This window comes from Solanum pennellii, chromosome 12 (genome assembly GCF_001406875.1).
Source record: "Solanum pennellii chromosome 12, SPENNV200".
In the NCBI taxonomy this organism is placed as follows: domain Eukaryota; kingdom Viridiplantae; phylum Streptophyta; class Magnoliopsida; order Solanales; family Solanaceae; genus Solanum; species Solanum pennellii.
Window position 1 is genome coordinate 11,445,180 of NC_028648.1, and position 72,089 is coordinate 11,517,268.

Here is a 72,089-nt window from a genome sequence, read left to right on the forward strand (position 1 = left end):
TTATATGGATCCCAACCAGTAAGAATCTGAACTGGAACAGGTCCAAAAATTATTGGAGTATTAGTGGGACTTTTTCATGCTTCTCTATCTTACTATCACCACATAGGCACTGCTTATCGAATCTTAGTTATCAGAAACCTTGTTTTTGATACTAAGCTAGTAAAAAATGCAAAATGACACTAAAATTACATTTGATAAACACTTTGAAATCCTTTAACATGAACTAAGATTGGGTAAGTCTTATACGAAACAAACAAAGAATACACAAAAAAGATGTGCAGCTGCTTGCTTAAATTGTTCTCTCTAGTCTCTGTGCAAGTCTAACTGAGCAATTCATTAGCTGGAGTTTGTCAGTTAAGTAGAATTTTGTGTCGGTGTCATTCATTCATTGGGAAAATAATTGTTTAGATGGACTTGTAAAAAGTAACTTATTAGTCAAAAACTAAAAAATATATATATACAAGACTTGTTCAGAAATTTGTTTCAGGAAAATAAGAGACTTCAGATTTCATATAATATCTAGAATTGGGTGCTTATTTGAAAGAATATAAATACTTTTCAAAAGGTAGCATAACATATAATAAATTAAATCTTTTAAAAGATGATAAAATATAAGACTCTTATTGTTAAAAACCACTCAATAGACAAGTCACTAGATTTATTCTCATGTTGCTCATTAGCTCTAGGATCAGTACTAGCTGAATCATAATACCTACAATGTACTATAGAACAAATTGAGGAATTAAACTATCAAGTAAAATATAGGTTATGTATTGTTGTTTGGCTTGTCGTTTAAAGTGATCTAAAATGATCTCATCAGGACATTTCTACCATTTTATGAATGACTTTTACCTTAATATCTATAATAGTTCTTGTTCTGTGTTGTAAGGCACTACCTACGACGTACTGTAGAATAAATTGAGGAATTAAACTATCATGAAAAATATAGGTTATGTAACTAAATTTCGCTTACCTAATGACCTAAATTAGATCTTTTACAATCATGATTTCGCTAGAAACAAAAAAGTATAAGAATATCTTGAAACTTTGAAAGGTAGAGTTTTGTTGATACTGCTTGTATTCATGAATGGTTTTCTTTAATGTTTTGCTCATGTAACATAGGGACTTAAATGGATGTTGGAGATAAAAGTTGGATGGATCTCTGAAAATCCACCGATGAATATATTAATGGAGTTAATGATTTCCTAGTAGATGGAAGAATGTCCGTGATGACTTGACTAATAAGGCCACTAAAATTCCAGCAAAGGTTTTAAGGTACTTTCCTTTAAAACCTATGCTTAAAGGATATTCATGTGTTATAAAACATTTGTAGCTATGAGATGGCATGACACTGAACGACCCAAAGATGGAAATTTAAGACATCCTGCTGATGGGGAAGCTTGGAAGGATTTTGACTCCTTGCATGCTAACTTTGCTAGTGGTGCTCGTAATGTTAGATTGTGTCTTTTAAGCAATGATTTTAATCCATTTCGAACTATGAGCATTTCCCATAGCACATGGTCGGTTATGTTAATAAATTATAACTTATCACCATGGGTTTGCATGAAGTCGGAGTATATAATGTCGTCAATGATTATTCCAGGTCCATCGTCTCCTAGAAATGATATAGATGTATACTTACAGCCACTGATTGCAGAGTTGAAGGAACTATGGGAATTGGGAGTGGAAACATATTTGTAACTAATCAAATATTTATGTTGAGTGCATCTTTATTGTGGACAATTAGTGATTTTCCAGCATTGGCAATGCTTTTTAGATGGAATACATGGGTTTGCCCCACTTGTAATCATAATACTTGTTCTCAATATCTCAAACATAGTCGTAAGATGTGTTATTTGGATCATCAAGCATTTTAAACTCATGATCATCCTTATAGAAGAGATAAAAAAATCCTTCAATGGTAAAGAGGAGCATAGAGTTGCACCTACTCCCTTATCACGCGTACAAGTTCTTGAAGAACTTCGTGAATTCAATAATGTTTTGGAAAGAGAAAAAAGAAAAGAAAACAAAAGAATGATGGTCCATGGAAAAAATCCATATTTTTTGAGTTGCTGTATTGAGCAACCAACAAATTGAGGCACAATCTTGATGTGCTGCACATAGAGAAGAATATTTGTGACAATTTACTTGGGACTTTATTGAATATACTTGGAAAGTCCAAAGATCATATAAATTCTCGCAATGATTTGCATGAGATGGGGGTACACAAAGAGCTTCAACCAGTAAAAGATTGTGATACTGGAAATATTCATTTGGCTAAAGCTTGTTTCTCTATGAAACCAGATGAGAAAAGGTTATTTTGCATTGTTTTAAAAGATTCCAAATTACCAAAAAGATTGGTCTCTAATATATCATGTCATGTGCAAGTTGAATATATGAAAGTATCAGGATACAAAATCCATGATGCTCATGTCATATTACATTACTTGATCCAGGTTGCTATCAGAAAAGTGTTGCCCAAGAATGTGTCGTTGGTCTTAATTAGGTTGGGGAATTATTTTAGAGCCATACGTAGTAAGGTTATAAGAAGAAGCGATCTTGATCAGTTGAAGGTTGAAATCATAGATATAGAATGTGAGCTTGAAAAGTTTTTTCCTCCATCTTTTTTTGATAGAATGACACATTTTCCTATTCATTTAGTGGATGAAATTAAGCTTGGAAGCCCAACTCATTTGCGGTCGATGTATTCTACTGAAAGAACTATGTGTGACTTCAAGGGGCTTGTTCGTAATCGAAAAAATCCAAAAGGGGCAATAGTAGAGGTTTTTCCAGCTATAGACTATTTGACCTTTATTTCGAGATACCTACCTGATAAGGTGAAGACAACATTTAGTAGGTATCAAAGATGAGGACAATCAAGCAGAGGAAGGTGATGCTCCACCTTTATTTCCTAAGACAGTTCATACAAACAGAAGTATGAATAAAAGGAAAGGAAAGAATTTTAACATGGAGAATCACAAGAGGTATGGAGCTCTTCGATATGTTTTGTTCAATACTGGAGATGAAAAAGTAGAAACATTCATTGAGTAAGATAAAATACTCATTTGCTTCTAAACATCATTTATATTTATGATAATGTGTTTTACATTGATTAAATTACATATCATTCTTGCAGGGAACATAAGAATTTAATTGATTATCATACTAGAGGAAATGCAAGGGTCACAATCCATAGAAGAGAATTCAGTGATTGGTTTAGGGATAAAGTTAAAAATATTGAAGTATCCAATCATTTAGATTATAGCTAAATGGCCTAATTTTGTAGCTAAAAGATATACTGGATATTTCATTACTGGATATAGATTTCATACAAAGACACGGGATGTCCCTTGCAAGACTCAAAATAGTTGAGTTACTTTTTCAGCATCAAAAGATAGTTTTGCTAGCGCTAGGGACCAAAATCCTATCAATGGAATTGTTATCTATTATGGAATTATTCAGGATATCATTGAGATTGATTATTGGGGTTGCTTTAGTGTTGTAATTTTTAGATGTGATTGATTTTATGACGAAGTTGATGAATATGGATTGACTCGGGTATACTTCAATAAAAAATGTAGCACGAATGATCCTTTTGTACTAGCATCTTAAGTACATCAAGTTTTTTATGTAGAAGACACATTTGAGAAAAAAATATACTATGCAAGACATAAAAATCCAGTGGATTTGTATGATTTAGAGGAAGAGAATTGTCCTAATATTGAAGAAACATTTTGGAGAGAGACTAACAATGACATTGGTTTATCAGAAAGAGTACTCTTTGTAGATGTTAGCTGGTTGAGAGAAGCAAATGCAGGAGAAGGATTCGTCCACCTTGAAACTCTAGTTTGCATGTTCTGATTCCTTTCACTTCAATTGATGCATTGTTTCCTACATAAAGCCATCTTCCCTGAAGGCAGTCTATACAAGAAATGATCCTTTGTCTCTAGCTATGTGGTTTGTGGCTCCTGAGTCAACAGTCCACAAAGTATTAGCATTTTTTTATTAATATAGTACTAGAGGCATAAGCAAAATGAGGAATTTTAGTGCATGATATTACCTTATTTAGCTGAGAAATTCCGCGCAAAATGGCCCATCTTGTGACAAGAATAACGCTCCACATTGGCCATAACATTCTTTTTAGCACCACATTTTCCTCTCTTCTTAAATTTAGATTATCGTTCTGATTTAATTATCAGACCCATTTTTCTTCCATTCTTTCTTGTCCTTTTTTTTTTTTTGCTTCGGATTAGAAGTCCCAACAGATTCAGCTAGAAAAGTTTGATCAGTTGCTTTTGAAGCGTCACGATGCTCATCTTCAAGAACAAGATGGTTCTCAATGTCTTCAAAAGACTTGATTCTTTCATTGTGTGTCATATGAATTTTCATATATTCCCAACTACCAGGAAGAGATCTTATAACAGTTTGCACTTGTTGTTCATTAGAAAGATTATAACCAGGTGATTTTAGTTCTCGTATCACATTTGACATCTGTCTTAAATGTTGCCTTATCGATGAATTAGGGAGCAGTCTATATGTGTCAAATTTACTGGTCAACCTCCTAAGTTTTGTAGAAGAAGTGTCACCAAACTTATCTTTCAGTGCTTTCCACATGGCTTGGGCTGCTGGATAAGATTTTAACTCACACATAAGATCATCAGCCGTACTACTCAGCAATGTTATGCAAGCAATACTATTTTTCTTCTCCGGACTTGAAAATTCTCAACATTTCTCTCATATTGTTGGGTGTCTTCACGCGCTGTCTCGACCATCACATGGTTTAGGGTCTCCAAAACCTCTTGCTCTTCAAGAATATATTGAATCTTACGATGTCAAATGTCATAATTATCACCATTTAATTTTTCACCCTTATTTAATTCAACAATGAAAGTCTTTGAAGTCATTTCATAAGTTTATCTACGCACATAGAAGACATAGCACAAAACACATTTTTTTTATTTGCCGCAAAATTGCATCCAAATTAATATCGTTTAGCTAGAATCCCATGTTCAAAATTCTAAGTTTGTCTTACTTTCATCACATGTAATTTTAAGCACACCAATATTATTTTTTAAATCAACTGTTTTATGATAGTTCTAAATAAGAAAAATTGTCTATCAATAAGAACTCCCACTCAATAAATAAGTAATCCATGATTATGGTTTATGTCATTTGTGTGAGACATGTATATTGAACAATTTATGTATACATGTCCCACACAAATTGCATAAACCATAATCATGGATTACTTATTTATTTTGAAAATTTTTCCAGGAAAACATTTAGAACGAAAAAAAAAATTCCCAATTATGTCTTCAAGCAGTGAACTTTCAGCACTCATGTCTCATTTATTCTACGTCAAAAAATTACAAATAATATATCGTTGGAAAGGTTTTGAAAGTATCTTTCCAGTGATATATGTCTTGCCCACATCAGAAAACAGAAAGGGGGAGAATATGAGCTTGAAAGTTGACCAGTCTTGCTGAAAATTCCTGCATGTTTTTTTTCTTCTTTGGAAGCCAACTTTCAATACCCATATCTCCTTCATCCTATATCAGAATTTTACAGATAATATATCGATGGAAAGCTGTCGAAAATATCTTTTCATTAACATATGGATTTTTCCAGATTTTTAGTCCACTCTAGTAGATAACTTTACCGAAATTCAGTACGTCTATATAAAAATGAAAAACTTTTTCGAAAAGTACTAAAATCGAAATATCTCTAAGTTTTTATGATGCAATGGTGAAAAGATAATCACATATAACAAAAGTTGCTCCGATTGAAACAAAGATTTGAACCCGGAGATTTATGCGGAATTATACATACCTTCTTGTTGTAGGATCAAGTGCTATCACCACCAATTGCCTAAACGATTTCTTACAAGATTACTATGGAGTCTTGTATTATTTTTCACAACAACTACACTCTTTATCTAATGAACTCTTTTCTTGTGTTATTTTGTGTTGTTTGTGGATGATCCCAAGTCCTCCCTTTTGTAGGACAAGGTTAAGACTTGTAACTCTTATTCATTCAATAGTTACATCAGTCCTTATCCTATAACTCCCACTCCATTCAAGAACACATAAATCTTCTTCTTTTACTATAGGGAGTTATTTAGTGGAGTTGTAACTTACTTCATCAATGGAGCAAGTTACTAATCAACCCATCAATGGGTGTATATATTTCCAACATATAGTTTTGAGGCCCTTAAAATGATTTTTAAGTCGCTCTTTGGAATTAAAATGTAATTTAGTATGAATATATTCCTTTATATGAAAATGTCTGAATCATTAAAATTTGTACCTCCATTGAGTACGAACAAATGAATCCTTAGAAATAGGTATTGATTAATCCAATGAGGTACAAATGATACATAACAAATGCTTCAAAAGTAAAGAGTTCCAATAACCATGTAGAAGCAAATGTTTTTACACTAAACAGTAAGCACATAGGTGCCAGAAAGATAGTCATTGTTACTAGTACTTTTAGGAAGTTGTAACATTCTCCGAAACATGAAGTGTTAGCTAGTTACTGTGTTATCGAATCTTCATCAACAACATATTCTAGAAGTTCTTGTTCAAGCATAGGGTTAGCACGTCTCATCACCTTCCATCCCTTGGAGCATGATATGGTTATGAAGTTCCTCACTACCATACAAATACAAACAACTATAAGTCATGGTTGTCACATTCGCTAAGAACCCCCTAGATGTAACTGGCGTCATCTTTCTCTTTGAGGACTAAGACTAGCCTCTTAGCATTCCTCATTACATTTCATAGGTTAAATTAGCGGAAAATTTAGAACTTCTTTTATGATACTTCTACATTGAGGTTTACATAGACGTCTACATAAACATAATATTTATATCGAGTATACTAGACCCTTTGTGTAGAAAGCAATACATAGGCTTCTACTTTTATTTCACATACGTAATATAAACCATATAGATTTATAAGAAGTCTAGAAATAGGTCTCATATTAAGCCATCTAACTCGAATAAAACATCTTAGGTTCAACCTGTACTTCATTACAATAAAGACCTTATATAGGCATATACAAAGTCAACAAAGAAAGAGAATGGACTAAATTGTCTTTTAGACTAAACAACATCAAATAACAAGATAGTGGCATCGTCCTCGGAAAATGAGGACCTACCGAACACTTTGGAAATATTCAAGCAGTCTTCAAAGGCCTTTTATAAGCTCAACGGCCGGATCCTATAATTTGTAGTAAACATAATAATGGGGTTAGTACACACTTATACTAAGTATGAGTATATGCACATAAAACATTTGAAATCATGTTAAAGAGGACATTTCTTCAAAACCGTGCTAAAGTACTTTGAAAAGCCTTATGCACAATCACGAACCCATATAGACCAACAATTACATAATCTATAAGTCAAACCTATGTACAACACAAGACCAACATTAACAAGTATAGTCAAGTAAACATGCATATCCACATAGTTGAGTACATAATCAAAACAACTCCAACATCAATGTCATAACATCAACAAGCATGTATAAGTGTTCATAACATCATAACATAAGCAAGACCCTTACCCATAACCCATCATTTAGCCTACAAGTGCAATGACCAAGTAAAACCCCATAACCTTACTCACTCAAGTAAACCAAACAAAAGATCATAAGCAATGTCCAACTCAATATAACATATCATCAATAGTAGTCATCATCACATTTAGCAATATAGACCAATAGCATGTTCATGTATGAAACTAAAAACAATAGGATCATTAACATGTAAAGTCATCATATTCATAGCATATACATTATAAGAACACAAGAACAACCTCCTAAGGATTCCCTCAAGGCAAACTAATGCAAGGCATAGGTGGATTCCCATACCCCTACCTAGGCTAAGTCAAACCTCTCACGTCACCCTAGTTAGTGTATAGTCCATTACTTCATTTTACTTTCGAGAACACTTGCCTTAAACGATATAGACCACAAGAACTAAGTGTGGAATCCAGTGTTGTAACCTTACACCGATGGAAGGTGGTCTACCAGCCAAAGTAGAACCAAACATGAACATAGCATCTAGGTGGATCCATTAGCTAGTATTCCTATGGTGGCAACATAGTCTATGGAGCTTGGGGGCTGTCATGGAAACATCACTTTATGCCCTTTTTGGACTATGAGGCTATCCACCCCGTGAGGACTGGTGAACCCTACCTTCCCTCCTTGGGAAGGTGTCACCCCTCATCTACAAGATCACTCGGTGCTAAGATAGAGTCCCTTTTGAAATGTCTTTATTTATCAGTCATAAGATTATTTTAGGTCATAGGGTCTAATCCCTTGTATAGTCATTGTCATTAGCTCATTAGGAATTGCATTAGAATATCCTTACATGGTTACCCTCATAGGTGAGATTAGCATAACATCCTCATCATGTCATAATAAGGCACATAGGTACTTTATAACCAACCTTATATCATTTTATCTTAAAACTTAATCTCACAATCACATAGTCAAGACATTTTAATTCAACATCATACCAACACCTTAGGCTAATCACAAGTCATGCTTCAATTGAACTACATCATCAATCACAAGCCATCATAATTGAAGTAAAGGTTAGGATCATAAATACTTACTCAATCTCCTTCAATATCCATCATCATGATTCTACCATCAACCAACCAATTACTTGCAACAATAGGTGTAGTATAATTAGTAATTAACACAATAACTAGGTCAATTGCATCATCACTATTTAATTAACATCAATTTATGACCTAGGGTTAGGGGAAATAGGGTTCATCATGAATCATCAAGAATTTGATCCAAATTCAAAAATACCTTGACCTAGTCAATCCATATTTGAATTAGAATAGATAAAACAAGTCTAATGATCAATTCATACTTCAATTCCCATCAATTTACAATCAAGATCCAAGATTTGAGGAAATTGGGGAAATAAACATGATCAACATGAAATTGCATCAATTAACATCAATTAATCAACAATATATACTAAATTAGTCATAGGAAATCACAATTTATCATTAATTTGAAGTTTAGGAGAAAACCCATTAGATTTGGAAAACCCCATGGAATTGGTAATTTAGAAATCAACTTTGAAAGGACCTCTTGGGGAAAGGAATGCCAAGAGTGAAGAACCCATACCTTAATAAAGATAAATCCACGAAATTGAAGTGAAATCCTACAGAAATTGACCTTCTTCTTCAAGCTTTCTTCCTTCTTCAATGGAGGAATTGGGGAGAGAGAAAGTAGAAAGAGATGAGAGTTTTTGTGTTTTGTTTTGGGAATTGAGTTTGGATGAGTGAAAAATGACTTTAAAATGACCCTTAGGCTATATATAATCACCCCCTAAATTACCCAAAACACCCTCACTTAATTTGGTCTTTTTGTGAAGTCAAAATGTCAAAAATATGATTTTACCGAATCTGAGAAGTGGCTTCGCGTTGCGAGGACAACACACATTTTTATTTTTGAAAAATGATAGAGTTATTTGGTGCCGTGTGGATTTCGTATCGCATAGCAGCCAACTGATTTTTGACTGACGCAGGCTGCTTTGGAAGCCTACCCACCCATATTGGTGTCCTCCTCAAGGACCCTTTGGGTGGTCCTTGGGGCATTGTTATTGGATATTTAGACCCTATATACTATACTCTATCTATAAAAAGTCTTTTTAGAAGTTTTAGACTTCATTTGACACACCAAAAACTTCACCAAACTTAGCGACGTCAACTAGTTCATTTAAGCTAGTTTCCGAACGTCATGGACGTTCCTTGACGTCTTGGATCTAAAACTTCTTGGATGAATTATAAACATTATTTTAGGTCTTATAACAATATATAAACCCCTAAACACTTATGTTAGTATCTATATTAGGTCTTGACTTTTTGGAGTGTTAGAATGGTGCATCACAGTTCCTTCCCAACTGAAGCACATCTATCACATTTTCAGGGCTCAACCAACTCTGCTCGAAAAGGCGTATGCAGACTCTATTAAGTGATGGTACTAAGTAAGAATGTGATAAGACTACAGATGAAGAACAAACTTCTTCATTTCTCTTTCTTCATAACTGTAGTACGACAAACAGGTGATATAAATCAGTGATTGAGCAACCAAAGTAATAAGGAAAGATAATCTCAGGATATATTCTCTTTACTCTTTTTGATTTTGCAATATTTTATATTGTCCATATCTTGGTTGTATCCCTTATTTCATGTAATATTTGATTCTTTTTATTTAGTTTCCTTTGTATTGTAGCAATCTCTGCTCCTACTTATGTATTAAAAGATGGTTAATGGAACATAAAAAAATACAACTTTCTGCAAAATACTTCTATCTTTATGGTATCATAGCAGCTCACGCTCTAATGGTTTGCGATCTTGTTCCTTTTTTCCCACCATGCCTAACAACTTGACAATAATACTTCGTCTTTTCAAGCTCCAGCCAATCCTACCACCAGTAACCAAAACTCAGGATTCTCCCCTCTCAAATAATCATGAATCATTAAATCAACGAAGTCAACTTTTTTCCATCAATCAGCCTACCCAAGTGCCTAAACGGCTTGCTGGCAGCACCCACTATGTCACTTGGAAGGCATAATTTGATGCTAGCGCTCTTTGCCTTGGCTATGATCTGACTTTCTACATTGATGGTGCCTTTCTTGTCCATCTCCAACTGATCCAAACTATCAACCATGGAGGCGACACCTTCTTCGTCATTCTCTTATGACGTCTGTTGATCCTACCATAGCCCCTCTGATTGCCTCTGCATCTTCTGTTCATATAGCTTGGTTAGCGCAAAAATGCCAAAAAATTTCAAACTCGTATTTACGTTCTTCGTGATTCACTGAAACGCCTTATGAAGGGAACCAAGTCCATTTCTCAATATCTCAATGAGATTCGAGCCATATCAGAAGAACTTGCCATTCCTGGATCTCCCATTACACTAATGAACTTGTCATCAAAGTGATTAGCAGCCTTGGACCAAAATATGATGCCATTAGCTCTACGATTTATGCTCGTGAAAATCCCATCACTTATGAAGAGCTTATGAAAAACTCAGCAGTCATGAATTGTTCTTTCTTCACACACCCAAGCCTGAGATGCCCCCTCTTACTGGTCCTCTTACTGCCCAGTTTAATCAGCAGTCAACACAAGTTGATCTACAACACCAGAACAACAATCTAACCAACCAATCTGGTGGTAACTATTTAGTCCATCAAACAACCCCAATTCGGGAAGAAACAATAATCAGCAATTCCAATAATAATAATTGGCTCTCTCGGAACTCCAACAATAGATCTTGAGTTTAGTGCCAACTGTGTGACAAATATGGACATATTGCTCATGTTTTCCGCTCTCGAAGTCACAATATGAATGAACCACAAGCCAATTTGTCATCGACTACTAGATCAACTAATCCAAATTAGGTCATGGATACTGGTGCATCACATCACATTACCTCAAATACTCAGAATCTGAACGCTTACTTTGAGTACAGATGGAAGGATAATGTTATAGTTGGTGATGGTAACAATATTAAAATAAACCACACATGCCATACTACTTTGCCCACTTCCTCTCATAATTTTGTTCTAAAAGAAGTTTTATGCGCTCCAGCTATTCATCGTAATCTTATTTTTGTTCCTCTATTTTGTGAGCAAACTGTCGTGTACCTCATCAACCATATGCCCAAACCTATACTTCAAGGAAAGTCTCCATTTGAAGCCATTTTCATGTCAACCCCGATTATTCCTCTCTTCGTACCTTTGGTTGCTTATGTTATCCATTGTTAAAACCCTATAATAACCATAAAATGAAACCAAAATATCGCCTTTGTATCTTTCTTGGTTACTCTGTCACCCACCATTGTTACCAATGCCTTGATCTATCTACTTCTAAAATATTTCTCTCTCGTCAGTTTATATTTGAGGAGACGAGTTTTTCTTTTGATCTATTCCTCATGGGCTACCTCAGGTTACACCATAAGGAATACATTCATGGCTTGATAACTCAACCACCAACCAACCATGTCATCATGAAACCATATCTCCTCCCGTGTCTCTAACAGATGTTCCATTAGTGCCTATGTCAGCACGTGTTTTACCGACAGAGTACACGCCACCATCATCTTATTCATCCCCATTTCAAACACATTCGCATTCCACATCTCCTTCTGGTACCCAGAATGAAGAGAGTAGTCTGTTATCCTCTGCGACTATTCCTGCCTTGAGTGAAGATGTTTCTGCCTCTCCTTTGCAACAAGTAAGTTTTTCTCCCCTTCAACCACCTATAACATGTTGATACTCGCTCTCATCATAATATTTTAAGCCTAAAAGGCCTACATACTACTCTTCTTTGGTTCTTTCTACTGACACAACAAGGTTTCCTGAACTTACAAACAGGCAGTTCAACATGATCCTTGGCGTGATGCTATATGTGAGGAGATTGCCGCTCTTGTTAAAAACAATACCTGGAGTTTAGTTCTTAAATCTCAAGCACAGAATGTAATTGGATGCAAGTGGGTTTTTCGAATTAAACACAAATAATATGGCTCAATACACAAATACGAAGGAAGATTGGTAGCCAAGGGTTTTCATCAACGACCAGTGTTGACTTTACGTCTACTTTCAGCCTAGTAGTCAAGCCAACTACAATTTTTCTCCAACTGACATTTATTGTATACTTTAACTGGCCTCTCTATCAGCTCGATGTAAATAATGTTTTCCTTGAAGGAACTCTAGCTGAAGAAGTTAAATGGATAAACTGCCTGGGTTCACTCATAATCCTAATCATGTGTGTAAACTTCACAAAGCAATTATTGGACTCCGTCAAGATACTCGTGCATGGTGTACAGAGTTCAAGAACTTTATCACTTCTATTGGTTTTGTATGCTCACAATCAGATCCTTCTCTATTCATTCGCTGTGGCACAGACTCTGTTGTATTTCTTCTCCTATATGTGGATGATATCATACTCATAGGATCTTCAAAGTCCAAGATTTATCATATTAATGGTGCATTGTCTTGTCCATTTTCTCTTAAAGACTTATCTCTCTTGACATATTTTCTTGGTGTTGAAGTTTGTCGCCAATCCACCAGTTTGTATATCTCTCAAAAGGAGTATATTATTGATCTTCTGATTCCTCGGCCATTTTGAAACTAGATGATGGATCTCCACCTACTGATTGCAAAATCTATAGGCAGCTCATTGGCTCTCTTCAATATTTATCGATCACAAGGATAGACATTGCCTTTACTGTCAATCTTTTATCTCAATCATGCACAAACCCTCCTATCAATATTTGCAAGCTGCAAAAAGGATACTGCGGTATCTAAAAGGTACCAATCACCTCTGTTTACTCATTTGACCAGTTGCACCTTTAAACCTAATCACTTTTTTCAGATTCTGATTGGGGTGGGAATCCTGATGGCCAATGCTCTATTGGTGTATATGTTGTCTTACTCGGCGGTTCTCCTATGAGTAGGTCGTCTAAGAAGCAACGAACAGTAGCTCACTCCTCCACTGAAGTTGTGTACAGAGCCATTTCCAATACTACAGTTGAAACAATTTGGATTGTCAATCTTCTCACATAGCTCCGCTTCTCCATACCATACACTTTTGGTGTGATAAACTTGGTGCCACTTTCGTCTACTAAAATCAGCTTCCCACACATGTATGAAGCGTCTTGACTTGGATTATCACTTTGTTTGGGGTTGGTTCAAGATAAGTCTCGTACTGTTCGTTGTGTTTCTGCCAGTTTTCTGTCTCACTGATCCAAGATAGGTGTTGTTGAACCACCACCTATCTTGCGGGGGCATAATAAGGAAGAAAATCTCAGGATATATTTTCTTTACTCTTTCTGATTTTTACAATCTTTTAGATCTTCCATATCTTGTTTGTATCCTTTATTCATGTAATCTTTGATTCTTTTCATTTAGTTTCCTTTGTATTGTAGCAATATCTGCTCCTCCTTATGTATTTAACGATGGTTAATGTAATATACAAAAATACAGCTTTGTGCAAAATTCTTCTATCTTCACAAAGGATGTTTAACTTAGACTTAAAATTTGCTAACCCCGATATCATAACATGATACATTGCACCCCTTTAAGATATGAGAACTTCTACTAACATATGAAGCTATATATGTACTCTTACAATGGGTTGTCAAGCAGTGTAAGTGTGTAACTATTCGCATTACTCCCTTGTGTTACAGATTGTATCAAGAAGGCCATTGAAAGCTAACTCACCACCTTTACTAAGCGTTGGGAAAGCATATCATGGTCTTCTTGACATGTAATGTAATCTAGTACAATTTAAATGAAACATTAGACCTAAATAGATATATAAGGAAACACAAGACAAAACATTTGGCATGCTAGGCTGCGTAGAGGAAACGAATGAATATGAATACAACATCATGGGTAACCCTAAGAATCTTTATGCATATGATACCATTTTTTACTTTGGATTTTTGTAGAAGATTATCCAGTATCAGCGAGGCAATCCTCTATGGACAACACAATGGAAAAAGTGTGATATAGCAACTTTCTATGGTTCGTACAAGCAGGTTTGCAAGTATTGTAAATGAAGACAAAAATAGAAGTGATGGAATGTAGGCGTCCACTATCAGTCAACAAACCAGGTCACTTGACACAACAAGAACAGTGCAGAAGAGTAAACAATATGAAGAACACAACGCAAGCAATTTACGTGGATACCTCCTTGCTCAAGGAAGTAAAACCACAACCTGTTGCACATGATTTTCAAATGTTTTCACTAATCTTCACAAGCAAAATTGAAACCCGATTACAATAATGTGCGAAGAAGTTATTAATCTCACGACCAAGCAATAACCCTATTGCTTGAAGAGCCTAATCAGATACAACACTGCCCACTAAGCTATCACCTCTAGATAACTTAGACTTTTTCTGAGAGATACAACACTGCCTACTAAACCACCTAACTCTAGATGATTTAGAATTTGACTAAGCAGATACAACACCGCCCACTGAACCACCACGCTCCGGATGACTTAGACTTTGCTAAGGGGATACCACACCGTCACTAAACCACCTAATTCTAGATGACTTAGAATTTGACTAAGCAACAAAACAATGTTGCCCACTAAATCATTAAACCCTAACTGATTTAGACTTTTACAAAAAAAAAAAACAAATATCTAAATCCTTTGTAGATTAGAAACATATTTACAATGTAAGCATGGAAGCTATTGTTAACATCCAATTTTGACCCTCGCCGACCAGAATTAATTTTTGAATTTCTCAAGCTTTAGGCGGTTCGAAATGATTAGTAAAATTTTAAATATTTTGGATAAGTCATTTTAAACATTTCTCGTTATTTTATTGAAGTGATACTCTTGTTTTTATAAAAGTTCGAATATAACTAGTATTTTACAAATATTTCGAAAATCGTCCCAAAATCATTTCAATTTTTCTATAGGGTATTTTCAAAATTTGGTCAGGAACGGTTTTATAGTCGTAAGTTATTTCGCCAGGCGGAATCAATTAACTTATACCGTCAAGCTTAAAAAACTCGCTAATTTAAATTTTGTCAATCCGTCTTTTAACCAAGTGCTTTAAATACTTAAATGGTCCACTATTGAAGGATTTCTCCAATTAGTTCCCAGTCAGCCCAAAATTAACAATATCGGCCCGCTATTTTCATTTTTTCAGCCCACAATTCAACATCCCCAATTTTGATTCCTTAACCGACCTGTCAGTAGACCCATTTCGCCTCTTTCTTTCTATTCTTTTTATGCAAGTCGATCCAGGAGCGCGTAGCATCACTCTTTCTCTTCTTCCTCTTTAACGAACCCAGAAATACCAAAGCGAAGCGGTAATTACATGCGCTTCATCTCCTTCACATCGTGAGCGCAAAATCTCCAATGGCGCGTGTCCTAACGACTATTTCTATAGGTCCTTTTATGACCTCTGCAAAAGCAGCAGTCCAACAGACGTGTTTTTGTCCTTGAAGATAAGAGATCACGCCACGTCAAGTGGCGAGGACGGTAAAGTTAATCTGTTTCGTCCATTGCTCTTTCCCTTTCAAGGACAAATTCGATTTTGGCAGAAGGGGTGTCCCCTTATTTTGGGGAAAGGAATTTTTAATTTTTGGAGGGATGGGCTTCGAATCCGTTTTGGCTCACCTTTTCTCCCTCTTTACCAACCCTAAATTTCACCTATTTATGTCACGACCAGAGTTTAGACCCTAGACGAGACCGGCGTCGTTGACCTCTTAGAGGTAGCAGACAAGCCTACTTACGTCATTCTTACTTCGTCTAGGTTAGTTTTAGCAGAAAATTTGAAACTTTTTGTTTCTTAACTTTCTTACAAAACATTCTACTACATACGTATTTGTTCACCATCAACCATCTAACATTAAGATCATCAAATTAAAGAAACAATGTATTATAGCGATAAAGATGTACTTGCCAAAATGGCACCAATACAGAGTCTGAACAAAAACAGGAAAGAAACGCTAGTAGAACGTACTCCACTAGCTCAATCCTACAACTAAGCTAGAATGTAAATGGGCAAGAATCCTCAAAAGCATGAGGACCTACCAAGTCTGGATGAATGCTCGACTTTCGAATAACTGCAGCGTTGATTCTGTAGCTCTAGCGTCCACATGTGCCTGCACCTAAATGTTTAGAGTTGTATAGGGTTAGTACACACTTGTACTAAGTATGGGTATATGCAAGCACACACCAAGGACATGCATGATTAAGAACAACTCTTTCCTAACAACATGATTATAGAAAGTCAAGTCAGTGGACTTGCCAAATTGGGATTTGTAAAGTTAGTGAGATTTCCAAATTTGGATTAACAAAGTCATGCCATGAGCGTAACATGCATCATCATACTTATCCTATTGCACACAACACATAGCACATAACATATTGCATATAACACATAACATTTTTTTCATATCATTCGTTCAAATGCAATGAGACCTTGGAATCATGGACTTGACATCAAGACTTCCCAAAATTGATGGCTCAACATATGGGACCTCGACTAGGGAGCCTTCTTTAGCAAACACAGATTCTGCTTCATTCATTCGTACGTACTTCTTTTTATTTCATTCATAGTCTAGTGTAAACACCAGCTATACCTAGGATGTAGATTAAGACTTTCATCGGGTTCGCTGTGCAATGATCAAGAATGACCTAGTGTCATTACTTATGTCTAGCTCACCTCTTGATTATCCTATCCTAACACTTTTGGTATCATTCATTTCATTATGTGCATCTTTTGAGGGTGGCCTCATTCATTCATGGGGAACTTTAACTTTAACCGACATAGATCATGTGAGCATAATGAAATCCAGTGTCATGAAACCCCACACCGAAAAGAGGTGGAATTACTGGCCAAATCGACCCAAAATATGCTAGCGTACATGGAATTGAACCCCGCCAGATCCCTATATTGGCAGTATAGGTTCAAAGACTAGGAGATATAAGGAGACCCATACCCGGCATTGACGGACAGTCTCATCTCATGAGAGTTACGTGAACCTCTGCCCTTCCCGAAAGAAGGCATCACCGCTCATAGCTAGTCTATCGGTGCTTAGTATAAAGTTCCATTACATTCAACTCATACGTCATGGAAGCTGGTTTCTAGTATGAGGACATAATAGCTTAATAGATGACTTCTGATCTCATCATTAATATTAAGTGTGTTAATCTCAATACTTTCATTTGAGTGTTCATAGAGACTAGTCTCTTCATTAACTTTACACTCTCATAGGTGAGTACGGTTTGGTAACATTTACTTAGGCTCATTTGAGATTGCTCTCATCTTTTACATTAGCCTCATATCATGTTGTCACCACATTCATTAACATTAGAACATTTGCTCTTCATAATTACTCACCCCATTTTACATGAATGTTCATTTCATCATACGCCAATGCACTTGGCCATTTAGTGTGTTTCACACTCTTACTTAACCCTTTTAGGGTTACATCATTTCATCACATACATCTTAGGTTCACTTACTTTTAAACGTATTCTAGAGTTATGAGTCTATATATACAAGCCATGGGGCTTCATTCATTGGTTTTCTAAGTGATTCATATTTACCCAAGATTATGTGTTGCAATACTTACGTATGCCAAGATATTGATTTCGATCTTTAGAGGCAGCATTCATTAAATATTTACCTACGTATGACTTATGTGTCAATACGGAATCGGGCAAGGACCCGATTTCGAATCCCTTGGACAACACTTAATCTTATTTTAAACTTGATAATCACATTTTTCAGATTTGGGGGACCCTAGTTCGATCCCCATCAACCCCATAATATTTCCTTTCTTTTTCTCCTCTCCTTTTTCGTTTAAGTCAAGGAGATTGTGGGTTCAATCCCCCACAAGCTCATTATTTTTTCTTTTAATTTATATCTTAACTTTCTCACCTATCCAAGAGGTTGTCGGTTCAATCCCCACTCTCCACATATATTTTCTCCTTTATTTTTCTCCTAACTCTCTCATCCATTCAACAGGTTGTGGGTTCAATCCCCACTCACTACATCTATTTTTCCTTGCATATTTCTCACGAAATTTGTATGAAATTTTCAGTTAGTGATGTCATGGGTTCAATCCCCAATGACCTCACATTTGAAAAAAATTTAAACGAACCTCATTTTTTAAAAAGTTGGCCGAGACTACAATTTCCAGCAGGCTGGAAATTTAGTCTCTTCCAATCCATTTTTTACTTAATCTTTTGTTGTTTTTTTTCTGTAGCTTTCATTTTATGATGTGTTGGTTTCAATTCTTAGTGATCTCACTTATTTTACATTCATATTTCATTGCATTTTGTACCATTTTGTTTGGCCGAACCCAACCTACCAAATGCTGGAAATTTGCTCACTATTTTCAGCTTCTTTTTATCATCATTCATAAGTTAATTCTTAAGGCATTTCGTGGATCATTTTGTGCATCTTTAAGTGTAATATTTTTATGATTATATTCAGCCAAGAATTACCATTTCATCCAGCAGCATTACACCACCTTTACACCTCATGATTTACACAAACATTTGAACATAAAATTCAACCATAAAAACATATCATTTTCCCATACTTTTGGTTGACATAACTTAACCTGCTTACAATTCCAAACACATAATAAAGAACACATTATCACGAAAATCAAACTTCATACTTAAACTACTAGCAAACATGCCAACAACATGATCACTAACAAATTCCACAATAAGGTCAATGGGATACTAGGGACAAGGAGTTCGACAAGAACGGGAACAACCCTAGTTTTCGAGTAGATTCATCTGAGCCTTAAGGGTCTCTTGGGAAAGGTACAAAGAGTAAGAAAAGCCATACCTTTTATGATGTTCAAACCTCGACTTTCTGCCCAAAATATTTTCTGAAAATCACGTCCAAATCCCCTCAAAGTCAATACCAACTTGACGGACAAACTTCTTTTTTCCTACGTGATTGATTTTGTTTGTTTTCTTATATTTTCGTTGTGAGTTCTTCAAGTGTGAAGAACTTTGGTTTACCTACTGTTTTTTGAAGTTATTTGGCAAAGAGAATCGTGATTGAGAGGTATAGAGACTTGAGAGAGAGAGATGAGCGTGGGAGAGAAGAGTTTTCTTAGGATTAGGAGTCTAGTTTAGGATTTAGTCAAATAAGGTTTTTATTTAATTATTAAAAATCTGATTTACTTTTATTTTCAATCAGCTAATAAATAATAAATATAAATTAATTACATTAATTTTACCAACTTAAATTAAAAACAATTTAATTCATTGCTTTCACCTAGGTTTGAACCCCGATGGAGCAAGACTTCACTTCAAGAGCCCAATTTCGGCCCTCTCTCCAAAAATGCCCCTTCACCTTATTAATTAAATAATTAATTATATTAAGGGTAATCACAATACTACCCTTATCCTGGAAAATGACCATTTTACCCCTAGACCCTCCAAACCTAAGATTTTCCCTTTTTAAATCTGGTAAAGACTCCTTCAAGTAAATCTTCGTATTCGAGAGCCCTACATGGTTGGACCCAACCTTTCCTAGCTCACCTAACTCCCCAAGTTAGTTGGCTTGTATGTAGCAAGGGTTTCGAGGTCTGGTTCTACGCGCATCAATCCGTGTGAACCCGGTCTAATCGTTGACATTCTAGACATATTAAGCATTACTTAGCATATCCATTTTTAGGGTTGTTACATTATCCCCCCCCCCCTTAGGAACATTCGCCCCCGAATGACACTACTCTTTACTAACAATAAATAAGTCATCTATAGAATGTATGCATACATAGGTAATTCAATACTCCTCATTGGTGAATATATGATTCACAAATTAACATGATGGTGCACATCTTTGAAAACTACTAGTAGCTTTACATTAATAGACTAAGGAACTCTTTCCTAAACTAGTCTCATCGAAGCATACAACATAAGTAAACATGTAATTCATACAAATCTGCAACCAACATGATGACTCAAACATATTAACTTCATACTAGTGCATAAACACCATGCACAGTCAAATACATGAAACACTAGTTAAGGCTACGCACCCGAGACTTCACCAGAGGTGCCTTCCCCTACACCCCTAGACTTGAGTGCGAAGAATTGTTGCATCCTTGAAGCCCCTTCACTTGGACCATTAGGTTGAACGCTCTTCTTCTCTTGTTCTTGACTTCTCCTATTCGGACAATCCTTCACCATGTGAGCCAGTTTGCTACAAATCTAACAAGCATTAGAGCCCCTCATACACTCTCCTCCATGAAGTTTGACACACTTCCTACTCTTAACTCTGGGCTTGGATTCCCTATCATAGCGATCCTTGGACGAACTTGACTCCCCTTGGTGGGAGAGTCCCTTCTTAAACCTGGGGTTATCCTTGATTTCAGTACTACTCTTCCTTGAAAAATTCTTCTCAGCTTGTCTTGACCTATTGCCTGCCCTAGTATGCTTCCTATTCCTGTTTTTCCTCCACTTGTTGGACATGGACCATAAGCCTGGAAAGGCCCATGATGTCATGCAACATCGCTGCCCTACACTCCTCCTTGAGATTCTCAGCAATATTAGATTCAGTGTAAACGGGAGGATTCATCCTCGTGAAGTCCCTTAACCTGCTAGCCATGTTGCTGGCAGGTGGGTTCTCCCTGGGAACACCTTGTTGCTCTGCCTTCGTTTCTCCTTGTATTCATCTTTCTGAATCTTAAGAGTTGATGTTATATACGCTCTTAACACCAAGAAACAGACATTAGAGAAGGCACGATAAGATCAGAAGAAGGGAAATTTTCCTACGCACCATGCAGTCTCTAATTCAAGATAGTGGTGCACTTCACTACCATGACTTAGAAAGTACTCGATGTGGTTGATGTGAAATAATTATCCTCGTAATTTAACCTACTGCTCTAATACCAACTTTTTCACGACCAGAGTCTAGACCCCAGACAAGACCGGCTTCGTTAACCTCTCAGAGGTCGCAGACAAGCCTACTTACGTTATTCTTACTTCGTCTAGGTTAAAATTAGCGGAAAATTTGAAATTTTTTGTTCCTTAACATGCTTACTAAACATTCTACTACATACGTAATTGTTCACCATCAACCATCTAACATTAATATCATCAAATGAAAGAAACAGTTTATTATTGCGATAAAGATGTACTTTCCAAAATGGCACCAATACTGTGTCTGAACAAAAACGGGAAAGAAACGCTAGTGCAACGTACTCCACTAGCTCAATCCTATAACTAAGCTAGAATGTAAATGGGCAATAATCCTCAAAAGCATGAGGGCCTACCAAGTCCGGATGAATACTCGACATCCGGATAACTGCAGCGTTGATCCTGTAGCTCTAATGTCCACATGTGCCTGCACCTAAAAGTTTAGAGTTGTATAGGGTTAGTACACATTTGTACTAAGTATGGGTATATGCAAGCACACACCAAGGACATGCATGATTAAGAACAGCTCTTTCCTAACAACATGATTATAGAAAGTCAAGTCAGTGGACTTGCCAAATTGGGATTTGGAAAGTTAGTGAAGTTTCCAAATTTGGATTAGCAAAGTCATGACATGAGAGTAACATGCATCATCATACTTATCATATTGCACACAGCACATAGCACATAACATATTGCATGTAACACATAACATTTTTTCATATTATTCGTTCAAATGCCATGAGACCTTGGAATCATGGACTTGACATCAAGACTTCCCAAAAATGAGGGCTCAACATATGGGACCTCAACTAGGGAGCCTTCTTTAGCAAACACAGATTCTGCTTCATTCATTCGTACGTACTTCTTTTCATTTCATTCATAGTCTAGTGTAAACACCAGCTATACCTAGGATGTAGTTTAAGACTTTCATCGGGATCGTTGTGCAATGATCAAGAATGACCTAGTATCATTACTTAAGTCTAGCTCACCTTTTGATTATCCTATCCTAACACCTTTAATATCATTCATTTCATTATGTGCATCATTTGAGGCTGGCCTCATTCATTCACGGGAAATTAACTTTAACCGACATAGATCATGTGAGCATCATGAAATCCAGTGTCATGAAACCCTACACCGAAAAGAGGTGGAATCACCGACCAAAGTGACCCAAAATATGCTAGCTGTACATGGGAATTGAACCCCGGCTGATCCCTATATTGGCAGTATAGGTTCGAAGACTAGGAGATATAAGGAGACCCATACCCGGCATGCCGGACAGTCTCATCTCATGAGAGTTACGTGAACCTCTGCCCTTCCCGAAAGAAGGCATCACCACTCATATCTAGTCTATCGGTGCTTGGTATAAAGTTCCATTACATTCAACTCATACGTCATGGAAGCTGGCTTCTAGTATGAGGACATCATAGCTTAAAAGATGATTTCTCATCTCATCATTAATATTAAGTGTGTTAATCTCAATACTTTCATTTGAGTGTTCATAGAGACTAGTCTCTTCATTAACTTTACACTCTCATAGGCGAGTACGTTTTGGTAACATTTACTTAGGCTCATTTGAGATTGCTCTCATCTTTTACATTAGCCTCATATCATGTTGTCACCACATTCATTAACATTAGAACATTTGCTCTTCATAATTACTCACCCCATTTTACGTGAATGTTCATTTCATCATATGCCAATGCACTTGGCCATTTAGTGTGTTTCACACTCTTTCTTAACCCTTCTAGGGTTTCATTATTTCATTCTTCATTTAATCATTTCTTTGTTCATTTCATCATTTCATCATAAGCCAATGCACTTGGCCATTTAGTGTGTTTCACACTCTTACTTAACCCTTCTAGGGTTACATCATTTCATCACATACATCTTAGGTTCACTTACTTTTAAACGTATGCTAGACTTATGAGTCTACACCATACAAGCCATGGGGCTTCATTCATAGTTTTTCTAAGTTATTCATATTTACCCAAGATTATGTGTTACAATACTTACGTATGCCAAGATATTGATTTCGATCTTTAGAGGCAGCATTCATTAAATATTTACCTACGTATGACTTATGTGTCAATACGGAATCGGGAAAGGGAACCCGATTTTGAATCCCTTGGACAACACTTAATCTTATTTTAAACTTGATAATCACATTTTTCAGATTTGGGGGACCCTAGTTCGATCCCCATCAACCCCATAATATTTCCTTTCTTTTTCTGCTCTCCTTTTTCGTTTAAGTCAAGGAGATTGTGGGTTCAATCCCCCACAAGCTCATTATTTTTCTTTTAATTTATCTCTTAACTTTCTCACCTATCCAAGAGGTTGTGGTTTCAATCACCACTCTCCACATTTATTTTCTCCTTTATTTTTCTCCTAACTCTCTCATCCATTCAAGAGGTTGTGGGTTCAATTCCCACTCACTACATCTATTTTTCCTTGCATATTTCTCACGAAATTTTTTATGAAATTTTCATTTAGTGATGTCATGGGTTTGATCCCCAATGACCTCAAATTTAAAAAAAAATTAAACGAAGCTCATTTTTTTTAAAAGTTGGCCGACACTACAATTTCCAGCAGGCTGGAAATTTAGTCTATTCCAATCCATTTTTGACTTAACCTTTTGTTGATTTTTTTTGTAGCTTTCATGTAATGATGTGTTGGTTTCAATCCTTAGTGATCTCACTTATTTTACATTCATGTTCATTGAATTTTGTACCATTTTGTTTGGCCGAACCCAACCTACCAAATGCTGGAAATTTGCTCACTATTTTCAGGTTCTTTTTATCATCATTCATACGTTAATTCTTAAGGCATTTCGTGGATCATTTTGTGCATCTTTAAGTGTAATATTTTTATGATAATATTCATCCAAGAATTACCATTTCATCTAGAAACATTACACCACTTTTACACCTCATGATTTACACAAACATTTGAACATAAAATTCAACCATAAAAACATATCATTTTTCACATACTTTCGGTTGACATAACTTAACCTGCTTACAATTCCAAACACATAATAAAGAACACATTATCGAGAAAATCAAACTTCATACTTAAACTACCAGCAAACATAGGAACAACATGATCACTAACAAATTCCATTAAGGTCAAAGGGATACTAGGGACAAGGAGTTCGACAAGAACGGGAACAACCCTAGTTTTCGAGTAGATTCATTAAAGCCTTGAGGGTCTCTTGGGAAAGGTACCAAGAGTAAGAAAAGCCATACCTTTTATGACGTTCTAACCTCGACTTGCTGCCCAAAATATTTTCCGAAAATCACGTCCAAAACCCCTCAAAGTCAACACCAACTCGACGGACAAACTTCTCTTTGCCTACGTGATTGATTTTGTTTGTTTTCTTATATTTTCGTTGTGAGTTCTTCAAGTGTGAAGAACTTTGGTTTACCTACTGTTTTTTGAAGTTATTTGGCAGAGATAATCGTGAGTGAGAGTGATAGAGACGTAAGAGAGAGATGAGCGTGAGAGAGAAGAGTTCTCTTAGGATTAAGAGTCTAGTTTATGATTTAGTCAAATAAGGTTTTTATTTAATTATTAAAAATCTGATTTACTTTTATTTACAATCAGCTTATAAGTAATAATATAAATTAATTACATTAATTTACCAACTTAAATTAAAAACAATTTAATTCATTGCTTCCACCTAGGTTCGAACCACGGTGGAGCAAGACTTCACTTCAAGAGCCCTTTCGGCCCTCTCTCCCCAAAATGCCGCTCCACCTTATTTAATTAAATAATTAATTATATATTTAGGTTAATTACAATACGACCCTTAGCCTGGAAAAAGAACATTTTACCCCTGGACCTTCCAAACCTAAGATTTTCTCTTTTTAAGTCCGGTAAAGACTCCTTCAAGTAAATCTTCGTATTCGAGAGCCCTACATGGTTGGACCCAACCTTTACTAGCTCAATTAAATCCCCAAGTTAGTTGTCTTGGATGTAGCAAGGGTTCCGAGGTCTGGTTCTGCGCGCATCAATCCGTGTGAACCCGGTCTAATCGTTGGCATTCTAGACATATTAAGCATTACTTAGCATATCCATTTTTAGGGTTGTTACAATTTAAGATTCTTATTCTTCTCTGTAGAAAAAAGGGATTTTTTTGGAGGAAAAGTTTTAAAGGAGAGAATTCTGGAGAAATCTTGAGAAAGAGCTAGGAAGATATACATATATAAGGTTTAACTATAAATTTGAGTGTTGAAATAGGAACTGTTAGCTCCAAGGGCCATCTGTAGATATTTGGGGAATAGGTTTCAGAAATAGAGAGTATGAGAGCTTAGTTTCTCTCGAGTCCTCTTCTTCATTTTCCATTCACCGAAATCTTCGGGAAAGGTCGGAAAGTGATGCTTTTCCTACTTGTAGTCTCAAGTCGCTACACCTCAAAAGGTAAACCCCATTTCTCTTCGTGCAACTTATTTCTTAAAGTATATGTTGTTGATTGCTCGACTTGATCTTATGTTCAAATTCAATGATGCTTCTTCGTCCTTTTATCTAAATTTCCCGGTTCGTTTGGTGAAAAATCTCGACGATTCCTTATATGGTTTTGAGTTGTTTCTTTTCTTTATTTTCTATGTTTTCACTGCTAATCTTGTGATGAGGGATGAGGAGTGTATTTAATTCTGAGGTTTCGGGCGTAGTTTACTCATTCGCTCAGTCGGGCTGTGAATGTCTCCTTTTGGTTAAGTTAAATCGAGTGAGGGAGCTTATTGTGATATGAGGTGTATCTTGAATGGAATTTTGAGAAAATATTATTTTTGCTGTAATTTCCTTCAAATTCCTAACTTGAAAATTATGAGAGTAGTTTCTCCGGCGATATTAATTCATAATCGTTCATTTCATTTGTTGCTTGTCCCTCGGAATATATTCACTATTTCTATCCTTGTTTGATAATGACTCAATAGATAATAAAAGAATTATCCAAAGCATTTAGTCACTGATTAATCACAACCTCTTCGCATACATTATTTTTATATCTTAGGTTGAAGTGTTAATTATCTATTGTCGATTTACTATTTGTCCAACCTTGATCATGTCCCCATTAGCAAGATCATTTGAAATCATGTGGATGAATTTATGGCATCTGACGAGATACTTTATATATTTAGTGTTCATATTTAGAATATGGTATTGTGTAAATTTTGAACGCGATAGTATTAATTTTATGCTATTTGGGTTACCTATTTATCTTGATTACGGGTTTTCGCTTACTAACTAACCCATTTATCTTGCTTATGTTAATTTAAGGATGTTAAGATCTGATCCTATGTTTATTTATTTATTTATTCATTAGATTTATTCCTTATCCTTGTGATTTGGTAATATTCTTCGACATGTGATTTGAAAATATTAAGGCTAGGTATTAATCATTATTCTCATTTTCATGCATGTAAAATTCACCAGAGTTCACCTTGAACTCCCATCATCTTCCTGTGCGTTTTGGAATAACCCTGGAGGCTCAAGTTTTCCCTCTCATCGAGTCAAGCCAAAAATCGATGGACAGGTTTCGAAGAATTGAAGAAAGTCGAAAATGGGATTAGAAGACCCCGATTATTTTTATGTTGTATTTTTTTATTTTGGGACTAAGCCTTTATCGTCTTTATTTTCTGTATTATTATTTATTATTATTGTATCTTTAGTCTAGGACAGGTACAAAAGAAAATGGGTCGAAAACCCAAAAAAATTAAAAGGGGTCGAACACCCAAAATAGGTGGGTCCAAAATTCCGGTCATGGCGGACAGAACCCAGGTTTGGACCCAAATCTCCCTCCCTCTTTCTCTATTTATATGTTTTTAATTACTTATGTGTTTTATTTGTCATTAGTTTAAGGTTCAAAAACTCGGAATTCCCCGTAAATGCCATAAAAATTTTATCGACTTAAAATTAATTTCAAGCGGATTTTAAAACAGCAAATAAACTATCAAACCAAACCTCACTTGGTTATTAAAATTAATACTTCTTTTCATAATTAACTTCAAATATGTTATAGCTTAAAACTTTTAAAGATCACTTTAGCCAAATTGATTAGTTGTCGGATAACCGCAAGTAAGTGGACGTCTTAGGTGCTTTCAAAACCTTTCTAAGACGTTAATATGAATCCCCGAACCCCCTTTAAAGTTTTTTTCAAAATGGTTTTTCTGTTTAAGTCTCTTGAAAACAATAGTTTTCTTGATTTTCTCAAAAACTAAGTGACGACTCTAAAAAGTCGAAAACTTCAAAATAATATTTTACAAAAGAATTGATAAAACAGAAATGGCGACTCTGGTGGGGAAGTAGGAGGATTCTAACCTTAAAACTGACATTATTTGGATGTGTATAATTGTCTATCTGTTTATTTATCGCTTCATTGAACTGTTGCATTCATGGCATAACATCTTCCATCAAACGACAATTATTTTCATTTCCACTAAAGGACGATTATGCGGGTTCGCAGTCTTTCATTAACCAAAAATTTTCTTGGGGCACCCTGACGAGTGTAGTTGGATACTTGATAGTCAACGATCGTTAACTGTCCCAGCCCAAGTAGTCCGCTTGGGTTACCCTTTCCACCTTAAATACAACTCACTCCTAGTTAAACTAAGATAGAGCGAAACCCACTCCCGAAAAATAGCTCATTGTCCTAAATGACCCAACACCAAAGGAGTGTTGGGACCATTAGAAAGACCTTCTTGAGACCAAAGAGCCCACGGCTCGATAGGGCGACCATATTTGCATGTTAAATTTGAAGGATGTATTGCATTTTTAATTTTTTGTTGTATCGTGGGGGTGGAAATTAACTAGTTATATCTTTTTGTAGATGTCAAGTCAGTTCCTCCATTTCAACATGGTCACCAAGACGCCAGACATTCTCCGCGTATGGTGGGACAACCTCAAAGATTGTCAAAAGAGAGAAGTCTCGATTCACCTGGGTCACTTACGTTCAATAATAAACTTCTAGGTTTGGCCCACGTTTATCGAGGTTGTCACTCAGTTATGGGACGATAAAAAGACAGATTTTTGATTTGGAGATGTCGAAATAACACCCACACTGGAGGAAATTAAGGATTGTCTGGACTCTATCGGGACATGTGGCAAGAGGAAAAAATGTCCCGATCATCATATCCTTCTGCTAGATAGGCCAACTAGTGAAGAATTGAAGAACATGTTGTTATTAGCAAATGCGAAATGGTTGGAAACCCACGACATACCACTAATTAGATTTTTGACAGATGGGGCACGACAGCTATTTCAGACTATTTCCGAATGAATTCCACAATCACAGTACCTGGAGGCAAACTCAGACTATCGCTTTCTTTGTATGTCTTTCAGAAACAATGGTGTTCCCTAAAGATGAAGGAAAGGAAATCGACACTCGGGTCGTGATGGTAGGGATGCCATGTTCAGAGGAATTGGTAGAAAACAAGAAGAAAAGTAGTACTGTAGTTTGGCCCCGGTCATTTTGGCCGACATTTATCGATCTTCAAGTTTGTGTAAGAATGGGTTCCCATTTTCCCAAGGTTGCAACATTCTACTCCAATGGTGGATGATTGATCATCTCTGTAAAAAGGGCAGTTCCCAGCCACAAGAGTTGGACAAACCGAGCCCGACGAGTCCTCTCGATAATTATGAATTCTATCTTAGCATCCACAGATTCCCAATTCATACCACCAGGAATGTGTGGGCAAGGTTATTTTATCAGTTGAGAGAAAAAGATATACAGTGGATGTTACCAAACTTAAAGTCCAAGAGGATAGCAGCACAGGGGGAAAAACATCCATTTTTAGTCCTTCCTAAAATCAGAGGATTCCGGCCTTACAACCCAGCAAGACTGATGCAACAATTTGGTGGAACACAAATCACACCCGTCCAAGGAGATGCTAGCTCTTTTGTTGTCGATTACAGCGGGTGCGGTAAAATACCTTTCGCTAAGATCATCCTCCAAGAATGGGCCGGACGTGTTAACATGAAATGGGATATGGCTAAAAACAGATATGAAGCTGGGTATGTCAACAAATACAAGACATGGTTGTAGAATGATCAGCATGGTGTAATGAACCCAACACCACGCGTAGGTTGAGAAATTCAAGACGTACAGACAAGGCTTCAGATCCATGCATACCATTTTCAGCAAGAATGGGACCGAAGAGAGCAAGAATTTTAGCAAAGGGAGCAAGAATTTCAGGAAAAAGAGCGAGAATTTCAGCAAAAGGAGCAAGAATATCAGGTCCGAGAGTTAGAAAGTAAGAGGGTTTTAGCTCTGACGTCACAAGAGCGAGCCGATACAAGGGCTTCTCTGATGTGTTTGGATGCAACCCTGGACGAGCAGATGAACACTCTACAAGTTGTACCAACATCTTCCAAAGCTGTGTTCGCTGAGCCGTACGTGTTCACAAGCAAGTGCATCATCCGTGAAGAAGTAGAGAAGGCTAGAAGAGGATCCGATCCATCAACCTTCTAACTCCCCTTCATGGGATTTTTTTGTATTTGTATTCGCATTACATACCCCTCCTTGAAATGTACCCCGTTTGATTAAAATCATGTAACAAACGCTATGTTTTTAGTGAAGTTTATTTTAGGGGATACAACAATTTGTTTGAATGACGCAATACATCCTTCAGATCGCTAGGCCTACCCTTGGCACAAAGGGTCACTTTCATGATTAGGACGCGATATATGTGTGTTTAACTGTTTATGTGCTCTGTTGCTATGAATGAGGATATCGTAAATCCGCTCCTTTCCAAAAATTTCCAGAAGAAATATACAGAAGTCACTATCACAAATGCCCGACTAAAAATTTCTGAGTCTTAAGTTTCTCACTCAAAAGACAATCTCATCTCCCAAATCCTAAAACACTATTCTACAATCTCAGGAAAGGCAAAAATCACTGTTATGAACAAGGGTAAGAACATCCAGATAGAACTCACTGGAGAAGAACTACAAAGAAAGATCGAATGGATCACTCGGGAAATTTGAGAAACCAAGGAGGAAGGGCTCAGAGTCGACATGGCCACCGCAATCTACAAAGCTGCAACCGCGACACTGGATGAGGATCTGGCATCACAGATGAAGAGAAAGAAAAATGTTGAGATGGGGACAGAGGACTTGTGAGAGAAGTTGGACGTGCTTCAATTGAAAGTGCAAGAAAGAGAAGAGAGAGAGAGGCGAGGATAGAATCAGAGACCGCTGCTCTGTTAGCTAAAAGCATGTCACTTGATGAGGAGGTGACAGTGAAAATGGAAGAATTCGCCTCCATGAGAGAAAGGATGGCCGCACTGAGGAAGAAGAACAAAGACTTCCACAGCAACATGATTGATAAACTTCGGAAAATGCGCGAAAAATGCCCCATCTACAAGCAAGGAGCTAATAGTGGTCCCAATAACGCTCACCATGAAGCGACTAGGAAAGACGACGACGAGGAAATCGTCTACAAATCTTCATTCCTGGGCCGTCTGAAAGGAGGAGACTAATGCTGCAACAAGAAGGAAAATGACTAACGTGACGTCATCATTTTACCTTCAAAAAAGATCTATTGTTGCCTTTTAATTTCCTTGTAATCGCAATGAATGAATGAATGAAAATATTTTCTTTTGTACTCGAACTACGTTGTGACTGAATTCTCCTTGCGAGATACGTAGGTAGCCTCTCCAGGACCGGACCCTATCTTTAAAAAATTTATTTCTTCCCCTTCATGTTACGAGAAGATACAAGGCCAGATCAACGGACGTCAAGGAGCAGCTGCAAGAAAACTATAGCTCAACGTGATTCAGCCTTTCTAAGACAGCATCAAAACTAAAACAAGCAAACTCCTGCTTGTTAAAAATGTGTTCCCATCCTCACTCATGAATTAAAGATATCCTCAAACAAAGCAACTTCTGTGTTTATCTGCTCTCTGTGTGCTATTATGCATTTTGTACTCTGAATCTGCACTGACAAATCTGTCTTTGAGTTATTTTCCTTCTCAGGTACTTTGAAACTGATCTGTGTCGATCAAAAGCCTGTATATCATCCCTATTTTACCAGATCAAAAGGTCCTGCAGATTCCTTCCCTAGGCAAAGCTCTGACAAAAGAAAGATAGTTATGGGGGATGATAACGAAGAAGTAAGTCTTACTGATGTTGTGGTGGCTCAACCACCGTAGCGGACCAGAATGAGTTGATTCTGCAGCTGATGCAGCAGATTGCAAAGATGAGGGTGGAAATGCAAAGGAGACAGGATCTACCTTCGCCAGGTTTCGCCACTAACGCTGCTGATAGGAGACCTCCAATCTACTTCCCTTCCTCAATATGGATCCAACCCAGAACATGCCATCTACGCCTGCTCAGAATCCCTCGGTTATAGATCTGACTACCCAAAATCCCCAATATGCTTCCGCATCTTAACAAACTCCACCTCCTCCTCAAAACAACCATCCCCAAATGCCACCCCATCCTCAAAATACCCACCATCAAACCATTTTGCCACTGCAAAATCAAAACCAAAATACTTTCAATCCCCAAACATCCGACCACCACTAAAATCAGATTACAAATCCTCAAACATACCCACAAAATTATCAAACCGCTCAAAATGCTCAGATTGCCTCTATAGCTCCACCCTTACCAAAAAGAGCCACTTTCCAAATTCCCATCCCTGCCGAGCACGATGTGCATGGTTCTAAGCGAGACCATTATGAGGAACAGGAAAAGGAGTGGAGGGCAAAGGAAGAGGTAAGGGTCGACATAAAAGAAGAGATAAACAAAGCCATGAAAGAGCTCCAATGCATCCCTGATGCCGTCGGGCTTAGTTATGAAGACTTATGTATTCATCCAAATTTAGACCTTCCAGAAGGGTTCAAGATCCCAAAGTTTGACACCTTCGAAGGAGTGGGCAACCCTATGGCTCATCTAAGAGCCTACTGTGACCAGCTCGTGGGAGTTGGAATGGATGAAGCTTTATTGAAGCGGCTCTTCAGCCGAAGCCTGTGCGGAGAAGCTCTTGAATAGTTCACCTCACATGAAACCCGACAATGGCCCAGCTGGAATGCATTAGCCAAAGATTTTATCGATCGATTCGCTTACAACGTAGAAATTGTTCCAGATCGATACTCTTTGGAAAATATAAAGCAAAAATAAACCGAGAGCTATAGAGAGTTTGCCTATATGTGGAGAAAAGAAGCGGTGAGGGTGAGACCGCCCATGTCTGAAAAAGAAATTATATAAGTGTTCGTGCGGGTGCAAGAGCCCGAGTATTATGATAGAATCCTGTTGCTCGTAGGAGCAAAATTTGCCGAGATAGTCAAAGTTGGTGAGACTATCGAAGACGGGTTGAAAACGGGAAAGATAGCCCGTGTTGCTGCATCACCCGGATCATCAGGAACGTTGAAGAAGAAAAGAGAAGAAATCGCTGCTATTTCATATGGCGGAAAAAAAAATCCCAGAATCTCGTCATATTCCCAAGGTCGTTCTCGACCTTCCCAAAAGTCCTACCAAGCTTGCTACACGCAAGTTAGTCATCCCAATAATCCTCCAATTTATCAAAACGCTACCACCACTTATACAAACTTCCAAGCTCCACTATACCAAAGTCCACCCCAAATTACAAAAATCCATCTTCCATTTATCCAAATCATCCTCCACCCTACCAAATTCCATCTCCCTACCAGGTTGTTGCTCCCAATTGTGCTAACGTGCAGTCGAGCTACCGAGCGCCCCCTCCTCTTTATCAAGTCCAAACTCCACTATACCAAAATTCCCCTCCGAATTACCAAGCTCCATCGCCAAACTACCAAACAAATCCATATCCCAGAATCAAAGTTCCCCGTCCAAATACCAGAAGTTATCAACAGGTGCCTCCTCCCCAACAAGGCAGTTATGATCCTCTTCGACCAAGATTCGAGAAGAAGATTTCAAGGAACTTCACTGCGCTCGCTAAAAGCCATACGAAGTTGTACGAGTGACTAGCTGCGGTCGGATTTATCCTCCCAGTGGGGCCCAAACCGGTGGATACCAGTTCTAAATTCTATAGGCCTAATCAAAGGTGTGCTTATCATTCCAACAGTGTTGGGCATGATACTGAGGACTGTATCAACCTCAAGCACAAGATTCAGGATATAATTGACCAAGAGGTGTTTTCTCTTCAACCAACTGCACCTAATGTCAATACCAATCCTTTGTCGAATCATGGAGGCGGCAACGTCAATATGATTGAAACAGACGATGATTAGTGTGGGACAAAAGTGATAACTCCAATCGTTCACGACGAGTTGGAAAAGGCTGTAGCTTCCTTAAGCGTCAAAGAGAAGAAAGAGTTTGTTATTTTGACACCCGCAAAGGTTGTTGCCTCGGTGACATCAAAAACTCCGATCAAGCAAAAATTCGTGATTAAAACTGTCGCGGCACAAGGCATGACACGATCCGGAAGATGTTATACTCTTGAGGAGCTTGATCTCGGAGGTCAAAAGAAGGGTCAATATAAAAGGCCAATAAGCGAGAGTGAGGCAGAGGAATTTTGGAGAAGAATGCAGCCAAAAGATTATTCTATTGTCAAGCATTTGGAGAAGACTCCAGCCTAGATCTCCGTATGGGCCCTGCTGATGAGTTCCCAATTGCATAGGCAGGCTTTGATGAAATCTCTCGATGATATGTCTATACCTGTGGGCACAAGAAGCGATAATGTGGCCCCTATGATCAACCAAGTTATTCAAGGGCATCGAATTAGCTTCTGCGATGACGAGTTGCCTTTTGAAGGGAGGTCCCACAACAAGGCACAACCCATCACTGTCGTCTATCGCGAAAAGGTTGTCAATCACGTCTTAGTAGATGATGGATCTGGTCTGAACATCTGCCCATTGTCGACGCTAAGGTAGTTGAAGTTTGACTTGGGAAAGCTGGAACAAAACCAAGTCAATGTAAGAGCCTTTGATGGGGTTTAAAGAGATACGTTGGGAGCGGTGAATATGATCATCCAAATGGGTCCAGCAGAATTCAGTGCACAGTTTCAAGTCTTGGACATCGATACCAGCTATAACCTTCTTCTGGGAAGGCCTTTCATTCATATGGTTGGATTTGTGCCTTCTACTCTGCATCAGATGATGAAACTTGTTTGGAAGAATGAAGAGTTGGTTATTCATGGCGAAGGGAGTCACTCCGGCAGACATACTCCTGTTATTGATGGGTATCGCGAGGTACAAATTTCTACACGGTGGAGCTGGTAAATGCCACCAGTGAAGACTTGGCCCCACAGACTCCCATGCCTACCGTGTATAAGATGATAGCCACTGTGATGCTGCAGAATGGCTTTGAACCAGGTTTTGAATTGGGAAGAAATTCCCAAGGAATTATTGAGCCTATTCCGGTCCTTGTCAAAGGAGCCAGATATGGTTTGGGGTACGTCCCCACAGATGATGACATGAAGACGAAGAAGAAAAATGATCAAGCACTGGCTAAGTCGATCCCACATCTGTGTCAATCCTTCCCAGTCTGGGAGTATGCCGAGCAAGACCTTGGGGAAGGAATTTGTGACCTCTTCGAGAAGATCGATGTTGTTATTGAGGAAAAGGTCGAGCTAGCTGGTATCCGTGATGTTGAGCCAGGAGAGATGCTGCAGAACTAGACCTCCACGCCCATCCTGATCCTTCAAACTCCTTGGTATAAGGGCATCGTTTTAGGCAAATTTAAATAGGTGGTAGTCCGCAAGAGCCTCGGGACCCACCATTTTGCATTTGTCTTAACTGTTTGAATTTTTAATTTTCTATCGTGATGTTTAAAAAGGCGATGTGGCCCTATGCCATGGCCAAAGTTTGCATCATTTTTTCCAATTTGAATAAAAGCCTCTTTTATTTTGAAATTTGTTCGTTAACTCATCTGTTATACTTTGCTTTCCTAACTTTGTTTGTTTATGCTTTCAGTAACGTAAGTTTTAAACCTGTCAATGTTATGTCATGTCACGAGATGAATGAACAAAATGAGGCAGGTGATGACGAGGTTGATTATTACGAAGAGGAAAGTGAGGAACCAGAGTATGTTGCCAAGGAATTTCGGTAATTTGAAAACCAGCATAAGCCGAATCTAGAGAAAACGGAAACAGTAAATCAGGGAGACCGAGAGTGCGTTAAAGAGGTTAACATCAGCATTCACTTAAATGAAACTCAAATAAAGGGCCTAATTCATTTACTTGCTGAATATATTGATGTGTTAGTTTGGGAAGTCAATGACATGCAAGGGTTGAGTACTGATGTTGTATCTCATAAACTGCCGATCAACCCGGGGTTCGATTCGGTGAAGCAAAAGGCTCGGAATTTCAAGCCTGAGTTGAGTTTAAAGATCAAAGAAGAGATCAACAAGCAGATAAAGTCTCGATTGGAGGAAGTGATGCAATACCTGACTTGGTTGGCCAATTGTTCCGGTCGCCAAAAAAGACGGGAAGATCAGAATTTGTGTCGACTACAGAGATCTCAATAAAGCCAGACCTAAGGATAATTTCCCATTGCCGAACATTCACATTCTGATCGATAACTGTGCTAAACATGAAATTCAGTCGTTTGTGGATTGTTATGCAGGTTATCATCAGATTCTGATGGACGAAGAAGACGTAGAAAAGATAGCTTTCATTACACCTTAGGGTGTATATCACTACAGGGTGATATCGTTTGGCCTCAAGAATGTTGGTGCTACCTATATGAGGGCTATGACGACTATATTTCATGATATGATTCATAAGGAGATCGAGGTGTATGTAGATGAAATCATAATCAAGTCCCGAGAGAGTTTGGACCACTTGACACATCTAAGGAAGTTCTTTGATCGACTGCGTCGTTATAACTTAAAGTTAAACCCCGCCAAATGTGCTTTTGGAGTTCTCGCCAGCAAGTTATTGAGATTTATAGTCAGCAGAAGGGGCATTGAGCTCGATCCTTCCAAGATTAAAGCAATTCAAGAGTTGCCTCCGCCGAAGATGAGAAAAGAGCTGATGAGTTTCTTAGAGAGGTTGAACTACATTAGTCAATTCATAGCTCAATCAACTGTGGTGTGTGAGCCTATCTTCAAGCTTTTGAAGAAAGATGCTCCAACAAAGTGGACTGAAGAGTGTCAGACTGCTTTTGATGCTACTAAGAACTATTTGTCCAATCCACCGGTATTGGTTCCTCCGCGAGAAGGGAGTCCTATGTTGTTGTAGTTGTCCATCTCAGATAGTGCATTCGGATGCGTACTTGGTCAACACGACGAGACAGGAAAAAAGGAGAAGTCTATCTATTACATGAGCAAGAAGTTTACTCCATACGAGTCTCATTACACTTTGTTAGAGAGGACGAGTTGTGCTTTGACTTGTCTTGGGCAAAAGTTGAGACATTATCTGTCTTCTTATACTACATACCTCATTTCCAGAATGGACCCGCTAAAGTATATCTTCTAGGAGGCGATGCCGAACGGAAAATTAGCTAAGTGGCAAATGCTGTTGAGTGAGTTTGATATTGTGTATGTGACTCAGAAGGCAATAAAAGCACAGGCTTTGGCTGATCATCTTGTAGAAAATCCCGTTGATGAAGAATATGAGCCGCTCAAGACTCATTTTCACGATGAAAAAGTGTCATTTTTAGGTGAAGATATTTCTGAAACAAATCCTGGCTGGAGATTATTCTTTGATGGAGAGGCAAATCATCAAGGGAAAGGCATTGGGGCGGTCCTAGTGTCGTAATCTGGTCAACACTACCCCATGACGGCTAAGCTCCAATTTAATTGCACGAACAACCTGACCGAATATGAAGCTTGTATCCTCGGTTTGGAAATGGCCATTGACATGAAGGTCCACAAGCTATTGGTTATAGGAGACTCAGCTTTGTTGATTCATCAGGTTCAGGGACAATGGTCCGTGAAGAACCCGAAGATTATACCTTACGTACAACATGTACAGAAGTTGTGCAAAAGATTTTGCAAGATCGAGTTCAGACATACTCCCCGAATACAAAACGAGTTCCCTGATGCTCTCGCTACCATTGCTTCTATGATTAAGCATCCAGATAATAATTATATCGATCCTCTGGATATAGAGCTGAAGCAACATCCAGTCCATTGTTCACATGTTGAAGTAGAATCAGACGGTTTTCCATGGTATTTTGATATAAAGAAGTATATGGAGTCCAGAAATTATCCTGAAGATGCTACATCAAACAAGAAGAAGTTGATACGTCGTATGGCTCTCAATTTCTAAGTGGAGAAATCCTTTATAGGAGGACTCTAAATTTGGGTCTTCTCAGATGTGTCGATGCTGTTGAAGCTGCAAAACTTATTGCATAGATACATGCTTGAGTTTGTGGCACGCATATGAATGGGCTCATTTTGGCAAGAAAGATCCTTCGAGCCGGGTATTTCTAGATGACTATGGAGAATGATTGTTGCAAGTTTGTGCAAAAATGTCATAAAAGTCAAGTGCATGGCGATTTGATACGAGTGCCACCTCACGAACTTAATGCTATGAGTTCACCTTGGCCATTTGTAGTTGGGTTATGGATGTCATCGGTCCGATAGAGCCATCCGCTTCAAATGGACACACATATTCATTTTGGTTACTATTGATTATTTCACCAAGTGGGTGGAAGCAGCTTCTTACAAGTCGGTAACTAAGAAAGTTGTGGCTGATTTTATTCGCAACAATCTGATATGCAGGTTTGGAGTACCAGAATCCATCATTACTTATAATGGTGCAAATCTTAACAGTCACTTGATGAGAGATATATGTGAGCAATTCAAGATTACTCACCGAAACTCAACTGCTTATCGCCCTCAAATAAACCGAGGTTGGCACGAAATGTTGCCATATGCTTTATTGGGTTATCGAACAACCGTCATAACATCGACTGGAGCTACTCCGTACTTACTAGTATATGGAACAGAGGCAGTCATACCTGCTGAAGTTAAGATACCGACATTGAGAATCATCCAAGAAGCTGAGTTGAGTAACGCTGAATGGGTTAGAAAGAGAATCGAGTAGTTAACTTTGATTGACGATAAGAGAATGGTTGTTGTTTGTCATGGTCAGTTGTATCAACAGAGATTGATTCATGCTTTTCACAAGAGAGTAAGAACCAAAATTTTTGAAGTTGGTCAGTTGGTCCTTAAGCGCATTTTTCCTCATCAAGAAGAATACACAGGAAAATTTGCACCAAATTGGCAAGGTCCTTACATGGTTCGCAAAGTATTATCTGGAGGTGCTTTGGTCCTATCGGAGATGGATGGCACCGCGTGGATGAAACCAATCAACTTAGATGCTGTTAAGAGATATTATGTGTAAAGTTTCAGTTTGTATTCCTGTCATTTACTTGTAATTGTTCTATTTTTCTTGTATCTGTTTGGTTTAAATTTTATCCCCTCTTTAATGAACTACGTCTGACTTGAATTCGCAAGAATGAGATACGTAGGTGGCCTATGTCGGCCTCGGTCACCCCATTCATCCCTTTTAAATATTTCTTTGTAAAGAACTACGTCTGACTTGAATTCTCAAGAGTGACATACGTAGGCGGCCTATGTCGGCCTAGGTCACTCCATTTATCCCCTTTAATTATTTCTTTGTATTTGAACTACGCTCGACCTTAATTCTCAAAAACGAGATACATAGGCGGCCTATGTCGGCCTCGGTCGGTTTCTTTGTAAATTTCTCTTTTGTTAACCTTTAAGGGGGAAATACGTTTGACCTAATTCCTGCCTCAACGGGATACGTAGGCGCCACAAGGGTTCGATCATATCTCCCATAAGATTTCTATTCCGCTTTACAATAGAAAATGGTACATAATTTTTGAGAGGGACTCAACATTCTCGAGAATAAGATTCTTTCTCAGCAAGTCAAGACTGAAGATATTTCGAGATTTGCAACTGGGACATAATTTTTGAGAAGATCTCAAAATTTCCGCGATCTACTCAGTTACAGTGGAAAGATAAGCAAGACAGCTAACTGGGACAGAAATTTTGAGGATGGCCTCAAAATTTCAGCATGGGCTTATCTACAATTCTGGAGTGAATCTGAAAACTCCCCAGCGAATAATCAGATAAACCTCCAAGCATCAAACTCAAAGAAGTTTGTTAAGCCTGATATGACATGATTTGGAAGTGACCTTTTTCAAATACGATTTCTCAAAAATTTATTTCTCTTAATTTTCCCTTTTACGTTTCATTTGTTTTGGCATAAAATAATTTTTCTCATCTATCAAGAGTCGGGAGATCAGAAAATCAACCGGAGATAGCAGGACAAGGAGCAGACAACTGAAGAAATCGACACAGATCAGTTTGTTTTTAAAACTAACATTTTTTCTGTGGAAGCAGGTTTATAGCTTTGCTCTGAGATCAACAAATTCCTCCGATGGATGAATATGGAGAAGTCAAAGGAGGAGAAAACTATCCCAAAATCAATAGTTTTCCTAGAAGCAGAAATCATTTTATTTCGCTTATGTCAGAGAGTTGGAAATATGATTTGTTTATTTCAATCAATTTCAAATAACATGAAATTTATAAAGAAACGTCCAGCTAGAAAGAAGGTCATATTAACCCCGAAAAAGGTGATCCAAAATGGATTTGACCTAAAGTTTCAGGGTATGTCCGACCAAAGATTTTGAAGATGAATCAAGCAAAAATCTCAAGGAAGAATTTACGATTTCCGTGAAGGACGTCATTTTCATCATAATGTCGGATATGATATTATGCATTACCCAGAGGGGTCAGTTATTGTGTTGTCGATCAAGACAATATACTATCTGGAAGTCTTTTTACCGTTATCATCATTGGAGACGATATGATTATCCAGAAAGCACCCAGAAGATCACTATGTTGCTCGATTGAAGCACTATTTTCATTTAGTACCAAGGATGACATCAAGAGTCAATATCCATGCATCGCGGAAGATCATGTATCGCGAGTCCATATACATGCATCGCGAAAGATCATGCATTGCGAGTCAATATTCATGCATTGTGGAAGATCATGCATCGCGAGTCAATATTCATGCATCGCGGAAGATCATGCATCGCGAGTAAATATCCATGCATCGCAGAAGATCATGCATCGCGAGTCAATATCCATGCATCGCGGAAGATAATGTATCGTGTGTCAATATCCATGCATCGCAGAAGATCATGCATCGCGAGTCAATATCCATGCATCGTGAAAGATCAAGCATCGCGAGTCAATATCCGTGCATCGCGGAAGATCATGCATCGCGAGTCAATATTCATGCGTCGCGGAAGATCATGCATCGTGAGTTAATATCCAAGCATCGCGAGAAGATTTCATACCTCGCAGAAATTTATGCATCGCGAGAAGATTTCATACCTCGCAGAAATTTATGCATCGCGAGAAGATTTCATACCTCGCAAAAATTTATGCATCACAAGAAGATTCCATGCCTCGTTGAAATTTATGCATCGCGAGAGGATTTCATGTCTCGCAAAAAAGTTATGCATCGTGAGAAGATTTTATACCCCGCAGGAATTTATGCATCGCGGGAAGATATTCATGCCCCTCCAGAAATCGTGTACTGCCAGAGAAGGAATCGTGCATTTCAAGTGAAATATTTACCCCTCAACATCAACTGCATTCTTTTATTTTGATAAAAGTAAACCGTCGAAGACGATATCAAAAGAAATATCAAAACTGCATCAGCATTTACTTATTTTGACATCAAGTCAAGAGTACATTGAAGATTATATTGCAAGCATAATAAATAAGCTTTATTTGCTTTACGTCAAACCGATTGAATTGACGTCAAATGTCGAGGAGAACAATTAAGTGTCAACACGGTAAAAGACGCTATCTCTTATTTGAATTGCATTTTTAAGCTGACGAGTTCTTATCTCAGTCTTTGTCGAGAGCATCTGAAAGGATGAATTCTCCAAAAAACCACAGGTGCAGACAATATCAAAAAGGATGCAGCACAACGTGGAACTTTCTCTTAGCAGTGAACTGGGACCCAGTCCAAAGAGGAATGTCAAACTCTTAGGACGCGAGCAGAGGAGCGACTTTCACCACAATCAAACCACACCCCTATTAGAAGTCATATGGGTTTTTCTTCAGCTTTTGTTAGTTTCAGTTCCACACCCGAAAATTTTGATCTACCGGAAGCAAGTTTTCAATCTGAGTGACAGTGCACCAAGAGTTTTGAAAATTATGTCCGTGTAAGTTCTTAATTATGGGAGTGAAGTGCACCACATTCATGACTAAGAGATTACACTCCTCTTTTTAATACTCGACTTAATTTGTCACTCGTCCAAAACCAAAGGTTATCTAGCATAATAGATTTCCTTTTCAATCGGATTGAGTCGAACTACAAACAGCCTGATTCCCAAGTTTTAAGGATATGTAGGCGGGTTCAATGCTGAAACTCGGTTGTCTTCCAACATTCACTCTCGAATCTCATTCCCGAGCATTTCGATCCCTTGATAATCCGGTGTCGAGATGACTTTAAAATTTTTTAAAAATCATGTGTTAACTCAAGCGTGTCGAACTACAGGTTGCCTGAATTCTAATATAGCCTGAGATATGTAGGAAACCCGTGTCTAGGGTTCGGCAATAATTCCTAAAGTCCGTACCAAATCCTTTCCTAAAGATGAATATGTGGTCGGTCAAAATTGGCTTGGTCAATTTAATTTTCCTCGAATTTCTTGCACCAATCCAAGTAAAATGAGGGATAATTGTTGACATCCAATTTTGACCCTCCACGACAAGAATTAATTTTTGAATTTCTCAAGCTTTAGGCGGTTCGAAATGATTAGTAAATTTTAAATATTTTGGAAAAGTCATTTTAAACATTTCTCGTTATTTTATCAAACTGATACTCTTGTTTTTATAAAAGTTCGAATATAACTAGTATTTTACAAATATCTCAAAAATCGTCCCAAAAACATTTCAATTTTTCTATAGGGTATTTTCAAAATTTGGTCTGGCACGGTTTTATAGTCGTAATTCATTTCGCCAGGAGGAATCAATTAATTTATACCGTCAAGCTTTAAAAACTTGCTAATTAATTTTTGTCAATCTGTCTTTTAACCAAGTGCTTTAAATACTTAAATGGTCCGATGTTGAAGGCTTTCTCCAATTAGTTCCCAGTCAGCCCAAAATTAAGAATATCGCCCCGCTATTTTCATTTTTTCAGCCCACAATTCAGCAGCCCCCATTGCGATTCCTTAATCGACCCATTTCACCTCTTTCTTTCTATCCTTTTTACGCAAGTCGATCCAGGAGCGCGTAGCAGCTTCCTCTTCAACGAACCCAGAAATACCAAAGTGAAGCGGAAATTACATGTGCTTCATCTCCTTCACATCGTGAGTGCAAAATCTCCAATGGCGCCTTTCCTAACGACTATTTCTCCAGGTCCTTTTACGAACTCTGCAAAAGCAACAGTCGAACAGACGCATTTTCGTCCTTGACGATAAGACATCGCGCCACATCAAGTGGCGAGGATGGTAAAGTTCATCCGTTCATCCATTCATCCATTGCTCTTTCCTTTTGAAGGACAGATTCGAATTGGAAGAAGGGGTGTCCCCTTATTTTGGGGAAAGGAATTTTGAATTTTTGGGGGATGGGATTCGAATCCGTTTGGTCTCACCTTTTCTCCCTCTTTCCCAACCCTAATTTTCCCCTATTTAAGCTTCTTATTCTTCTCTAAAGAAAAAAGGGATTTTTTCGGAGGAAAAGTTTTAAAGGAGAGAATTCGGCAGATATCTTGAGAAAGAGCTAGGAAGATATACATATATAAGGTTTAACTATAACTTTGAGAGTTGAAATAGGAACTGTTAGCTCCAAGGGCCATCTGTAGATATTTGGGGAATAGGTTTCAGAAATAGAGAAAGTGAGAGCTCAGTTTCTCTCGAGTCCTCTGCTTCGTTTTCCATTCACCGAAATCTTCGGGAAAGGTCGAAAATTGCTGTTTTTCCTTCTTGTAGTCTCAAGTCGCTGCACCTCAAAAGGTAAACCCCATTTCTCTTCGTGCGACTTATTTCTTAAAGTATATGTTGTTCATTGCTCTGCTTGCTCTTAAGTTCAAAATAATTTATGCTTCTTCATCCTTTTATCTAAATTTCCCGGTTCGTTTGGTGAAAAATCTCGACAATTCTTTATATGGTTTTGAGTTGTTTCTTTGCTTTTTTTTCTATGTTTTCACTGCTAATCTTGTGATGAGGGGTGAGGAGTGTATTTTAATTCTGAGGTTTCGGGCGTAGTTTACTCGTTCGCTCAGTCGGGCTGTGAATGTCTCCTTTTGGTTTAGTTAAATCGAGTGAGGGAGCTTATTGTGTTATGAGGTGTATCTCGAATGGACTTTTGAGAAAATATTGTTTTTGCTGTAATTTCCTTCAAATTCCTAACTTGAAAATTATGAGAGTAGTTTCTTACCCTTGTGTTACGGTTTTCCTGGTGTTTTCTCTCGATAACATGTTAATGCGAAGCTTTAAGGCTTCGCTTTAATGTCATATAATATGTTTCCGCTTCCTTAAATGTGTTAGAATTTGATATGCATTTTATTCCTATTTTTATTTAGTTGTTCAGAGCTCATTTGTCAACTAGAAAGAGAAAATCTAATCTTGAGTGTTACTCTGTTACGATATTACATGAATGTCGCTTTAAATTTTAAGCGATTTGGCTTTGAGTGTCGCATGTTCCCTCCGGCAAATCTTTGTATACGGCGGCATAGTAAGCTAATCGTGTATTCTGTTTTTAGGTATTTATTATGTGTTCTGTTCTTCCTTTATGATATGTTTCAAACACTAGCTCAATGTTAATCCCCTTTCATCTTTACCCCTTTCCCATGGCCTGATCTATTTAAGTTTTGAGTTTTTTGTGTTTAATCTCGAGATTGGAAGATTAAGCTGTTAGTATACTTGCCGTCATTACATCTGAATTCATTAACAAGCTCCGTAGGCTTAATTCGTTTTTTTTTGTGTCATGGTTTACCTCTTACTTCCTTAAATATGTCAAACTGTGATTTGCATCTTTTTCTAAATTATCTGGGACTTGGCTTTGGTTAAGAAGAAATAAAAAATGAAAAATCTGCATATTGTTTTTTCTATTTTTTTTTCTCTCTTTCCGTAGATGGAATGTCCATTTAATGCGGGCTATTTATGTGATTTTAGCTTTCTCTTTCTCCGCCGATATTAATTCATAATCGTTCATTTCATTTGTTGCTTGTCCCTCGGAATATATTCACTATTTCTATCCTTGTTTGATGATGACTCAATCGGTAATAAAAGAATTATCCAAAGCATTTAGTCACTGATTGATCACAACCTCTTCGCATACATTATTTAAATATCTTAGGTTGAAGTGTTAAATATCTATTGTCGATTTACTATTTGTCCAACCTGGATCATGGCCCCATTAGCAAGATCATTTGAAATCATGTGCATGAATTATAGGCATCTGACGAGATACTTTATATATTTAGTGTTCATATTAGAATATGGTATTGTGTAAATTTTGAACGCGGTAGTATAAATTTTATGCTATTTGGGTTACTTATTTATCTTGATTGCGGGTTTTCACTTAATGACTAACCCATTTATCTTGCTTGTGTTAATTTAAAGATGTTAAGTTATGATCCTATATTTATTTATTTATTCGATGTATTCCTTATCCCTGTGATTTGGTAATATTCTTCGACATGTGATTTGAAAACATTAAGGCTAGGTATTAATCATTATTCTCATTTTAATGCATGTAAAATTCACCCGAGTTCACCTTGAACTCCCATCATCTTCCTTTGCGTTTTGGAAGAACCCTGGAGGCTCAAGTTTTCCCTCTAATCAAGTCAAGCCAAAAATCGACGGACAGGTTCTGAAGAATTGAAGAAAGTCAAAAATGGGATTAGAAGACCCCGATAATTTTTATGTTGTATTTTGTTGTTTTGGGCCTAAGCCTTTATCTTCTTTATTTTCTGTATTATTATTTATTATTATTGTATCTTTAGTTTAGGAGATGTACAAAAGAAAACGGGTCAAAAACCCAAAAAAATTAAAAGGGGTCGAAAACCAGAAATAGGTGGGTCCAAAATTCCGGTCAAGGCGGACAGAACTCGGGTTTGGACCCAAATCTCTCTCCCTCTTTCTCTCTTTATATGTTTTTAATTACTTATCTGTTTTACTTGTCATTAGTTTAAGGTTCGAAAACTCCGAATTCCCCGCAAACGCCATAAAATTTTTATCGACTTAAAATTAATTTCAAGCGGATTCTAAAACAGCAAATAAACTATCAAGCCAAACCTCACTTGATTAATTAAAATTAATACTTCTTTTCATAAATAACTTCAAATATGTTATAGCTTAAAACTTTTAAAGATCACTTTAGCCAAATTGATTAGTTGTCGAATAACCGCAAGTAAGTGGACGTCTTAGGTGCTTTTAAAATCTTTCTAAGACGTTAATATGAATTTCCGAACCCCCTATAAAGTTTTTTTCAAAATGATTTTTTTGTTTAAGTCTTTTGAAAACAATAGTTTTCTTGATTTTCTCAAAAATTAAGTGGCGACTCTAAAAAATCGAAAACTTCGAAATAATATTTTACGAAAGAATCGATAAAAAAGATATAATCCTAAGACAACTAGGTAGCTTTGCAGCTCTATCATGTCCCTGTTGCTCTTAGGATGATACTTTTTGAAGATGGCCTTTGTCTTTTGAGCTTTTAGATTTTATGAAATCCAAAACATTGTTTGCCAAAACTTAATGTTTGTGTTGTTGGAGAAGAGACTATATTGAAATGAACACAAACCCTTGGGGCAAGGCCATTGGCTGAGAGTCTGTTGTTCTCAAAGGTTTTGCACCAACCACATCAGAGTTGACAACCTTTTGACATCTGTCTTTTCGTCCTTTTCACGTACACACACTTTTCGAGACCAGGTCCCGTACTGTGTTCTTTGATGCTTGAGTTCTTGACAAAGACTTGTTGGCTCTCTCTCTCTTCTTGAATGAATGAACTTAATATGTTGTTTGTCATGTTGAAAGTATCAACCATATAGTTATTGACCGTTGGACAAACAACCTCTTCCATTTTGATTGGTTCAGTACGCTGGCACCTCACCTACGACTGACAGGACAGCTTTACAGTTGTACACCATTATGTATCAGATGGAAAGAGCTCTGGCAGGGACCAGGACCTTGTATTTGTGAGATACTGAAACATACAATCTCGTTCAGTCTTCTTATTAGTGTAGGACACTGAACTTTTCACCTACCACCTGACATAACAACTTTACAGTTGTACCCTATTTGTATCTGGATGAGAGCACTCTGCTATGGACCAAGTCCCCGCATTTGTTATAACAAGAAGTACTGACCAAATGAGTAGAATGAGCAAGAATAAATTATCCATTATCGGCACTTATATGTACATCTGCTCCATATCCATCATTAAAGAACTTGTCCTATGTATCAGAGTTTCAATTGGGACACTATAAGATTTACCATGTCCTCTATGAGTATTGGATTTCGAATAGATTTTACCATGAGGAGGTGGAGGTTCTAGATATTACGTGCATTATAAACTGGAGACTTTCGATCTTCATGGAAATCCAAAGTGTGTCTCGAGTCTTCTCCTTCTATTCTTATGTTAAAGCATCCACCAAAAGATTCAGAACCTGAGGATAACCTGGGATAATCAATTTCAGGCGATGCCATCAACTACCGGATCAAACTAATTAGTTATCCATAAAAAATGCCACAACTACCTAAGTAACAAAAAATTAAAATTTAGGATTTGTAATTTATGCCTAAGAATATCACAGGACTTCTAATATAACAATACGAAATGCAATTGAAAAAACCCAAACCAACAATCAAAAGTTAAGCATCTAACTTGCAGAGTAGTAAACGACTAATATTCCTTTTTTTGAAAATTTCAAACAGATTAAGGGAATGGAAAGGAATAACCATTAGTAATAACAGATAGTATTAAATAAATAGTATAAAATAATATTAGTATTTACTGTGTACTAATCCTAGTCCTATTAGGATTAGTACTCCTTAATTCTAGTCCTATTAGGATTAGTACTCCTTCCTATATCTCCTATATATATCTCCCATGTATTCCCTTAACACTTGAATACAATCAATATTCCTTCATGGTATCAAGAGCCAGAAAACCTAGATCTTCTTTTCTCTAGTTTTTTTTTTCTCTCTTTAGGGCACCGATTGTTCCCTCTCTTCTCTTGGGCGGCGGCAGCCATGACAACCGAGGTGGATCCTCTCGATTCACTTCCTTCTGGCGTTAAACTCCTTCTCAGGCATCTTCATGCCCTGATTCCCGAAAAATTATCAGACATAAATTACCCTACATGGAAAATCACCGTTCTTACAGCCCTTGAGGCTAATTACCTTCTCAAATACGTCGATGGAAGCACAGAACCGCCGCCGGCAGTCATCACCGCCACGGACAAATCAGAAAAAACCAATCCGGCCCATGCCGCCTGGAAAGCCGTGGATGGACAGATCCGATCATGTTTGATTGCGGTCATCTCTCCCACGGTTCAGAAACACGTCCGATCCTACACAACTGCTTCAGCCCTATGGACGGCCCTCGCAACACGCTATGCATCAATTTCCCACTCTCATATTTTTCAATTGCGTGATCGTCTCCACACAATTACCAAAGGCACGAAAACTATGGCGGAGTATTTGGACGAGGTCTCCACCATCATCACAGCCCTCGACACCGTGAACGAAATCATTCCCGAAAAAGATCTCGTCATGTGCGTCGTTCGGGGGCTCCCATCAGCTTACTCCTCCATTAAACAGGCGGTTCGCATCAGTCCAACGCCCGTTGACCTGGCTACTCTCTCCTCGTGGCTAAAAAGTGAAGAAATCAACGTGGATCTGGAGAGCAAACTTCTTCTCCGAGAAGCCGCTGTTATGGAGCCGGCCACCGCCCTCACCGCAAGCCAGAACTATCGCGGGGGGCGTGGTGGCGGCCGGCAGGGGAGCCGCGGCGGCTACGGCAGAAACAGCGGAGGCCGCGGGCGCGGCGGTCGGCAGGGCAGTCGTCCGCCGTACGACGGTCAGCAGCACGGCAGCAACAACAGCCTGCACTCCTTCGGCAGCGGCGGGCAGTCATCTTCCAGCGGCGGGCAGGGCACTTACGAGCGGGATCGTCCAACTTGTCAAATCTGTCAGAAAACAGGACACACCGCTGCTCGTTGCTGGTTTCGGTATGAGGAGAGCCGAAATAGTGATAACCGTGCCAATTATGCATCTCAAGCCGGCCCTTCCTCTGAATGGCTGTTGGATACTGGGGCCAACATGCACGTTACTTCTGATCTATCCAAGCTTAACGCTCCAAATCCATATCATGGCTCCAATGGTATTACTGTTGGCAACGGTGAGTCCCTTAATATTTCTCACACTGGCACGGGTACCATTAAAACCCCCACCGCTATCTTTCACCTAGGTAACCTTACCCACGTCCCTTCTATTAAATCCAATCTCCTTTCAGTTCACCAATTCACAAAAGACAATAATTGCTCACTCTTGTTCACCTCTAATGATTTTCAGATCCTAGACAATACTACCAAGAGGGTGATTTTTCAGGGCCCCTGTGAGCATGGTCTGTACGTTCTTCCTGGCACAAGTTCGTCTGCCCACCCAGTTTCAGAAAGCGTTCCTGTGGCTCCGGTGGCTCTTTCGGCTGATGGCCACAGTCTGTTGTGGCACAGTCGTCTGGGTCACCCGTCTACTCAAATAATAAATTCTTTAATGTCTCAATTAGGTTTTTCTTCCATTCATGTAAACAATTGTGACTCCTGTTCAATTGCTAAATCTCATAAATTACCTTTTACTTTATCTGAGAAGCGTACAACTGCACCTTTTCAACTTATTCATTCTGACCTATGGGGTCCTACTGCTGTTCCTTCATTTGCTGGTTTTCGCTATTATATTTGTTTTGTGGATGATTTTACAAAATACACTTGGTTGTACCCACTAAAACACAAATCACAGGCATACACCACCTTTGTCACTTTTGAAAAAATGGTCAAAACACAATTCAATTCTCATGTTAAACTTTTTCGAAGTGACAATGGAAAGGAATATGTCAATAACATCTTTGGCCAGTTTCTGCAATCCCTGGGAATTATACATCAAACCTCCTGTCCATACACTCCCGAACAGAATGGGGTGGCTGAGCGTAAGCATCGCCATCTCATTGAAACGGTGGTTACTCTTCTACATCAATCTCATCTCCCTGTCTCCTTTTGGGTAGAAGCTCTAGCCACCGCAAACTACCTCATTAACAGAATGCCCAGTCACACTCTCTCCAACAAATCACCCTATCAACTCCTTTACCAAGAACTTCCCAATTATACCAACCTCCGCGTCTTTGGGTGTCTTGCCTACCCTTGGCTACGCCCTCATATTACTCACAAATTACAACCCCGATCCCGTCCTTGTATTTTTTTGGGCTATCATCCTACCTCCAAGGGTTATCGCTGTCTTGACCCACAAACTCATAAAGTCTACATATCTCGTCATGTCAAATTTGTCGAAAATGAGTTTCCCTACGAGTCTATTTCCTCCTCCACAAATACATCATTCATTGGCGTCCTTCCCCTTTTTCCAACATACTCACAGGGTCCCTCACCACCTTCCCCCACACCTCCACCCACTACCCAACCACCCCTCATCACCCCTTCGACCGTCACCCACAATACACCCGCAACCACCACCCACACTCACAACCAACCCGAACCACCCCATACCCACAACATCTCCAGCCCGATCCGTTTTGGGTCCTTCCCGGCCACCCCCGAATCACCACCGCCCGTGCCACCCCCCAATACTCATCCCATGTTAACCCGTGGCAAAGACGGTATCTTTAAACCCAAAACCTTTCAGGCTACCATACTACCAAATACACCCCTTCCCGATAGTGAACCAACAACCTACTCTGTTGCCTCAAAAAATGCTTATTGGCGTCATGCTATGGATGACGAGTTTAAGGCTTTGACTGATCAGAAAACTTGGGTTCTTGTACCTAAGCCCCATGGGCGGCACCCAGTGGGCTGTAAATGGGTGTACAAAATTAAACACAATGCGGATGGCAGTATTTCCAGGTACAAGGCTCGTTTGGTTGCTAAAGGCTACAATCAGGAGTATGGGCTTGATTACTCCGAGACATTCAGTCCTGTTATTCGGCAGGAAACCATTCGCCTGGTACTGTCACTCGCCGTGCGCAACAATTGGCTCATCAATCAGTTGGATGTTTCCAATGCTTTTCTTCATGGCATGCTTGATGAAACTATCTACATGACGCAACCACCGGGCTATGTTGATCCCCGCTTCCCTCAACATGTTTGCAAACTCCAGAAGTCTCTGTATGGGCTCAAGCAAGCCCCCCGTGCTTGGTACACACGTCTGAAAACGTTCCTCCAGGGACTCGGCTTCACGTGTTGCGTACACGACACGAGTCTGTTTACTCGACATTCAGCACACGGTACAGTCATTCTTCTTGTCTATGTAGATGATATCATTATTACAGGCTCTACTGCAGCTCTCATTCAGGATGTCACTCGAGCTATGCATACTACCTTCAAAATGAAGGACCTTGGCCCGTTACATTATTTTCTGGGAATGGAGGTTTCTCGGACAGGCAGCGGCTTGTTTCTTCATCAGTCAAAATATGCTCGAGATCTGTTGCAGAAAGCTGGACTGGAAAAATGCACCAGTCAACCAACACCGATGGCAGTCTCTTCGTCTACGAATGGAGCCGACACCCCCTTTGCCGATATCACCCACTTCCGCAGCCTCATTGGGGCTCTACAGTATCTGGCCATTACCCGTCCTGACATCCAGTTTGCTGTCAACCGAGTTGCTCAGCGCATGCATCAACCAAGTGAACATGATTACCATTGTCTAAAACGCATTCTCAGGTACATTTTTGGCACTCTTGGTCGTGGTTTACTCATTCGACCCGGGGACTTGGAGCTTCGGGGTTTCTCAGATTCAGATTGGGCGAATGATAAAAATGACAGAAAATCTACATCGGGGTTTCTCGTTTTTTTGGGACCGAACCTGATCTCCTGGTGTACAAAAAAACAACCCAAGGTCTCTCGGTCCTCGACTGAAGCTGAATACCGCGCCCTTGCTCTTCTTGCTGCTGAGACCATGTGGGTCACATATATTCTTCGCGAACTCCGCGCCACTCACACTGTTCCTGCTCTCTATTGTGACAACAAATCAACCATCTGTGTGGCCAAGAATTCCGTCCTACACACCAGAATGAAGCATGTTGATACCGATTGTCTCTTTGTTCGCGATGAAGTTCAGGCCGGCACCATGACTGTGCAGTATGTACCCACTGAAGAACAACCGGCTGATATTCTCACCAAGCCTCTCCCGAGCCGACAGCACGATTACCTCAGTTCCAAGCTTCCGTTCGCTTCCGCTCAGCTCAGCTTGAGGGGGGATAATAACAGATAGTATTAAATAAATAGTATTAAATAATATTAGTATTTACTGTGTACTAATCCTAGTCCTATTAGGATTAGTACTCCTTAATCCTAGTCCTATTAGGATTAGTACTCCTTCCTATATCTCCTATATATATCTCCCATGTATTCCCTTATTAGGTTAACACTTCAATACAATCAATATTCCTTCAATAACCGTAATTTACTTAAAGTGTGTCTCTGGGATTTCGGTCATAGTCTAGGGGATACTTGTGCAATTTCACTTTATGAAAAAATACCCTAGTTTTCTTTTTAGTCTATTTCAAAAAGAATGACCTATATTCTTTTTTTGGCAACACTTTAACTTCAACTTTTCACATGACATGTTTAAGGTTACAAGATTAAAAGATATTTTGATACATTTGACATAACTTTAATTTAGAACCACAAGATTTAAAAGTTTTCTTTCTTTTCTTAAACTCCTTTGAAAGTCAAATTAAGTCATTCTTTTTTAAAATAGAGAGAATATGTTTTTTCTAATCTCCGATCATAGCTAATCCCATCCGCACCATATGTAAGAAGATAAAACACGGAGTTTAGAAAACCCAATAGATATTTGATTATTACACATAACGAGGAAAAAAACTGAATTTCCTAACATTCTCATAGACTTTGAACATAGATACAAATGTCATCATATCGATTTGCTAGACTCAGTTAGACCCTTTTTGTAATCGTGAGACTGATGAACCTAACAAATATAAACAAAAAGATATGCAAAAATAAGTTAAATGATTGTAAGTATATACTAAACCTTCTAAACTTCATAAAATAAAGTAGAAGTGCAATACAAAATTGTTCTGAAATTCAATATCACGTGTACAAGATATTTCTAAAATAGAAAGGTAAAAAAATGTTGAATCTAGTACATTACCGACCAATATTTATAAGGCATAATGCATAAATATGAACCTTTACTTGGCGTCAGTTGACAATTATCACTCTTAACTTTAGATGTCAAGTAGACACTTAAACTTGTATAAAATTGAACGAGTAGACACATGTGTCCTACATGGCATGATACACGTAGGACACCATGTAGGACACAAAATTTCTATGTAGGGTGCCATGTAGGACGAATTTGTCAATTTGTTCAATTTTATACAAGTTTAAGTGCCTACTTATGCACATCTAAAGTTAAGGGTCATAGTTGTCAACTGACACCAAGTTAAGGGTCATATTTATGTATTATGCCTATTTATAAAGACAGAACAAAATATAAAGAAGACAACATGTCAAGTCTCTAAATGCAAGGAGCTCATTACCAATTCGATAAACAATTACTAGAAATGAGTCAAGAAATGCTCTAGAGATCAGTATTCTCGGTATTTGCATAAAAGAAATTTAACAAGCGTAGTATGAATATAAAATCACAAATGCTCAATAGGCATTATAGGTCGATCAAACTTAAGTATTAACTATATTGCATAAAGAATTTTAAGTAACCCTGCACGTACAAAAGTCTAAGGATTTCAAATAACACACACAAAAAAAAGAAAACAAAAGAGGTAACACAACATCTACTAATATGATATACAATTTATCACAATGGCAAATATCCTTACGATATATCCCCTTCAACAATAGTATGCTATGAAGTGAGACCTATTGAGGCTGTTATGTTTGCTTAGTTTATGTGATTTCAACCAAATGGATTCATATGATAAGATGGGAATAGGAATGCCAAACTAGTGAAGATATGTGGCCTATTGTAGAGATCATTTTCATCATGAATGTTGTGAATGTGATGTGATATGACCAAACTAGTGAAGATATGTGGCTTATGTATAATTCACATTGAATGATTCTTATTTATGATAAAGAAAGGAACAATGTTTTTAAAAACATTTTTGGGGTGAGTCTCAGGGTGAGTCTCAGGACGGGGCGTACCAAAAACGCTCTGAGGTGTAAATGAAAGGCGTAGATCCATAAGGCGTAAATCTTAAAATTTGAGGCATAAGTCTCGAACATAAAATGCAAGTCCTAGAAGTAAAAACACACCCGAATGTTTAATTTTTTTTTTGTAAACTTTTTTCTTAGATCATATTTTTATCATTGGTGTAATGATATTTCTCAAATAGTAATTATAATATTTTTTTCTTCGTTGATTATTAATATTTATCTCAAATAAAAATCATAAATCATTGAAAGATTTACTTTTACTTATTTCATTAGTAATAAAACTATAAAATTGAATATACATAAGACTACACCTCGTAGATCCGTGGGACTTACGTCTCGTGTCTCGAGACTTACGTCTCGCCCTCTACTGTATAAAATGTCTCGCCTCGCGCGCCACCTTTTAAAACACTAAAAAGGAATGCTTACCTAAGGTTTAGTAATTTCAAGATCTAGAAGTTTTTCTAATAACAGATAGTATTAAATAAATAGTATAAAATAATATTAGTATTTACTGTGTACTAATCCTAGTCCTATTAGGATTAGTACTCCTTAATCCTAGTCCTATTAGGATTAGTACTCCTTCCTATATCTCCTATATATATCTCCCATGTATTCCCTTAACACTTGAATACAATCAATATTCCTTCAATTAGTATAAACTTACAATACTAATGAACATTAAGAATCATTGGATAGCTTAAGGGCTACGAACTCAACATTAAGGGTGTGTATATTATGGTTGAAAATATTTTCCTACTTTAATTGTTTTTGGTCAAAAAAATATTTTCTCTAGAAAATAAGATGTTTAATAATGATGAGAATTACTTAAGAAAAGAAGAGAACTAATTCTATAAGTATATTATAGTATATAATTAAATGATTTTTGGATAATACTTTTTTCATATACCCAACAGGAAAACAAATAAGTAAGAAATTCAAATATTTTCTTAGAAAATATTTTTCTTTGTGTAGCACACAACCAAGTTGTTGGTTATTTGTGAACGGTGCTTAAGAAATCTAAAAAGATGAAACCTCTTTAAAAAAATTATTGAGAATATATATACAAACAAATGGGAATACTTTAAAAAAGAATTAATTACAAGGGTGATATAGGAATACTCAAGTGTTGTAAGGATAAGGCCATCTCTACAAGTTTGGAGGCATATGTATTATAACAAAATAACTTTTAGCGGCAATAAATATTAACATAAATAAAAGTGTTAAAGTATTTACTTACATTAGTTAAGTTTCATTAGAACCGATGTCACTAAAGGTTTTAGGGACATATACAAATAGTGTTAATTGTCACTAAAAATACATATTTAGCGGCAGCTAATGATCATTTTTTATGTAGTGAGACAAACTTCATGAAGAAGCCTTATTTTTTTTAGCTGACACATACAAATTGAATAATTATAACATACTCAATGCAATCCTACAAATGAGGTCTTTAGAGGTAGTATATATGTGAACAATATGAACTAAGAATGTAAACAATGTAAAAAACGAGAAAATATATAATATAAAGTTGAAAATTTGAAAATTCCCAAGTCAAATAAAACCTGACTCAAATATTTGAAAAAATCATATAATGATGTCGAAATTGTGTTGCGCTAAATGCAATAAGCCGATATAATGATATTAAAATAATGTAGATTAGTTTTAATGCTTGAAATTTGTAGAAGACAAAAAAAAGTTGATGTTTTTATAAACACATATAAATTTTGCAATGTAGTAGATTTAACTGTTTGAGAGACTTTAGTTCATGATAATCGTCAAAATATAAATGAGACAACAAAAAAGATAGTCACATAAGAAAGGATGCTACAACTAACAAAACAATATTCCATTCCTCAATTATTATAACAAGTATAAATTCCCATAGTGTAAGATTCAAATTACACCCTATTCCTACTAATTTTTCATTTACAAAAATTCCTTTAAAAAAAAGACAGTTAGATACATACTTACTGTCCGGATACATTATATCTGATACATTAGAAAACAACTTCTTGTTGCGCTTAAAAAGGAACAAATCAAGTAAAATTTATTTTTACTTATTTTAACTTCCTTGATTAACGCACGTAAAGTATATATTTACTTATTTTAATTTCTTGATTAACGCCTAACTGATTCTTATCAATCCCTACCCCATATGTAATAGATTCACAATTCAAATTTCAAATTTACATCTTCTCCATTGAACAACTATTAATGTCGAAAAAGTGATAATTTCAAATAACTCAAAAAAGTTGTTGATACAAGATGAATATATCAATTTTATTGAGATATTCAAAAATTTAGGTGAAAGAAGTGAGTTATGAAGGTTACAAAAGTGATGGATTCTCAAACCTGTCATTGATACAACAAACAAGATCGTTGCATAGAACATTTATGCTACAAATTCGGCAATCAATCAAGCCCCATTAATAGATGTTCACAAGAACACAAGAAGATCTATCAACAATGGTTCAATTTTGCCGATTTTTGGTAATTCTTTTTAGTGTTTTTGTTCAAACAAGAGTAAAAAGAAATAATTTTTAAATGATGAGATTGTTAATTTGGTACAGATGGAGATGGATGTCTTACTAGTTGGGGTTCCATCAAGTTCTTTGTCATGTTCAATTTTCCTCGATCAAAACTCAAGCATGTTCTTTTCTATCTTTTCATGTTTGTCAATGTTTGAACCATCAAAAAAACTTTGATCAGTCTTACTTCACAAAACATCAAAAATGGTATTCATTTCATCTATCATTGACTTATTCATATTTTGCGGGTTGTTGCATCGTCTGAATTTTATCCTTTTGGTTTATGAATCTGGAACAAGATACATTGTTAGCCTCGAGCGAAAAGTATGTATTATGAAAGATTTCAACTAGACGAAATACCTTGTGCACACTCAATTGCTGTTTTGAAGAACAAGATGTTACATTTATGCATCCTACTGTTCTAATTACTACATTGCAGTAAATATGTATCAGATACATTATACATAAATCTCACTACTTTTGATACATAATTAACTTATGTGCATCTGATGCATAATTATGTAGTTATATACATTGATAAAACTCATATCTAGTGTATCATATACATGAAGTGAAAGATTGATTATGTGTTTCTGAATTTTCCTTTTGTATCATGTTCAACAGGTGGTATACATCATATACACGTAATGTATCAAACAAATATCATTTTTCTTCATATACAATTGATTAAACTTAGTTATGAATCTGATACATATATTTCTGAACTTCAAATGAATAATGTAAAAGATTTAAGTATCATGTGATATGTTATGTGTCAACAACACTATAATTAAAACACAAAATATAAAAATTTATATGACATAATCAATAACAAAAAAAATTCAAATTCAAAAAATTATATGAACAGTTTTTATAGTAAAACTCTAAACCCTAAGTAAAATTGTCTTAACAAAAGACACAAAACATCAAAGAGTGTCTATTCATTAATACATAATAGCTAATCTACAAGAATCAAATTATCTTGATGAGGTAGAATAGAGCGACGCTAACATAATATGACTTTTCTTTTTTTGTCTCGTATCACCATAATAATGTTTCATATCTTGTGCAAAGATAATCAACTCGAAAATCATTTGATAGGATATTGAAATTTTTGTATCAATAATTTCACATAATTAGAACATCTCCACACATGATACAAAAAAGCCCACCATTTGAACATGATACAAAAATTGTTCAACCCTTAAACATGATACAAACAAAAAAGTGCAGTTAAATTAGTAACTTGTCATTTATCTTATGTTTGTATTTGATACATTTTCGTAAATTTTTATATCTGATGCATACTGAAAAAATACATTTTTTGAATGATACATTATTGAACATTATTATTGTATTAATAATTTCAGAAAAATTACAACAACTCCTCAAATAATGAACAAAATTAGGACTTAATGTATCAACTGATTATACTTAAATATTGATACATTACAATATGACACATTATATTTTCAGTAATGTATCATTATTTGATTAGCTAACTGAAACAAATTTAACAATCGATACAACAAGATCAACATACTAACCGATTACACTTAAATACTGATACATTACAATATGAAAGATGAATTTTTCGTTTATGTATCATTAATGATTTACCAACAAAATAAAAGTATAAAATTGGTATTTTTTTTAAAAAAAAAACATTTGATGTATAAGTCCTATTTAGCTTATATTTCTAATATTGATGAACTTTCTGCAGATTCGGCAAACTCGCACCTCATTATTTTTGGGAATTTCTTCAATAGAAAACTTATCAATCTTAAGAATAAACTATTTGATATGTCCATCTCATCTCGTCCCCCTTTTTTGTTCACACATAATTACAATGCTTTCAGTCTCACAACAAATTCGATATTACATGCTCCATCTTCAACTTCTTAATGAGATTTCTATTATTAATGAGTCGTGTAGTTTTTTGATTTGTTTTCAACCCAATATCTTCAGAATAAAAAAAAGGACAAGTGTTATTTGAGTTTAATTATGTAAAAGCAAGACTAAGAGATGGTGCATCATTCATATGATTCAATGTTTTGAAGAAGAAAGAAAAAAATAAAAAAATAAAGGATGAACAGACAATTTGAAGAGATGACAAGTTACCTGTTTCATGTTGAATTAGTTTTGACAGGATAGAGACTTGATTTTGAATTTGAAAAGTAATTGATAAATTAACTTATAAGAAAATGGAGAGAGATTTAAGGAGTGAAATGAGAAAGTAATAAACTTTGGTTTTTTGAGTTGTGAGTTATGTATCTGGCAGATTAGTTTTAGGAGGAAATTGAGAGATTTTGAAAATTTTTAGAAATGATAAGGAATAATGGAAATTATGAGAAAAAAATGTGTACATAGATATTTTTTCCTTGTAACAATCCCTATACTAAATGAGATAAAAGATCGTTATATTTTCTATCCAATTTTTTTTTCCTCAATAAAATGGAAATCCCAAGCGAATTTTGTGGACTTATGATTGAGAGTGTCAAGACAGCCCTACTCAAGGACTTCATCAAAAGGTACTTTAGAAGTGAACCGTTTTACACCCAAAATTACTTAACTAGCCAGAATTTTATAAAAGCAACTAGATCATTATTAATATCTAAAATTAGAGTCTACAACCTTAGTTTCACATTTTTTTATGAATAAACACAAAAAAATAAAAATAAATTATAGTCAATCCTCTGTTTGCTGCACTGCTCACTCCTCACTCCCATGTTCTCTCTTCCATATAGCATGTGATCAATTAGGTCAATTCATATCTAGTTTGAGCATATTATATACTCCATCTCTTTCAATTTATTTGACTTACTTTCCTTTTTAATCAGTTAAAAAAAAAAGATATATTTCTATATTAAATAACAATTTAATTATAAAATATATATTTTACGGTTACACAAATTTTTATCATTAATTTTGGACCACAAATTTTTAAAATCTTCCTTTCTTTCTTGAACTGCGTGAGTCAAACTATCTCACAAAATGGGACAGAGGGAGTATATAATATATAAATCACCATCTTCATAGTCATACAGCCACTCAAGAGTTGTCACCATTTCAACTTCAATTTAGGTCCTTCTCTTATCCTCTTTTAACTTTAATCATTTTATATGACCCATTATTTCTCTATTAGAATGGAGACATATTATTTCATTTGATCAATCTAGCTACATGTAACAATACTTTTTGAAAGTCTTAATTTGAGATTGATTTTTATGCTACATTCAATTATATTATGTATCAACAAAAATTATATCTGTAAATCAGACAAAAATTTATCAAATTGTACTATTTGCTTAGATTGAATTTTTTACAGAAAATATTTCATTTCTCATCCTTGAATTATGTAGTGCAGGTTAACGATGTCAACAAGAAGTGTTCGACTTGTTTGCTTACTTATTTGTTCTCTTGCCATCAGCAAAACTGATTCTACAAAAGCAAATGAATTACTGAAACAAGAGAAACACGCAGATCATGCATATTTTGTCGATATAACAATTGTTCAGAATGCTGTATCAAAAGGAGCAGGTTGAATATGTATATGTACAAACAAAATCTAACTTAAAACTAGAAAAATTCATGTTTATATAATGTAGAGTGTTGTTTTACTTGCAGTTTGCTTGGACGGATCGCCTCCAGCATACCATCTTGATCCAGGATTTGGACATGGAGTTCGAAACTGGATTATTCTACTCTCAGTAAGTTCAACATAAACATAAAACAAGTTAAAACTCTTGAGCCCTAACTCGTGTTTAAGCTCATTTGAGTCCAAAGTAAACTTAGGCGGATCAAGACCCAACTCAATTTCTATTACAACTCATTTTAGTATATCTAATTTCAACTCAACCCGCCCATTTGACACCTCTATTTCCACTTTGTAAATAGGGAGGAGCATGGTGCAGAAACACGACAGACTGCCTAAATCGTTCCAAGACTGACTTGGGTTCTTCAACTCTTATGCTGCCATTTATATTTTTAGGCATTTTCAGCAAGAGCAAAACAGAAAATCCAGGTTAATTCTCGAGAACTATGTGATAATCTAGAATGAACCGAATGAAAAAGTTTAATTTGATTGAGAAAGAGTTATATACGTGATCGATTTATATTTATTGTAAATCATGCAGATTTTTACAATTGGAACAAAGTCTTTGTTAGGTATTGTGATGGTGGAGCTTTCACTGGAGATATCGAAAACGTTGATTCTGTATGCTCTTTTTCAATCTATAGTTTCTATTTTAAAACTCCCTCAGAATGTTTGTTTCTGACATTTCTTTAGCGGTGTGTTTTTTGACGAGACAACATTGACCTACTCTCAAATCCTACATTGTTTAGGCTACCAATCTTCATTTTAGAGGTGCAAGGATATTTGATGCAATAATCGAGGATCTTTTAGCTAAAGGATTAAAGGATGCCAAGAACGTACGTATGTTTAAACTATAACAGAAATAGTAATATTTGTTATCGTTCATTGGAAAATCCTGAGACGACTTAATAATTGCAGGCTATTCTGTCGGGTGGTTCTGCTAACGGATATCCAGCAATGCTATACTGTGATCACTTCCACAGTTTATTGCCTAAAGCTCATAGAGTGAAATGCTTGGTTGATGCTGGTTATTTTATCCGCGTGTAAGATATATACGTTGTATTTCCTATACAAGCTAATGATTTGACATGCTAATTAAGAACCAATATACCGCGTACTAACTAATCTAACTTTGAGATTTCCTTTTTTGTTACTTATAGGAAAAATCCCCTGCTAACAAATGTGTTCGAGTCCATCTTTAAAGATGTTGTTACACTACACGTAAAATCCTATATCTCTTTCATTTACTTTACGATATGTTGAAGAAGATCAAAGAGTTCATTATGTATATATTGAGTTGCAGGGATCTACTAAAGTGTTACCAAAATCATGCACTTCGAGAATGAAACCAGAATTGGTACGTCCTGCATTTTAACTATATTGACATTTATGTTTTCTGAAGTAATGAATTAATTCAAAACTACAAATTCTCTGCAGTGTTTCTTCCCAGAAAACATACAACGAGACATCAAGACGCCATTTTTTACTGTAATGTCAGCATTTGATAGCTATCAGGTACATACATAACAACAAATCATTTATACATAAATTAGTTATTTCTCCACGCGTTTAATTATATTTGGATGTAGTAATAATTCATGAGTACTATATTCTTCCTTTTTTCATTTGACATTTTTAAATGAAATGATTTACAGGTAAATAGTATTATAGGCTCTGATATCGGCGAATGCATTCAAGCTAGAAATTGCACTGAAAATCAGAACAATGCCTTCAAAGGTTTGCACACTCTCGAAAAATTTCAAACTCTACTTCTTCTATTACGCAACATGATATGGACATTTACATTTTACAATACATTACTACGATAATTATGTGTTTGCAATTTGTTTATTTCAGAATTGAGGTCAGAATTTCTAAGAGCTTTGCCAAAAGCAAATGATCCAAAACAAAGAGGAGTTTTCATTGATTCGTTTAATCATCATACACAGCTTGAACTATGGTGGAATAAAATCAATGCGACTCCGGTTAATAATCTGGTAAGATATGTATTAAGTATCTTGAAAATTATTAATTATTGTGACTTATAATTTTTTTTTAAAAAAAAATTTAGTAGTACTAGTTTTCAAATCTATATATTTTATTTCAAAAAATTTTAAGAGTTCATATCTGAATTGTCAAAATTAAATTATTCGACTCTCAAAATTTAAACTATGCCACATAAATTGATACGTAAAAGGGAGTTACTTCGATATGAATTCTTAGTATCAGAAATGTAAAAAATGTATTTGAATTAATTTAATTGTATGTGAGAGTGAAAAAGTTTTTTGTTGGACCATCATATTAACAAGTATCCATCATATAAATAAGATGAGAAGAGAACTTTGCTTTTAATTTTATTTGTTATCAGGGTTAAGTAGGTAAGTATCCTGGTAGTACAAGTCATTTTTTGAGAATTGGATCTAAAGTAGCATTGTCTAAAGGAAGTTTAAATGCCAATACCAACGAATTGTTTGAAAGTTATTGCAATGAAAAGAGTATGATATATCCTTTAATTTTGTCATCTAGAGTTGATATATTTTTCGTTATAAAAGTGACCCACATACACTTAAAGCCGTCAAAATGAACTTATCCCATGGAGCCGGCCTAACCCAACCATTTATTGAGGTAGGGTTGGGATAGGATTTTTCAAGCTTCTTTAACACTAGGCCTTATAAGCACTACCTGTATAAGCCTTTGGCCCTTGAGACTTGATCGGGGTGGGGGCGGGGTTGGCCTATGAGCCAAAACTTTTTATTCAAGGGTAATTTACAATAATATGACTAGTATATAATCTAATTACTTAAATACACGATATGTTGTAATATTATAAATCTTACTAGACTTTGGTACGTTCAAATACACGTATCTCTTATGGACTCAAAATTAGGTTAATTTATTCTTGATACACTCTACCCAAGTAGATTCACATATATCTAGGATGCATAGACATATATCGTGTCCTTGTCTCCCTCCAATCTTGCTTGTCACTCTTTTATCTCGCTCGCATATCTAGTATGCAAGATACATGCTAATAACACTAGATTTTTTGTTAGTGTTATTAAAAAAACACCACTATTTACCATATTTGATTCAAAAATCTTCTCATTTTCTTAATGTTATAGAACTATAAGTTTGAAAACAAAAAAAATAAAATAGGAAGGGCTAGCCCGCCCCAACCCTCGACCCTTCTAGGGTTTGGGTTGGGTTGAACATTTTCAGGCTATTCCGAATGAAGGGCCAGCCCGCCCTAGCCCTTCAAGTTCCTTGGCACGCGAGACTTGGGCCGGGTGGGGCTGGCCTGGCCCTTTTTGACAACTATGCATATACCCCTTATTACAAAAATGCTTACAATTACGAAAGTGATAAAAATTAATTTTAAATTATATTTTGATTTTGATATTTTAAAAAATTATGTATTTGATTTTTTCACATAAATTACTTTTTTATTTTTTTATTATTTATTATTATTTAAGTTTCTTATTCTTATACCATTTTTTTCTTTCATTCTTTAATGTTAAATGAGAGAAATGAAAGAAAGAAGTGTGAATGAAAAAAAACTAAAATTATTTTTTTGTGGTGATATTTTAATTTAGTTTTTATATCTGTAAAAAAATTTATGACATCTATGATAAATTTTATAGTAAAATAAGTAAAAAATAAATAAATTTAACCATCAAAATAATAAATTCAAATTAACCTTTGAAGAAAATAATAAAACAAAAACGTGTGAGAAGGATAAGATATACCCCTACATGAATTATTTTTTAATAAAAATTAACCCAAAAATAATCTTATGCTTCTGTTATAGGAAAATGGTTTAGTATGAGCCACTCTTAGAATGAGAGATATATCAACTCTAAATGACAAAGTTAAAAGATATATCAAACTTTTTCCTTGAATTAAACTAGTATACATACTAGAGTGATGCACAAATAATATTAAAATATTATTTTTGAATGTATCGAATGTGATATCTTGTTTAAACGTGTTAAATAATATTACCTTACAAAAAAGTTCAACTATCATATTGTTTCTTTGGAAAAGGGCCTAAAATACCCTTTGAGTATTAAAATGGTACAAAATTACCATTTATCCACCTATTGACTCCAAAATACCCTTGTCATTCACATTTTGGTTCAAAATTGACCATTTATTTAATTGTTTTAAAATTAAACTCTTTAAATATTTTTTAAAATACTTGGCGTTCAACTATTGGTTATAATTTAATTTATTAATATAATTTATAAACCAACCCACTATCCACTCATTGCTAACTAAACCCCACCCAATTAATAATCCAATTATAATATCAAAATCGACATAAACACTACTAAAACACGATGAAATTATAGATTCCTGAAAATGACATCCAAAATTATTCGAGTTCGAATTTAAGCCCCAATTAAATTTAGGTTGAGCCGCTTATTTAGGAGGAGACTTTCAATAGGATTCTCTTTAAAGATTTAATTAGAAATTTATGAGTAAAGGTAAAGAAGTAATATATCCCGAATTAATTCATGCACTTTTTTAAAATATAATTTTATAAATATTTATGATTTATTTTAAAACCTTTAATATATTATTTTGAAAAAAAAGTTACCTATGAAGTAACATCACTTAATTGAGGCGTAAGAATAATTAAGATGAACATAGTCAGACTTTAAGTTTATCGGTAATTTTTATTTAGACACTTGAATGTATGATAATTTACTACTATAGATATTTTCACCTCAAAATTTTTAAAAACACTCAATTGGTAGTAGCTTTTATGTTGTTGCATTAATAATATGACGGGTTTATTAATTTGGAGGGATTCAATTAGTAATGGGTGGGTACTGAATTGATTTATAAATTATACTAATAAGTTAAATTATAACAAATAGTTGAGCGCCACATATTTTAAAAAATATTTAAATACTTTAAATTTAAAACCGTTAAATAAGTTATCAATTTTGAACCAAAAGGTGGATGACAGGGGAATTTTGGACCCAATAGATGAGTGAGAAGGGTATTTTGGAGCCAATTGATGGATGAAAGATGATTTTATACCATTTCCAATATTTTAAAGGTATTTTATGTCCTTTTCCGTTGTTTCTTAAGTGAAATGTAGTCCCACATTTCCACCAATGCACCCCTTCTCAATATTCATAAACAAATCTATATGAATATAAATAACGAATCATGTTTTTTTATTTAATAACATTAAATGTTTTATAATTTTTTTATTACATTGTTCACTATTAAAAAATTATTAGATTTTTAATATTGATTTCTATTAGCTTATCACTTCTATTAATATAATTTATTAAGATGCTGTTTGAATGAGATTAAAAGCTGGTCAAACTGACTTAAAAGTCAATTTTTAACTTATTTGAGTGTTTGATAATTATTGAAGTGACTTATTTTAAGTCAAATAACTTATTTTAAGCTAAAAGCTAAAAACTATAAGTGAGGGTTGTTTTTTTTTTTTAACTTAAAAGTCATTTTATGTTGACCAAGTATATTACTTTTTTGCCCTTAATTCTATTATTATGAATAATATTACTGTCATTACCGTTGTTGTGGTTATTATCATTATTATTATTATTATTATTATTATTATTATTATTATTATTATTATTATTATTATTATTATTATTATTATTATTATTATTATTATTATCATATTATTATATTATTATTATTATTATTATTGTATTATTATTATATTATTATTATTATTATTATTATTAATTTGTGATGGTAAAGAAGTATGTGAATGATAGGAAATATTATTACTTATGAATGTAAAGTATAAATTCTTTTTTTCAAATCTTTTTTAAGGATAAAAATCTTAAATTAATCAATTTTTTATCATGTTAACAACTTTAAGGATATTTCGGACATTTTGATATAAAAAAAAAGTGTTTACCAACACTTATTTGTCAAACACATCAACAACTTTTTTTTAACTACAATACTTTTATCCAAACACATAACTACTTATTTTAAAAATAAGTTTCAGTACTTTCAAAAGTAGTTTTAAAAGTTACTTTTTTTAAGTCAATCCAAACGGGCTCTAAGTGCTCTTCTCATTAATATATCACAAATTCATTTATTTTGTTTAGTACGATTTTTTTTATCATACACATATCTTCAATTTAAATTTAAAAATTTATAAACTGTAGTATATGTAATATTTAATTAATATCTGTAAAATTACCTTTCACATCCACCAAAAAAGAAATTAATTAATTCATTATATTTTCAAAATTACAAAAGCTGTCATTCATAAAGCTAAAATACCTTACTAAATTATTCAATAAAATGTGATGTTTTATGTTTCACATACATAATCGAATGTATTTATTTTTATAAAAACACAAACGAACAAAAAGAATGAAAATTATTCCTACTTACTTCAATTCAAGCATGTATGTATTAATAAGAATTTAAAAAAAAAACAGGTTGTAGTCATATAAAATGAAAATATTAGAACAATTTTTTTTTTGTAGTAAACAAAAAATATGATGAATGTGGTAAATGAATTCACTAATAAACTAATGATGAATAAAAAGGAAAAAAGAAGAAGAAAAAAACTTACCATTATATAATCCTATAGGAGTATATATATAAGAAGGTTAGAAGTTATAACTCTTTTCAAGCTTGAATTTTATTTAATTCCGAATTCAAATTATCATATTAATTTTTTAAAAGACTGTTTATTACTTTTTTTAATCCTTGTTTTTAAAATACAATAGATATTTTTCTCATAAGTTGTATGTTTAAATTGAAATTTTTGTATCACTCTTTTTTCTTATTGATTATATGTTCCAATTAAAATGGCTTCCTAATCACTTAAATAACAAGAAAATCAATTATGAAATAACTATGAAGAGAAACTTTAAATAGGTTAATAAATAAATGATAACTAAGAAAATTTTCCACAAAAAACAAAAAGGGTTAAGTTTTTAATTGCTCAATTTTCTTGTCTTCTCTTCATCTATAATTTATTATAACGTCGAATTAAGTAAATAGTTCAATCATGAAAAACATATAAAATTCTATATATAAACATGATTTTGATAAGATAATAACTACATCTTATTACTTAATGTTTAAATATACCAATTGAATAATGTATTTATGATTATTGATTAATTTTAATATCGTTTATATTTTAGTGAAAAAATAGGAACTTATTTTATGATATTAATTAGATGAAATATTGATGCAGACTACAATAAAGGTATTTGGTGATTGCTATTATGATCGAAAATACTCTTATGTGATCGATGAGCATGACTTGCCACTCCCCGTTTATTTGTACAACAATGGTACTCTCAAGTCTCGTGGATAATTTTATTACTATATCTAATTTGAGAAACTTATCAAATAAGTAATTTTTAAGTACTATCATTTATGTTAAATTCTATTCAATAAATTGAAAGAAATTTTTTGTGAACTTTCAAATGTATACTATATGAAATAGTTGCTAATGTATGAAAATTATATTCTTGAAAATTATGCAGAGTTATGTAGTACTTGATTTTATTTCTAAAAATAAAAAATAATAAAATAATATATATATATATATATATATATATATAGCAGAACTTTCAGTTACAATGTCTAGGTTGGGCAAGCCGCCTTTCGCCTTTCTAAAGCCAATCGATTATCGGATTGCACCAAGCCAACTATCACTACCTGGGGATTTCTAGATCCGCTCTAAGTATGATATCTTTGGAGGGTTCCACTCAGTATCTGGACCCTGCTTTGTATTCGTTTTATAAGTAAGTATATAGAACTCACGGGTAAACATCTCAGCATCGATAAAACCAGCAGTTCGAATTAGCTTCGTATATCTCTGATAATCGCTATATATATATCGACAATTTATAAAGACCATGTGTTCAACCTCCAAAATGTTACTTTAAGGGACATAAAAATTAATTATGATTAGGTTAATTTGAGATGTGGCTATGTAACTATTACTTCATTTCACAAAAGTTACTCAATTATTTTTTTCTAATACAAAAATTACTTGCTTATCTTTTCTAGCATTAAAAGCACCAAACTTTGAGATACTAACTAAAAAATAAAAAAACTAAAAAATCCTTAAAAGTTTTTTTGAATTGGCTTAAAAAGTTGGTCATATATATTTTAAAATTAGTTCTTGACTTGTAAAAGTATTTTAAAAATATAAAAAAATAACTTAAAATAAGCAAAAAATGACTTTAATAAGTTACGAAGTATTTGACAAGGTAAAATTGGCTTAAAATAAGTTAAAAACAATTTAAATAAGGTCTCCCCATACTTTTTATTTTTTGACTTAAAATTTATTTCAGTTTGACTTTTAATTTTTGACTCAAAAGTTACTTTTTTTAAAGCCAATTCAAACGAATTTTTTTTCTTCTTTAAAAAAAAGGGTCCCTAGAACAAATTTGACATTTTAAAAATTCAATCAAGAAATTCTAATTCGATAAATCTAACTCAATCCAAAATTCAAATTCATATGATGAAAGATTATACTCCCCTTTGTCCATTTTTAATTGTCATGTTGCACTTTTCTAAAGTCAATTTGACTACTTTTCAAAGTAAAATTAGATTATACTTTAAATGAGAAATAAATATTCAAAAACAATACGAAAAGTACTATAAATTTCATTTTTTTCATATTAATATGATGAATAATGCATCGTAAATTATTTGTCAAAATTATTATCATTTGACTCTAAACAAAAACCTATAACAGTTAAAAGTAAATAGAGATAGTATTAAAAGAACAACCGAACAAAACCTTGCTTCCTCGCTAAAGTAAAAAGTTTTTGGAGGAGCTAATCGGATTGTGAAGGATATCTACTGGTTTAATATGGAAATTGTGTTAGACATATGACTCAAAATTTCAGACAAAAAAACATAAAAAGAAGAGGACTTTGACAGACTTAGATTGCAATGCAACAAGAGCAAATAATCATAAACTTGTTGTAAAATAAGAGAAAAATACAAGTATACTTAAACAATATAGGGAGATAAATGTTTATGAAAAATAGTATTTTATCTCTTTTTAGTTGTTTATTCACAAGGATAAAGAATACCTTTTTCTAAGATTTAGAAAACACTTGTTTACATCCTTTAAACAAATACATTAGGGCAACTTTAACTAATACAATAAATAAATATATAATATTAGGGATATATTAAGAGAAACATCCACAATATAATTAAATGGATTTGTAACACTCCCCTTGGATGTTTATAGATATTGTGCCTCGTTAAAACTTTACTAGGAAAAATCATGTGAAAAAAAGCCCAGTGAAGGAAAAAAAGTACACACATATTGTAATACTCTTTGAATGTTGTCTCATTAAGAACCTTACCAGGAAAATCCAATGGAAAAAAACATTTGTTAAGAAAAAAAAGTGTACATCACGTATTCTACTCCCCCTGATAAAAACTTTATTTGATGTCTCGGAGACGAAGAATTCCAATCTTATATCTAAACTTCTCAAATGTTGACGTTGACAATGAATAAATCTGCAAGATTAGCACTCAAACAGATCTGTTGAACATTTATCTCACCATTTTGTTGAAGATCATGTGTGAAAAAGAACTTAATTAGGTGAAGTATGTTTTGTTTGGTCTCCTTCGATATATTCTCCTTTAATTGAGTTGTGCAAGAAACATTATCTTCATAAAATAAAGTTGAAGTCTTTGTTTGCACATTAAGACCGCAGAACTGCAAAATGTGTTGAATCATTGATCTCAACCATACACACTCTCGGGTGGCTTTATGAATGACTATTATCTCTGTATAATTTGAAGAAGTAGAAAATGTTGTGTGTTTCATCGAGCGCCATGATATAACTATACCTCCATATGTGAATAAATAGTATGTCTGAGATCAAACTTTATGTGTGTCACGATCTGAGCCTACACCCTCGACGTGGTTGAAGCTCGAGAACCATTCTCTGCCTTTAAACGAACTCTCATCCTGGCTGACTACAAGTAGAAGACTAACTCAAGAATACATAAGTATCAAACTGGAAGAAGTGCTTAAAAATAATTTACTAAATCTCAAAATTGAATTGGATATACTGAATATGAAAAATAAGTTTTAAATAAAAAATCTGAAATTGAAAGAATCTCCAAAACTGTCTATTTATGAAGCCTCTACTATACAAAGATGAGTATTGGGGCAGGACCCACAACTCCTCAAAAGAACTACAACTAACAAATAATAAAACTAGAGTACTCTGAAAGTAAAGAGGTCTCACTCATAAGTGTTGACACCAATTGTGATCGACCTTTAACCATTTTTTAGGAATGTTATTCGATTGAATACATATTCTAAAATTTATTTTAATATTAGAATTTTAGTCGATTTTGCATGAAAATTATATATTTTAGTATGTTTACTTAATAAATTTATTTCAAATATTATTTATATAGTTTAAAATTATTAATAAATGTCGAATGTTTTAAAATTCAAGTGATTTTCAGTATGTTAATATATGTAGTATTTTTATTAAATAACATTTCTTTAAATTTTTTCAAAATTATTTAAATTCTAACCTAACTTATTCTAATTCCTTTCAATTCTAGCTTATCTAATTCCAATTTTATTTTAATTATAGTCACTTCTTTCATTTCAATTCTAGCCAATGTTGCCACAATTTTGAACATTCCAATCTAATTTCAACACTTCATTTATTAATCTCATCCGTCCATTTATTTCAATAAATCCAAAATTAAATCCTAGCCCTACATATTAATTGATTCAAGGGTTTAGATTAAACCCCCATCTCTACATTTCAAAGACTCCTAAACCTAAAAAAGTTTCTCCCTCTCTTATGCTCACCCTCTCTCTGCCTCCCTCTTCTCTCTCCCTTTTCCGGCAACCGCCTCCCCTCTATCTTTCCCTCTCTGCCTCCCTCTTCTCTCCTCCCTTCTCTCCTTCTCGCTCCTCTATTCCTTCCCCTCTCTGCTCCATCCCGTCGCCCAACCTTCTCCTTCCCTTTCCCTTCGTTCTCTCCATTTTGCCGGCGAGAACAGCAGCACCAGGCATACTACTGGCAGCAGCAGCAGCAACGAGCAATCTTCAGGCGCCTCTTCTCCCTCTCCACCCCCTCTTCTTCTTTCTCTCCTCCCCTCGCCCCTTCTCCTCTCTCCCTTCGTTTCCCCATTTGTCTTCCCCTTTCTCCTTTTTTTTTTTTTTTTTTTGCAGAGACGACAACCAGCAGCTTGACAGCAGTCAGGCGAGGCCACAACCAGCAACTAGACGAGTGTCGTTCACAAGTAATGAGCACCGTTTGAATAATGTGCGAGTTTCCAGTTCTAAAGACGGATCTTTACAGATCCGTCCAGGTTTGTTCCTTTATTTCATCCATTATTTAATTTATCTTAGTTTGATATTTGACCATGTTATTTTCTGCAAACATGTTCTTATGAAAATCAATGACATATGTATTTCATGCTAAGCATGTGTTACTATTTTATGATTCTCTAAATTTGTTGTTGTAATCCTTGTGTTAAAGTTGTTGGGTATGTAGCAAGAATTGATGGGAAATAGAGGGAAAGAGAGAAATTTGAAAAGTTGAGAACTTGAAGAGTTGAGAACTTAAAAAGTCCTCTTATGCTTTAATGAAAAGGCATTTGTCCCTCATCGGTGATGGAAAGAAAAATAGGAGAGTTTAAATACAGAAACACTCCTATTAATTGTTAAGAAGGATTGGAAAGAGGGACCCCCCTCGCGCCGTCGTCGTCGTCACTCGGTTTTGGCCTTGGCTAATGATCGAGAAATAATTTTTTGGACAGTTTGTTTTAATTATTTATTTCATTAATTAATTAAAATGGCCAAAAAATATTTTCAATTACTTAGTTGAAACATAAATTGAAAATTAACCGAAATGTTTCAACTTTTTAGTTGACTAACCCGACCCGACTCGGATCCGCGCGCGACCCATTTTATTTGAACTTTTCCGTTTTATTTAAATTTCCCGCCATGACTGTTCTAAAAGGTTTCCATTTTTAGGAACAGCCAGTACCATTTTAAAGGTTGCAAACTTTAATTAATAGTCGTGTGAATTCTGAAAGGGTTGCAACCTTTCAGAACATATTCTTCTTGCCTATAAATACCACTCATTCTTCAAAGTATTTTCGAACGAATTTTCT

The 72,089-nt window shown here is 35.6% G+C and overlaps 1 protein-coding gene and 1 pseudogene across 4 annotated transcripts; one reads left to right on the plus strand and one right to left on the minus strand.

The window, feature by feature from the left end:
- Nucleotides 1-4,188: 4,188 nt before the first annotated feature.
- LOC107006095 lies at nucleotides 4,189-47,159 on the minus strand (annotated as a pseudogene).
- Nucleotides 47,160-59,396: 12,237 nt separating this feature from the next.
- LOC107006709 (pectin acetylesterase 8-like) lies at nucleotides 59,397-67,398 on the plus strand. 4 transcript variants are annotated; one of them, XM_027913423.1, is made up of 13 exons: nucleotides 59,397-59,425; nucleotides 59,709-59,881; nucleotides 59,969-60,051; nucleotides 60,239-60,365; nucleotides 60,478-60,557; nucleotides 60,686-60,772; nucleotides 60,855-60,979; nucleotides 61,097-61,157; nucleotides 61,240-61,293; nucleotides 61,374-61,451; nucleotides 61,592-61,673; nucleotides 61,794-61,933; nucleotides 67,153-67,398. In XM_027913423.1, the coding sequence occupies exons 2-13, from the start codon at nucleotides 59,716-59,718 to the stop codon at nucleotides 67,273-67,275; spliced, it is 1,206 nt and encodes a 401-aa protein (XP_027769224.1). In that variant the 5' UTR covers nucleotides 59,397-59,425; nucleotides 59,709-59,715; the 3' UTR covers nucleotides 67,276-67,398. The 4 variants fall into 4 exon arrangements, with proteins under 4 accessions (XP_027769224.1, XP_015060712.1, XP_027769225.1 ...); XM_015205226.2 differs by lacking the exon at nucleotides 59,397-59,425 and adding an exon at nucleotides 59,477-59,526 and having other exon boundaries at nucleotides 67,153-67,397; XM_027913424.1 differs by lacking the exons at nucleotides 59,397-59,425; nucleotides 67,153-67,398 and adding exons at nucleotides 59,477-59,526; nucleotides 64,912-65,114.
- Nucleotides 67,399-72,089: the final 4,691 nt, after the last annotated feature.

What these genes read in the sequence shown, in the direction of transcription:
- LOC107006709 (XM_015205226.2), top strand. An exon ending in ATATCGAAAACGTTGATTCT is followed by an intron (nt 60,558 to 60,685) that starts GTATGCTCTTTT and finishes TACATTGTTTAG; the next exon opens with GCTACCAATCTTCATTTTAG. An exon ending in AAGATGTTGTTACACTACAC is followed by an intron (nt 61,158 to 61,239) that starts GTAAAATCCTAT and finishes ATTGAGTTGCAG; the next exon opens with GGATCTACTAAAGTGTTACC.